This window comes from Sorex fumeus, unplaced genomic scaffold, assembly GCF_029834395.1.
Source record: "Sorex fumeus unplaced genomic scaffold, SorFum_2.1 ptg000007l, whole genome shotgun sequence".
In the NCBI taxonomy this organism is placed as follows: Eukaryota; Metazoa; Chordata; class Mammalia; order Eulipotyphla; family Soricidae; genus Sorex; species Sorex fumeus.
The window spans coordinates 28,501,014-28,573,102 of record NW_026606064.1 but is presented as its reverse complement, the minus strand read 5'-3'; the positions used below and the strand labels follow the sequence as shown (position 1 = coordinate 28,573,102).

The following is a 72,089-nucleotide window of genomic DNA, read 5'->3' as shown; positions in this document are numbered from 1 at the left end:
AAAATGTCAATGAATAAAGAAGAAAATCAAAGATAATATTTATAAAATACCAATATTTTTGGAATAATCCCTTTTAGAGGTTTCAAGCTTTCAAGAGATACCTCTGCTTATCTTTCCCCCCTGAGTCCTAAAGCTCCCTCTAGTGACATAACACAGAACAAAACACAACTCCAGGTACAGAAAGAAACATGTCTTAAGTCTGCTTTTAGGAAGCACTTCAAACTGCTATTTCCATCAACATGTGGTTATTTAACACAAAAACTGCATGAAGTTAGAAGCAAGGGAATCTTTTATCCCATTAAATAGATTGGTAAACTGAGGCTCAAGTGGGGCTGAGATTTGTGCATGACCCCATATTAGATAGCAAAGGAATTGAAGTGGAGGTCAGGTCACCCATGGATCTGCTGCATGATCTAATGTGACAGCACTGGGAAATAGCTCAGGGGATATTGTAAATGCGAAGCATGTACAAGTCCACGAGTTCAGTCCCCAATATTGAAAACCCCACAGAATACCAACAGAGTGGCCTAGTGGCCCCAGCACTTGGTCTCAGCATCGAAATTTATGACCAAGGGGAACCACTCCCAGTAATACTCCATGTCAGTTGTTTCTGGAAGTTGCTTCTCAGACTCCTAAATACATTTTGGAAGGGAGGGAGAAATAAATAAATGCACTGTAGCACTGTCCTACCATTGTTCATCGGTATGCTCGAGTGGGCCTAGTAACATCTCCATCGTGAGACTTGTTGTTACTGTGTTTGGCATATTGAATACAACACAGGTAGCTTGCCAGGCTCTACCGTGCGGGCGAGATACTCTCAGCAGCTTGCCCAGCTCTCCAAGAGGGGCAGAGGAATCGAACTGGGGTCAGCCTACTCGGCCACGTGCAAGGCAAACACCCTACCTGCTGTGCTATAAATAAATAAATAAATAAATAAATGATTTCCTGTTCTGTGATCATTTTATGAGTCATTTATAAATATTGAGGGGTGTGGGAAGGGCAGAGCCTAGGGATGCTTTAGGGCCACTAGGGATACACACATGGTGGGACCTGAACTCAGGTCTTCACATATTTTAGGCATGTGCTCTACCACCTGAGCTATCCCCAGCTCTAGAAATAATTCCTGACTTGCAAGGGATTTGAGCATCTGATGAGTTCTGGACCCATATGTTTTTTCATGCAACAACAGGAAATTTGTGTACTACAAGAAAGGTTATTTGTCCATTAACTTTCTAGAAGGCGAAGAACTCCAAGCTAAGGGGCCATCAATATCCACTGGATATCAAAATATAAGGAATATGAACTTTTTTTTATTCTGGGGCCTCATCCAGCTGTGCTCAGGGATTCCTCTTGCCTCTGTGCTCAGGGATTGCTCCTGGTAGGGCTCAGGAGACCAGATGCAATAGAGGACATCAAATCTCGGTCAACAAATGTCTGACACACTGTACTTCTCACCAGTCCAAGAATATAAACTTAAAGTTTTTTCCTTATTTACTAAATTCCGCTTTCCATGTCTCTCTATTTGTCTCTCCAGCCCATTCAGATTGTATATATTTGCTAACATTTAAGGAAAAGCTTGTGAATATTGCCATCAAGACATTCCAGCATTCCCACAGGCATGCCTGGGATTCGTGGCAAACTGTGATATTGTTAGGAAAGTAGCAATTTAGAAGCATTTAGTCAAAAGTTAGAGCATGCTACTATCTCACACACTAGCTCTTTTAAAAAACAACCAAGTGACTCTAAAGAGAATTTTTTTCAGTGGAAAAAAAATGCATTGTTGTCTCTAAATTTTTAACTTATATCATCATGACATTTCCAATGACCTTGGACTAACCTTAATGAAGAGTGATGGTTTACTTAGTTCACCTAAGTATCTTCCATGTAAGCTCATGAAACCATGCTGTTTTGATCAGTTGTGTTCACAACATCCATCTGACCCTTCATACGACATATACTTGCTGAGTAAATATGTGAGCCTCATTAAGTCAGTCCCTCTTAAGAAGAGAAGCTATTTATCTCCCTTCCTATTTATTTTATCTTATTTTTTGCTTTTTGGGTCACACCCAGCAAGACTCAGGGATCACTCCTGGCTCTGCACTCAGGAATTACTCCTGGTGGTGCTTGAGGGACCATATGGGATGCTAGGAATTGAACCCAGGTCGGCCGCATGCAAGACAAACGCCCTACCCATTGTGCTATCGCTCCAGCCCCTCTCCCTTTCTATTTATTTGTCATTCTAGTCTCCTGGAATACTCCCTGCTCTTTCTGCATTTTATTATTATAAATACTATTGAGGTCATTTTGTAATTGTGCTATAGTTCATTTTAAAATATATGTCTTCAATATATTTAGCACTCTTCATAAGAAATAAAAATTTCAATAAAACTCAAGATTACCAATAAGATAATACAAACTAGTATTAACAATCAAAACACTATATTTTTCTATCAGTAATGCATTGTTTTCTTTTTCTAGCTGTCACATTTAATTCCATCATATCCTGTTCTCATTTCTTTATTTTTAAGATGGGAATCGTTCAGTCATCAGAGTAATCTAACCCTAATCAAGAAAATCTAAGACAACTTTAGGAGTAATGTAGAACATTGTCAGGCTATATAGCATGTGTGTTTTCATTTTTCTGGTAATGATAAATCATATTCCAGTGATACTCTAAATATGTACTACCACCAACAGGATATGTAAGCTATATAGCTCTTATCCTTTCTAACTGGGTGACAAATGAACTTTTAAAATATATTCCAGTTAGCTGCGATTATGTGTTGACTATAGTTTTAAGTTGTATCTTCATGGTTACCAATGAGATAGAGCTTCCCTTCCCATGTTTATGCATTATCTGTGTTTCCCCTTTAATGAAATATCTGGAGTGATAGCACAGCGGTAAGGCGTTTGCCTTGCACGCAGCCAATATGGCCGACCCGAGTTCGATTCCTCCGCCCCTCTCGGAGAGCCCGGCAAGCTACCGAGAGTATCTCGCCTGCACGGCAGAGCCTGGCAAGCTCCCCGTGATGTATTCGATATGCCAAACAAAGTAACAACAAGTCTCATGATGGAGACGTTACTGGGCCCGCTCGAGCAAATCGATGAACAACGGGAGGGCCTTTACTTTACTTTACTTTACTATACTTAGGAAACTTTCTTTTTCAATTAGGTAGATCTTATTTATTTATAAGATTCTAATCACTTGTTAAAAATAAATTGCAAACATCATCTCCCCATCAAGGCTTGTACTTTCACTTTAGTGTGCTTTTTGATAAACAAAAATTATACAATGCAGTTGAATTTAACAATCGTTTCCTCTATGAATTGTACTTTTGTTTGTCTTAGTAATGTTCATATTATGAAGTTATATTAGTCTATATAATTTTCTTGTATGTTATGCCTTAACACCATTAAAATTTTGTTTAGGTATATTATTAATTTTATTCTGTTTGTTTATTGTCTAGTTTTCGCTCTCAGAGAATCTGGCAGGCTACCGAGAGTATCCTGCCCGCACGGCAGAGTCTGGCAAGCTCCCCATGGCATATTCCATATGCCAAAACCCAGTAACAATGATTTGTCTCATTCCCCTGACCCTAAAAGAGCCTCCAATGTGGCCCTTGCTAAAAATCTCAGGGCTAGGATGAACGTCCAAGATCCACAGACTATAAAACAAAGCTCCTAGGAGCACAAGGCTGCATTTGCGGCTGTGCAACCTCTTATAGTCTAGTTCTCCCTCTCAGAGAACCCGGCAAGCTACTGAGGGTATCCTGCCCGCATGGCAGAGCCTGGCAAGCTCCCCGTGATGTATTCGATATGCCAAAAACAGTAACAATAATGGGTCTCATTCCCCCTGACTCTAAAGAGCCTCCAATGTGGCACTGTTAAGAAGACAAGTAAAGAGAGGCTGCTAAAATCTCAGGGCTAGGACAAATGGAGACATTACTGGCACCCACTCAAGCAAATTGTTGAACAACAGGATGATAGTGATCCAGTGACAGTGATTATTTACTTATTTATATTTTGGGGCCACAACTAGCTATGCTCAAGGCTTACTCCCTGCTCTATGTTCAGGGATCACTCTTGGAGGGACTGGGGGACCATATGGGATGCCAAGGACCAAACCAAGATCAGCTATCTACAAGACAAGCACCTTACCTGCTATACCCTTGCATAGTTTTATATTAAAATTTATTTTTCGGGGCTGGAGCAATAGTACAGTGTTTAGAGCATTTGCCTTGCATATGGTCAGCCTGAATTCATTCCCAGATGTATGTATGTTCCCCTGAGCTCACCATAAGTCATCCCTGAGTGCAGAGTTAGAAGTAAAACCCCTCTGTGGGAAAGGGGGGTATACTAGCGATATTGGTGGTGGGGAATGTGCACTGGTGGAGGGATGGGTGTTTGATCATTGTGTGATTGTAACCCAAACATGAAAGCTTGTAACTATCTCACAGTGATTCAATAAAATTAATTTAAAGGACTGGAGCGATAGCACAGCAGTAGGGCGTTTGCCTTGCATGCAGCCAACATGGCCGACCCGAGTTCGATTCCTCCGCCCCTCTCAGAGAGCCCGGCAAGCTACCGAGAGTAGCTCGCCCGCACAGCAGAGCCCGGCAAGCTACCCGTGATGTATTCGATATGCCAAACACAGTAACAACAAAGTCTCCAATGGAGACGTTACTGGGCCTGCTCGAGCAAATCGATGATCAACGGGAGGGCCTTTACAAAGGAAAAAAAAGAAAGAAAAAAAAAGAAGTAAGCCCTGAGTGACCCCAAATAAATAAATTAATTAATAAATTTGTTTTTAATCATGCCAGCATCCTCCGTCCCCTTCCTCTGATAAGGACAGTACTGCCCACTTTGGGAAACACAAGTGAGGAAATATGTTCATATACTAAGTCTGTAGGGCAGAGCGATAGCACAGCAGTAGGGCATTTGCCTTGCATGCGGCCAGCCTGGCCAAGCTGGGTTCGATTCCTTTGCCCCTCTTGGAGAGCCCAGCAAGCTACCAAGAGTATCTCGCCTGTACGGCAAAACCTGGCAAGCTCCCCGTGGCATATTCAATATGCCAAACACAGTAACAACAAGTCTCGCAATGGAGACGTTACTGGGCCTGCTCGAGCAAATTGATGAACAACAGGAGAACAGTGACAGTGACAGTGACATGCCGGCATCATTGATTAAATATTTAAATTTTGAGGAGTGAGGGGAAAGGCTATACCCCATGGTACTTGAGAGCTGTTCCCAGCAGTATTCTGGGGACCTTGGAGAGTTGGGGAACAAATTAGAGGTTCCTTCATGCATTGCATGCACTTTAACCACCAGCTCATATTCACAGCCCTTGAACTTTTCTTCAGTTCTCTGCAATGATTTTATTATGAATCAAGCTTGTATATATGAGTGTGCTTTTTTCCATGCTCTCTAGTTTATGTAATTTTGGCTTTTTTGTTTGGGGGCCACACCCTTCTGCGCCCAGGGTTTACTCCTGGCTCTGCACTTAGGGATCACTCCTGGCAAGTTCAAGAAACCATACATGTTGCTGACAATAGAACCCTAGCCAGCTGCCTCTAAGGCAAACACCCTATCTGCTGTACTATGCTCCAGCCTCTCCACAATCCTCTATTCTGACTCATGGATTTACGTGTCTATCTAAGTCAATGTTTAATCATTATAGTTTTTAAATGAGGTCTAAATTTTGGTTAAGCAACTTCCTTTTCACCCTGTTCTTCATACATTTCTGGTCAATTTTTGACCAACTTCTCTTCCATTTAAATTTTTTTAATTAATTTTTCAAGATTCTCACAAAATCCATTTGGGTTTTAATTGAGATTACTTAATTTTAAAACTCAGTCTAGAGACATCTGTTATAGCATTGGCTTCCTGTTCAAATAATTGTGCTTTACCCCTTCATTTAAGTCATTTTTAATGATGTGCAAAGATGTTTTTGTTTCTCCATAAAATGGTTTGTATTCATTAGAATGCTAATCTTTGTGTTGACATCATGAAAAGGCGACTAACAGCTGTTGTTGAATAGAAAAACATCTAATATTTATATATTAATACATATCCAACCATTTTGACTTGCAGTTAGTAAAATGAATTAACATCAGTTATAATCTTTCTTTAATAGATTGAATAGGTGCTATATTCTGGTGCTAGCTGGCCTCACTTTTTTTTTTCTCCTGATCTTAAAATGAATACTTTTAACATTTCATCATATGTGCATATTTGCACATACATGATATTGCCCTAACAAAATTCAAAGTTTCTCTTATATAGTAAGACGTTTTTATTTCAGCTATCATTTTTGATTCATTTATTTGGTATTTTCTTAAAATGTATTTTTTCTAGTATATTCATATATAATCAACTATAAATATTTAAGATATACAATTTGATAAATTTTGATATATATTATATCTTTAAAACATTTGGCATCTTCATTATCACAGATTTCCTCCAAGCCCTTTGTGAGTCTTCTCTTAATGATTTCCATGTCAAATCTGACAACATGTTGCCAAGCAACTACTGTTTGGTAGTTAAATTTATAAATACATATAGACATGATATGTATATATAGTAGCTTGTATTTTTAGACACTTTAGAAATGAAATCATGTCATTTGTATTCTCTTAAGTCTGGTTTCTCTCACACCATATAAATGTTGAATTTCATCTAAGTTTTTTTTAATTTTTATATTCTTTTATATCTTATATTCAAAGTTATTGTTATTTTTTATTACTGAGTAGTATTCCATTGTGGGATCTGCATCCATTTATTTAACACACAATAATAGACATTAAATTTTTTATAGATTTCAACAATAAAATATGCTTGAGTCTTCTGTTATATAATTAGCTTATGAGAAACTATTTGATTCTGCTTCTCTTCCTTTCACAAGCTTTGTTGTGTAAAACCACAAAAAACATTGTTCACAGACTAATTGTTTTTGTTTTGGGGTCACATCCTGCAATGCTCAGAGGTAACTCCTACCTCTGCACTTGGGAATTAAAGGGATCACATAGGATGCTGAGGATCAAACCTGGGTGTGACCACATGCAAGACAAGTGACCTACCCGCTGTACTATAGCTTCAGCCCCATTAGGCTAATTTTTAATATATAGGAGCCTCCCCAACAGTGCTCAGGGCCCAAGGCTACTCCCAACTACACTCTGCCCAGTGGAAAGGACCTGGTGGTTGGATGTTTGAAACTAACAACGCAGTGCTCCTAGGCATGGCAGTACTGTCCCAGTCCGGTCACATCAGTCAGTGCTTTGGTGTCATGCAGTGCCTGGAATCAAACTCAAGGCCTTGGGGCTGTAAGACATGTGCTCCACCCCTTTGAGCCTGCCTCATTAATTTAGTCCCAGTATCCAAGCAAACATTCCTCTGAGTTCTCTACTGGATGGCTATGATTCTGAATGGGTAGGGTCTAGTTGATGAAAGCACAAACTATTGCCTGTGCTGTGTGAGTTCTGGGGACTAAATCCTTTAATAGTTTTTGGTGGTTCGTTACCCAGCTTCAGGTTCTCTTCACATGAACAATCTGCTGCATACTTGGAAGATTTCAGAAACTCTGGCAATCTCAGGACTCTTTCTGTACAGCTGCCGCCTCTCCAGTCCACTGCCCTGTGACCTCTCATGCTGGTGTCCCCAGATCTCCAGTTCCAAGTTCTCTGCTCAAGCCAAATGCTGCTCCCAGCCCTGGACTCACCTCCCTGCACAGGGGCTGGAAATTCCAGGGAGTAAAATGCAGCAAGCCCGAGATTCATTTGTCTATTTTTCCATTAGAAATTCTGCTTTTTGTTGCCTAACAGAAAAGTTCTGGGGGGAAGGGGGATAGGAGGCTTACTGGGATCAGTGGTGGTGGAAAATGGGCACTGGTGGAGGGATGGATACTCGATCATTGTATAATTGAAACCCAAGCACAAAAATTTGTAAGTCTAAAAATAAATAAATAAAGAGGAAATTAGGATAGCCTGGAGGCACCAGGGGCGTACACACACCTACTCACACACACACACACACACACACACTCACATTCATACACTCACACATAGTCTCACACAACTCTCAGATATTCACAAGCCCACTCGTACACTCTCAAACACATATACACACATTCACAGGCATATAAACATATATATTTTACACGCATACACACAACTACACCTACACACACACACTCATGCACATACACACTTATTTATAACATATCCTCTCACATACTCACAGACACACTCTCAAACATACTTACACGCATGTTCACAGAGACACTCACACGTATACACATTTAAACACACACATACACATAATTGTACACACACAAAGCATACACACACACACACAAAGCAAATATGCAATTATAAATTCTCAGGAGATATTCCCCGCCTCCACTTTCCACTGCAGAAATGAAAGTTTTCCTTCTGTTTCTTCTGCACTGCAAGGTTTCACTTTTGTTCATTTTTAAGTGAAATCTGCAGTTTTGGGGGGCCCAGCTTCATGCATGTTTCTTCAACTGAGAATGCAAATTATGCGGTCCTACATGTTGCATCTTGTCCCACTTGCTTTGTGCTGTCAGTAGAAGAGACAAGCAGTGTCTCAAGAGTTCAGAAAGTCTCAGAAGGAAAAGTGAGCATCACACTGGTTCCTGACCCAGGCTTCCTCCATTAGTGTTGCTTTAGCCAGCTATCAATTCCAGCATTGCATAGCAGTTCATAGATTGCTTTCTAAAATTTTTTATTCCTGGGACTGAAACATTGTTCAAGTGACTCACCTGAGTGAGTCCCAGAGTTGGATCCTGATACCACAAAAAAAAATTTTTTTTTACTGCTGAATTTTAGCTATTTCAATATAAGGGTGTCTATTCTGATATGCTGATGGGTTTGAACTTTTGCTGAATCTTAGCTTCTCACTGAATCTTCAGCCTCTTTTCTTCTGGTTTCTTCCCAGGAACCTATAGCACATTCATGCACCTAATACTTTAAACACTTACAGCTGGATGGTCTCTATTCTACAACCTTCTTTCCCACTTGCCAATTTTCCACATATGTTCTCTGCAGTTTTCAGGGCTATTTTCTAGTATTTAATTCATGCTTTAACACACTTTAGTCTATTTCTGCATCCACATTTCCAATAAATCTGTTCTTTGGAAAACCAACATGCTGATCTCTACCAACAAAATCCACTGGGAACTTTTCATTTCTTCTCATACTTAACTCATTTGTAATGCCTGGCAATTCTGATCATTCTTTCTTTTTCAGGATTTTTTTAAACTATCACTCTCCATTCGACATCAAACTTTGATAATTTCTTCTCCCTCAGTCTTCTTCCTGTGTTCACTGTCATACAAGTCTTTGAAAAATGTTTTCTCTGAGTCTTTTTCCATGGCATCATCTTTCATCTAGTCTCAAGAGCTGTAAACTACTTAAGAGTTGTTTTTCCAGACACTTTTTTTTCCTTTCTTGATCCTTCTTTAACGAAGAATCCCATGTATTCAAAACTGTACCCATTCCTCAATGAGATACAAAACATGCTTTTCATGTAGGAGACCCAGATTTAACCCCCCAGCACAACACTGTTCCCCAAGTTCCACAAGAAATAACCCTTAAGCACCAGGCCGGGAATAGTGTCTGAAGACTTACCAGTGTGACCCACAAAACAAAAAAAAAATCCAATTTTATCTGGCATAGCACTGCCAAAAATGACTATTTTCAAGTGAATTATAAAATATTCCTCAAAAAAATTTTCTTGAAAAACTAAAGATTTGGGCAATAGTGTCGTAACCAATTTGATACAAAGAACTGCCAGTCAATTGAGTAAAATAATAACATCTAGAAATGGGAGTGTTAAATTAATTCCCTGGGTTCCGCTCACAAAAGTCTTAGAAAGTTACTTGAACATAGCACGCCCTACTAGCTATCATGATGATGATTATTGTTAATGGGATATCTATAGTCAAGCATTAAAAGGAAGGTTATATAATAAAATTCTTACATAGAAGGATATCTAAGACACCATTAGAGACCATTAGAAGTTAGTTTCACAAATGTGAAAATGAGAGTGTTTCCTTCCAAAAGTGAATTGACCACACAGCTTCCTGAATTTGTAATTATTGTGTAGGAGTGTAAGGTAACTATTTACTTTCCTGAGATCATTTGGTTGTTGAAATTGGAGTTACAAAGCTAGCTATATAACCTACCCTTTTAATTTTCTTACCTGAAAAGGAGGCAAAACTCTAAATCTACTTTAAGAACTCAATGCATAGTTTCAAATCAGTATGTTTGTGTTTGCTTGCATTTTATATAAATGAATATTTAAATAAATCAATGTTTTAGCAGACTATGAGAGAAATATGTGCGGAAACTTAAACAACAGACATATTATCTAGGTTTTTTCTGGTATGAGAGATTAAAAGAATAATCATAGCTTCACACATACCCCATGTTTGTACACCAATTATGCTTTACAATTTATTCTGGTTTCTCCATTAATGCCAAAGATTCTTTCTAAGAATGACATCATCTTGGGCTGTGTGATAGGATGCTGTGCGTGCTGGACCTATACACAGGGACAGACTAGGGACAGGGATAGATATTGAGGAGGTAAAGCAAGAAAACAGGCTTATCTGCTTTGGGGGCAGGGTTTTGAAGTCGGAGTGGAAACATTCAAAGTATGGTGGTGGGTACTTAATGGTGGTGGAATTGGTGTTGGAATATTAAATGTAACAAATTATTGTGAACAACTTCATAAAAATAGAATAAAATGTAAGAAAGAAGATAAAAGAAAATGGACTTAGAGAAAGAATGACTATAATTTCATATATAAACACACATGGCAAACATTTATAGTAACAATGATAACAAAATATACAAAAACAAAGGGGGGTCTTCAAAACAAATCTGAAAATTGTTACAATTAAATTTATTTAAATGACTATAAAACTTGGTTTACACAAACATTTATATATATTTGAACTTATTGAAAATATTTTTCTTTTCTGATTGCATTCTGATGCATATTTAGATTATTCTAAACAGGTTCATAGAACTTGGTATTTCTTTTATTTATCCTCCAATATTTATAAGCAAAGAAATCATGAGAAAAAAAAATTACTCTTATTCTGATATTGCAAACATTTTTTTAAGTGCCAATAACGTATCTAGTGTTATCAACCACCTATTTTATGTCAGATTTTAATGATAGAATTTAAACCTACTTGTGCCCCTAACAAATTATTTAGCTTCCCTTTGTTACTTTCTTGCTGACAAAATGTGAGATACCAATACATAATAAACGGAGTGCTATAGCTAAATATCCAACCACAAACTCAACAGCACTGAAAACAAGAGATGCAAACTTGAATGCCCAAACTTAAAAAGGTGCCAGTCAGGATAGTAGGCCAGAGCTGGGCAAAGTCGTGGGAGAAAACCTGGGAACCCTGGTGAAGGGGAAAAGACAGTGGTGGTGGGATTGGTGCTGGAACATAGCATATCTAAAAGCCAACTGTGAATAACTTTGTAAATCATGGGCCTTAATGAAATTAAAAAAAGAAAAAAAGAAATACCAATATAATAGAGTCGTCCAGTTTAAATTATCATAATGTACTTAGAATAATGCCTAGAGCATGGTAAACAATAAAAGGCTTTATTATTAATATTTAAATTAATACTCAGAACTATCCTTTGAAGCAGATATTATAATCCCATTTCACAGATAAAGACCTTGAAGTGCAGATTCTAAGCAATGTGCTCGATGTTGCTAAATTAATAATCATTTATAAATGGCTTCTGGAATTAGAAGCCATTTCTGCAAGTATTCACAGCAAAGTGCTTTAAGTTTTCCTGCATTTGCCTCCTGAATCTGATCATTTAAAAAAATTGTTTCTATGAAAAAAACTGTGATTTACAACTTATTCTTTGTATAGTTGTTTCAGGCATTTCATGTTCCAACCAGTGTGACCTTCCCACTACCAATGCTCCCATTTCCCCTCCCACCCCCAACTTGCCCCCTTAGGCGCATGACAAATTTACTTTATATTACTTGTTCCAACAAAACTTTAAGAAGTGGCAAATAGAATTATCAGAAATAAATCATTTAGAGCCAATTGGTGATTTCTATGTGATTTTAACCTATGTAAACAAGGAAAATAAAACCCCTTAAAATGTCACTTTTCATTCTCACCAAGGTATTGTTGTCTTAATCTCTCTCTGTGTCTGTTCTTTCACTGGTAACATAGGGGTGATAATGGCCCCTACTTCCTAGGACAGCTAACACATGCACTCAGTAATTATTATTCTTTGTCAATAATTATTACAACAATTCATATATTTGAAAGAAAATGGGATTTCTGCTTTTGATGAAGTTCATCCAGCTGTTTCTAAAGATTTCAAGTCTACTTTCCAGAAATGCTAGAAATGTTGGTGCTTTCTAAATCAAGTAAACCTAACTTGCTTATCTATTAAAAAGATGCTTCTTTTCCCCAAGGGAGGGAGGGGGGAATTTCTATCATTATTCTGGTATTTGTCCTGCTGATGATGTTCTTTCTAAAATTTAGAGCAACCCTGAGACTTTCTATGCAAGTTAAAGGGGTAGTGAATCAGGACGGCCTTCACAGTAAAGTGATGACCAATTCTAACCTCATCTTTCACCCGGTGACATGATCATTATACTAAGGTCCTTTTAATCTGCTTAATATTTTATTTCTAAATTTTCCTTTGAACCTCTCTTGGAAGAACCCTAACATCTTTATGTAAGAATAACAGACTCGGACCACCTGAAATAACAAAAGTAGACATTTTTTTCAAGGGAATCTGTTTGTTCTGGAATACCATGAAAGAAGTCAGCTAATTCAGCAGATTACTAGCTTCAAAGCAGTTCAACTTGACCAACTAGGAAGCCCAAACAGTCCTCATGGTCAGCATATAAATGTGAAATTAACAACTGGCCTGACAAGTGCATCGTAATAGTTATATGAAAGAGAAAAGAATAAAATGGGACCAGGAAAGAGTGGATGCTTCATTTCGAGAGGAGTTTAGTTTATAATTTGCCAACTTATTTTTTCAACAGCTATAGTTGATATTCTATGGTGTACAAAGTGTTTAAGTTACTCACAGTCAATTTTTTTTTTTGAAACATGACTTCCTTTTCTTAAATGGCTGGTTATTTCAAATGATATTCTAAATTCCAGAGTAGGAAACTGGGCATTCTTCAAAAATGGACCTTGTTAGAATTAAAAGTAGTGGAAGCAAAATCTCAACTTCCACAAGGACTTAAGCACCTTCATGAAAGATGTCAAATGTGGCATCATCAGCTCTTGATTATACTCTTTAGTGGAGAAGACCCAGTGACCTAGATCGTCCAAAAAGCATTTATTTTCCTTCGAATTGTGCTTGTTGCTTACATTTGATCCTGAGTATATCTGGAGTTTGGAGAATTTAAAATGGAAATAAACAAACAAAAATGAGGTAACGCTGTTTGACTCAGAACCAGGAAAAAACAGATTTTCAGCCTTGAACTTGCCCCAACTCAGTTTGCTTTCAGTTCCTCTAGGAGTTATGACTTCATTGGTCAGATAACTAGCCTTAAGAGACTGTTTTTCTTTTAAGACAGCAATATTTGTGATTTCTTTCTTCTGTTAAGTGAGGGGGAAAACTGTGTTCAGGATTGAAAAACCAGCCTTTCAAAATGCCATAATGGCTACTCAATGTATGAAGCATGAAAACACCAGTTTGGATGATCTCTAGAGCTTATTGTGTCCCATTTCCCTCTGGTACAAGATGATGCGAGTGAGAGTTACATGACATGATGTAACAAAGCATTCAGCCTTATCCCTGATCCATATTTTCTTCTGTATAAATGACTGTTCCATTTTATTAGCTTGAGGTTGAAGGAAACTTTGCTTCTGCCAAATCTCTGGTCAACAATCTGGAAGTAAAAGTAAAATACACTCCCACAAGAATAAAATATGTGTAAACATCTTTCAAAATAGATATTTTTTTAAAATATTATTTGGGGATTGAAGAGATAGTACAATGGACAGGGTGTTTGCCTTACACACAACTGACCCAGGTTTAATCTCCAGCTCCCATGTGGTCCCCAAGCACTGAACACAAAGACAGGAGTAAGCCTTGAGCACCGCTGGATGTGCGTGCCACTGATCCCCATTACCATCACCATCAAAAGATCTTTTAAAATTATTCTAGCCAAGCAGAGCCAACCAAAAGTGATAAATTTAAGGTTTGAAATGCCAAGAAGTCAGGAGGAAAACATTGTAATGGAGATGAAACAACATACAGTCAGAAATCAGCAGTTCTTTTCTAACAATCGGCACTCTTTTAATTGCCTGCAATTATTTCCTTATTTATCCAAGATATAACAAAACTATTTTATTTCAATTACCTACTAGCAAGCCTACTGTGCCTCTTTTGTTTGGTGATCAATTCATTATACTGAAGAATTACTTAATAATGGTTTGTTTATTTTACTCCCTGGACAAAGAAGTTTGCATTATTTGAATGCAATATCTTACAAAGCCTGCTCCACAAATTATAGAACTTCTTCACAATAACAGTAAATGATGTGCAGACTTGAAATATAAGTAAACACTGTCTGTGGCTTGTCATGCACTAATTGATTTTCAGCTGCATTTTCAGCTTTCAGAAGAGTCAGCATATTTTCATTATTTAACTATGTCCTAGGAGTAACTGAAGTGTTAATCGCACAGAGTTTTTCCACGATTCTATTTTGTTTCACCTCAGTAATTCTTAGGTTACTTGGGATTTGTTAACTTTCTAAGATTTCAATTCCTTTCTGTTAAAACTACACAAAATCAGTAACTTTCGTTGGCAGACTGTCTCATCCAAATTAAAGTCCCAAATATTGAATTGAAATGGTCATTCATTAAATAAACAATTTCACTATTTATTGTTTCTATATGTAATTGAAGTTGAACTTTGAATCAATCTTAATTATTCTGAATGAAAGTATTAACTTCTTCCCAATAACAGTGGTTCTCACAATTTAGAGTATATAGGATTTCAGGATAGTTTTTTAAAAAAAAAATTTATATCCTGTGCTCAACTGTCAGAATGTATAAGTGTAAAAACTCAGAGGGTACTCAAGTTATCCATTTTAACCAACACCATAGGCAATTCTGATGCAAGTTATTTGCAAAGATCATTTTTAGGATAACCAATTTCTACTAAAGTCTTGTTCTTTTTGAAAAGGCATCTGCCATAATTATAACACAAAAATTTTGTTTTCCACTTGATATTTACCTAATTATAGAAATGAATACTTTTAAACTTGTTCAAAACTTGTTCAATTTATACCGAGCAGTTAGCTGTACTGTAACAGAGTGCTTTTTTGGTTTCATGTATCACTAATTCACATATGTATTGCATGCCTGTTATATAGGCCTTGCACTGAAGCATATAAAAAATAAACAGAACTAGAATCTGTTAAGCGGAGTTTTATAATTTAGTTAGGAAGGAAAGATAGAAAAGTCATATGCCTAGAGTAAATGATTAAATGACAAATACAAGGAAATTAGAGGTAGCACTGATAGGACTTTAGCGAAAAAGGCCTTCCCAAGAGTGCAGGGTGGAGAAAGCGGGTAAGATAGAGCTGGAGGCCAGATTTTTAAAAGCCAGAAGAGTGACTATACATTTGAGTGATTATACTCCTGACTGCCAGAAACACATGACATTCCAGTAATGCATATTTTGTCTTAGAGTTCATCGATGCCAACTATAATTAAACCCAGATGCATACATAAAGTCATTGCTTACTGTAAAGAGCAAAGTTCTGTCCACGATTTTAGAATTTCTCAAACTTTCCAAGTTTTTCAATGTCAAAAACTGAGGAAAAAAAAAGCAACCCTCATCCATAATTATTATTTATCCACACATGACCAGAATTAAAAAACAAAGCAATCAAGTACAGAAGTACATTGTTAAGAAAGATTTTCATTAATCAGTTCAAGCTTTCTGTTGCTAGAAAGTATAGAAAGATGGCAGGGAGGTGGAGAGGAATATGTCCTTTCTGATTGCAGAGACCTGCGTATGTAAATATGAAAGATAATAGGGGCAGGAGAAGAAAGAGAACAAGTAAAGCCGGCCATGTAAGAGGTAACTGGAGGTGTTAAAACTATCTGTGAAAACACCACATTCACCACATAAAATATAAAGTGTTGCATATATACTCAAATAGAATTTTGTACAAATGAGTTTACAGCATACCATTCATAAGAGTTAAAAGGTATAAATGACCAAAGTGTACACACCTATGGATGGATATGCAAATATGGCACACCCATGCAATGTAAAGCTACTTAGCTACAGAAAGGTTAAAAAATACTGATGCATGTGGCAACACTGATAAGCCTTACAAACACTATATGAAGTAAAAGAAGCTAGACACAAAAGGTCACATATTACATGAGTCTGTTTCTCTAAAACATTGAGAACAGGTAAATCCTAAGAGAAAGAAAGGAGATTGATGGTTGCCAGAAACTAAGAAGAGAAAGAATGGGTTAAGATGACCTAACTGGACTAGAATTCTATTTGGGAGATAAAATTTTTTAAAATACATTTCATCACTACCCTGTATAAAAGAGGCAGTGGTTACACAGCATTGTAAATGCTCTAAATGTCTCTGGTTGTTTAATGTAAAGTTATATGACTTTTGTGTTGATTCTAAGTTAATTTTTATGTCATATAAATTTCACCTCCATGTTTAAAAAGATCTATATATTACAACAATAACCTCAAAGAGATTGTGCACAATAGAAAAGCCACACAATAGTAATGACCATCTACACAGACTTTGCCAAGAGCTATCGTGTCAGAAGTTATGCCCAGTGCTATCATATATTTTTTTGTTTGAGAGACTATGGAAATGAGCATTTTAAGTAAAAATTCACCATCACCATTTTAAGTATTATTATCAACTAATTTTAAAAATTTTAAAACTTTGCTAGCCAATGGGCTGGAGCAATAGCACAGCGGTAGGGCGTTTGCTTTACAAGCGGCCAAAATGGCCGACCTGAGTTCAATTCCTCTGCCCCTCTCGGAGAGCCCGGCAATCTACCGAGAGTATCTCGCCTGCATGGCAGAGCCTGGCAAGCTACCCGTGACATATTCGATATGCCAAACACAGTAACAACAAGTCTCATGATGGAGACGTTACTGGGCCCGCTGGAGCAAATTGATGAACAATGGGAGGACCGTGACCGTGCTAGCCAATAAAAGGTTACCTCAGAACACAGCACACGAACCAATAATTTGTAAATTCTGGCATAATCCATTCCTAGTTGAATCACAACATATTCTGTAGCCTATAAGATTGCTATATTATTACTTCAAATTATTAGAAGTAGATTAATTAAAATAATAATTTTGCTGGGGCTAGGGCAATGACTCAAAGGTTTGGACAGCATGCCTTGCTTGTGAAGGCTCTCAATTTCATCTCTGGAACCACATGATCCCTGGAGCAACACCAGATATGACCCAATGGCCCTGAGCATCTCCAGTCCTCCTCTGTACTGGTGGACCCAGGCATTGAAATACCAGATCCACGTAGTTGGATCAAGTATCACTAGAAGTGGTCACTGGGTCTCTGGTCTGTGTGGCACTGTTTAGAAAACTCCAAAGTTTTAAAAATGTAAAAATATTTTTGAAATGTGGTATTTTCATATATTCATAGATGCAGTTATGCTAATTGTGCAAATGTATGTTTCCATATGTTAATTTATATAGAGAATTTTTTCATTGAAATAATAAGACACAAGAGTATAAATGTTTATATTTTAGGGTTACAATGTTACCATACCACCCCATCACTAAAGTGCCAATGTTCCTTCATCACTCTCCATAGACTCTTCACTGTCTACCATGCCCTATCACCCCTACCTCTTGCTTGGAAACCTAAGTTCTCTGGTTGGAGTTTAAGGCTTGGTTTTATTGAACACTGTCTATTTTCTTGCATTGTTTATAAATCACCTGGGAGTAAGAGCATCTGGCGTTTGTCTTTCTCCTTCTGGTTTATTAACTTAACTATAAGCTTTATTTAGATTTCAATTCCAGAATCTAATCCAGGATTTAATTATTTAGTTATTTAGTTAAATAAATGCATTCAGTTGTTTGTTTCATTCGTTTTCTCCACTTAAGGCAGTTTCTCAATCTTTCCAAAGTATTTTATAACTTTGTTCTTGAGGAGTAGTGGTTATATTATTTTGTTTGCTTTTTTTCATGTTTCTCCATTAAGATTCATTTGCTGTTTTCTCATGCTTAGACTTCCAAGAGGCTTAAGAAAGAATCCCAGAGAGGTGAATTATTCCTCAAATTGATTCATATCAGGGAATTCTTTAAAGTAGCCTGACATTACTGGTGATAATTATCTTGTTCATTTGATTAATCTGCTGTCTCTATTTTCTTCCTCAGAAGAAAAACACTAAGTCCAGCTCAGATTCAATGGGAGAGGAATTAAAATTCACCTTCTGGAAGAAAGACTATCAAAATATTTATAACTGTGTTAAAACTGCCAAAGTAATGAATGGTTATTTGGGGAGAGGGTGGTTTGAAACTATGCAAATATCCATTTTTCTCTTTAAAACTTCATTGGCTTCAGGGCAGCAGAAAATAAAAAAATCAACCTCCAAGCTAACCTCACGGCATCTTCCAGGGAGTCTAACTACAAAGACTCATCCCCCAGCACAGCAGCTCACCAGAAAACCAATGGGGAAAACACGTAGAAGCCCACAATGTTCAATGAGCAAAAACAGTATCACCAAAGATATAAACAACACTAAACAGCTCAATAAATCCTCAGACAATATATTTAGTAACAAAATGAGGATGTTCAATAAGTTCAAAGAAATGTTGGCACAGGTAGTCAGCAAAGCACAAGAAATGGAAATTCTAATACAATCAGAAATGAAAAAAATAAAGAGCATGGTAGCTGGTATTTTAAGAAAAATTCTTAATAGAAGCTCTGAATAACAGAATAACAGCAAATGAGCAAAAGACCAAAAAAGCCCTAAAATGAGAAGGAAACAACAGAAAGTGGAAAATAAAAGAACAGCACACCAGAAAACTATGGAATGAGTTCAAGAAGAACAATATAAAAATCATCAGAGTTCCTGAAGTATAGGAAGGTAACTGTAATGAAGAAACAATAGTTAAAGAAATTATTAATAAGAATTTTCTAGAGTTGAATATAGATACTAAGGTCCAAGAAATCTGAAGGGTCCCAGTGAAAACAGAGCCAACTAGGAAAACTCAAAGACACATTGTACTTAAAATTACAAAATCCAAAGATTGAGAAAGTATATTGAAAGCAACGAGATCCAAAAAGGAACTTACATCCAAAGAAAAGCCCATAAGATCTGTCAAATGAGACTCTATGACCTAGGACAGAACTGAGGGATATAGTACAAAAACTCAAAGAAATAAACACCTCATCAAGAATACTCTACCCAGCTAGATTATCATTCATATTTGAAGACCCACACAACTGAAGACCCACAGAACAAGATAAGCGGAACTCTCTGAGACCTTGGACTCCAGGCTCGGCGGACCCAGGGACAGAGCTTCTCTGCTTGCTCCCACCACCACAGGTGACAAAGGGATTCTAATCAGGAGCCCCACCCTACCCTGCCCTGTCTGCTTCCATCAACCACCCAGGGATCGAATTATGCACAGGAGACCCACCCTACCCAGATAAATACCCCACTGGCAGACTTCCACTCTCGACACTACTTCCACTACCCAGCCGTCGCCACACTCCAGGACGCTTTCCGGACCCGCGCGGCCGCTTGCGGGCCACATCATAAGACACTAAATACCCATCTTATGGAATTGTTGTACCATATTTGATAGGGTTCAAATATGGTAACACCTACAAGGGTGATTAGAGGTCACCCCAAAAGCCTCTATCCCTCTCGGAAAGACTGGCAAGCTACCGAGAGTATTCCACCCGCATGGAAGAGCCTGGCAAGCTATCCGCTGTGTATTCGATATGCCAAAACCAGTAACTACAACTAGTCTCATTCACCTGACCCTGAAGGCTTCACCGACATGGCAGCACTGAGAAGGATGAGAAAGGAGAGGCCGACAAAATCTCAAGGCCGACCTAGGCTGCCACAACGAAGGAAAACAAAAATGATCGTCTGTACTTTCAATGCACGTACGCTAGCATCAGATGCATCCATCGAGGACCTGATGGTACAAGCGCGAATGATCAAGTACAACATCATTGGTCTGACCGAGACAAGAAGGTACGAATCTCACCATGCCGTTTTCGACACTGGAGAAGAATTGTTCCTCGGAACATGCGATAAAAGAGGTGTTGGAGGCGTCGGTGTCCTTGTCAACACAAACTGGGCCAAGAGCATTGATTCATTCGAATGCCTAACAACCCGAATTGGACGTTTACATTTGAATAGATGTGGCTCACTGCCTGCAGTTTCTATCTTCGTTGTCTACGCACCAACATCTCATTATGATGAAAGAGAAATCGAGACGTTCTACATGGAGCTAGAGAAGTTCTATAAAGAAGACCACACCTTCTACAAGATCATTGTGGGTGATTTTAATGCCAAGATAGGACCGAGAAGATCAGCTGAAGAACTTCACATCGGGACCCATGGCCTAGAATGGAACGAACAGGGTGAGAGACTGTCTGAGTTCATCATGTCGACCAAGACCATTTATGGTAACTCACAGTTCCAGAAGGCAGAATCTAAACGATGGACATGGGAGTCTCCCGGTGGGCGATTCCACAACGAAATAGACCACATCATATTCAATCGACGGTTTTGCCTGACTGATGTCCTGTTGCCCCAAAATTTCGAATGGAATCGGACCACCGTCTCCTTCGTGCAAAATTCTACTTCACAGAGCGGGGAGAAAGGGCTGCAAAGTTCAAAAAGAGAACTCCCAGAATGACCACCAACTGGCAACTCTTTGGTACTATTGCGGCAACATGGGAAGATGCCATTGTTGACAACATTGACGAGGAATACGATCGACTGGTTCAGCACCTACATGAATGTGCGAGGAATGCCAAGAGAGAGATAGCCACAAAAAGTCGCCTATCTTCGAAAACTCTTAAGCTAATTCGCCAGCGTGGTTTGGCGCATGCCTCAGGCAACCGCAAGCTAACGTCCAAGCTCGCAAAGCAGTGCAGAGATGCGATCAAGGAAGACCTCAAAGAGAGAAGAGCAGAAGTACTGGTAGATGCGGCAGAAGCCGGGAAAAGTATTCATAACGCCCGCCTGTCCTTCGCCAACTATAAGACCAAGATGACTGCCCTCCGACTTCCTGATGGATCCATCACATCCTCCAGAACGGCAATGGAGAAGATTATCCATGACTTCTACTCAAATCTCTTCGATAGCCATGTCCACTTGCCGACATACCAAATTCCACAGGATGGGTATGTCGTTCCCAATGTTCTCCCTTCCGAAATCCGACACACCATTTCGTTGGTAAAGAAACAAACAGCACCCGGCCCAGACAAGGTCAGACCTGAACACCTGAAGAACCTGCCGTCAGTACTCATCAATACACTGGCTCGGCTCTTCACTCACTACCTGTCTGAATGCAAGGTTCCGTCCCAATGGAAAACCAGCAGGACCGTACTACTGTTCAAGAAGGGAGACATCCATGACATTGGCAACTATCGCCCGATCTGCCTATTGTCTGTCATCTACAAGTTGTTCACTCGAGTCATCCTGAATAGGATTGGCAGAACACTAGATGAAGGACAACCATGCGAGCAAGCAGGGTTCCGCAAAGGATTCAGCACCATCGACCATATCCACACGATAACCAAGCTCATTGAGGTTTCTCGGGAGTTCAATATGCCGCTCTGCTTAACGTTCATTGATTTAAAGAAGGCCTTTGATTCTGTTGAGACGGAAGTGGTCATTGAAGCCCTAGCCAATCAGGGCATTCAAGCCCAATACATCAGGATCCTCCGTGAGCTGTATTGCGGATTCACTACCAGGATCTCACCATTCTACAAAGAAGTGATCGTTGATGTCAAGAGAGGGGTGCGGCAGGGTGATACCATTTCACCGAAACTCTTCAGTGCCACCCTCGAGAACATCATGGGACAACTGGAATGGGAAGGAATGGGAGTGAAGATAGATGGTTGGCAACTACACCACCTCCGCTTTGCTGATGACATTGTTTTAATAACACCAAACATCAGCCAAGCGGCACAAATGCTGGCCGACTTTGACCGTGAGTATGGAAAGGTAGGACTACAGCTGAATCTCACGAAGACAATGTTTATGAGAAACAGCCTTGTTCCTGACGCCCCATTCACTCTCAATGGAACGACCATCTCCGAATGCAACAGCTACGTGTACCTAGGTCGAGAGGTCAACATGACAAATGACCTGGCACCCGAGCTGCGCAGGAGGAAGAGAGCGGCTTGGAACGCCTTCAAGAACGTCGAAGAAATAGCTAAGAGGACGAAGAACCTCCGGCTCTGGGCACATCTCTTTGATTCCACTGTTCTTCCTGCATTAACATATGCCTCAGAGACCTGGGCCCTACGCAAACAAGATGAGAACGCCATTCAGGTCTCCCAAAGAAGAATAGAAAGAGCTATGCTTGGAATATCACGTTTCACTCAAATGAGAGAACGAATCCGGAGTTCAGACATCCGTCGACAATCAAGGATCAGGGACGCTGTCTCATTTGCCAAGGTGTCGAAAATCAGATGGGCTGGTCACGTAATGAGATTTAAAGACGACCGTTGGACTAGAGCTGTTACTGATTGGATTCCACGGGATGTCAAAAGACCGTGTGGCCGCCCACCTACCAGATGGTCAGACTTCTTCGTCAAGATCATGAACCATCGGTTTGAGGCCCTTCATGTTCCCGGAGCGAACAGATGCCATTGAGCTACATTAGCACGCGACAGGGACAAATGGAGACGTTACTGGCGCCCGCTCGAGCAAATCGACGACTAACGGGAAGTTAAGTGATTAAGTGATTAAGTGATTTGAAGAAAAGATACAGAGATTCCTGGACAGGCAACAGATTATATAATTCATGGCCTTAAATTCAGTTTTGAAAGAAGTATTAAAGGAGCTCCTTTAAAGGACAGGAGAAATTTCCCAACATGTGGCATGGAACTCACTAATAGTGCTTATGGTTGCCTTATACTAGATTAAGAAACGTAAAAAAGCTCTCTGGAAAGAAAGATGGCGGCTGCACGGGAGCCTTGTGGACAGCAGGTTTGAGCCGGGCTCGGCGGGAGCGGCGGGGACCTCATGGGAAGGGGGGCTTTGTGGGCCGTCCCCCATGCCCCACCGAGGTTGCCAGCTGCCCCCCACGAGCGGCTCTCCGGCACGGCCACGGCCCCGGAGGCACAAGGACTTAGCACAGAGAACCAGCAGCTTGGAGCAGAAAAGCAAATGGACTATGTGTTAAACCGCGCCACCAAGCCTGCCCGGAGGGGAAAGGGTGTTGACCGGCCCGCCCGCTCCTCTCTGGAAAGAAAGATGGCGGCCGCACGGGAGCCTTGTGGACAGCAGGTTTGAGCCGGGCTCGGCGGGAGCGGCGGGGACCTCATGGGAAGGGGGGCTTTGTGGGCCGTCCCCCACGCCCCACCGAGGTCGCCAGCTGCCCCCCACGAGCGGCTCTCCGGCACGGCCACGACTCCAGGGCACAGAAACCAATCTCTTAACTATCTAACTTTTAATAGAAATTCTTCCAGGGTCAATAAGTAAAATAGCAGAAATTCAAAACCGCGCGGCCGCAATAGCGGCCGCGCGACATCATTTTATTCTTAAACCAAGTTGTAGAAAGCAAATCATTTCACAACGCTGTTTCAGCATATCTGATTGTGGGGGGTGGGTCATAAACTCTAAACAATAATTGTGCATCTTCTATCGAAACAATCTATCTAGTCAAAGTAGATAGAGTATTAACTAGAACTCATCTGCCTCACAAGAATTGGGAGGGGTGGGAGGTGGGGGTCTATTGGGGTTCGGGGTTAAAAATAAGTATTGGTAAAGGGAAATGTGTTTGATATTTACATGACTGAGACCTATACCCGAAAGCTCTGTAACTTTTCCCACAGTGATTCAATAAATAAATAAATTATATAAAAAAAAAAAGAAACGTAAAAAAAAAATATAGCAATTCTGTCCTGTCCTGTCTTCCCATTGTTCATCGACTTGCTAGAGCCAGCCCAGTAACGTCTCCATTGTGAGACTTGTTACTGTGTTTGGCATATCAAATATGTCACGGGTAGCTTGTGAGGCTTTGCCATAAGGGTGAGATACTCACAAATTGACTTTTACTGATTTATTTTCTGACAATTCCATTTGCATCCTTTAAGTTTTGTTGGAGCAAGTAATATGAAACCAGTTTGTCATATTCCTGCCAAGAGGGTAGGCTGCAGGGTGAGAATGAGTCTGAGGATATTAGTAGAGGGAAAGGAACATTGGTAGTAAGATTGGTGTTAGAACATTGTATACCTGAAACAATTATGAACAACTTCGTAAATCACAGTGTCTTAATAAAAATTAAAAATAAAAAAAAATAAAACTTCATGTGTTTTGCATTCATTATTGATTTTGCCTGCAGCAAGTTCTATCATGGGTTCTGAAGACAATTTTCTGTTTCCTTCTTCCTTCATTTACTAGCTAGCATTCTTCTAGAAGGAAGCTCTGTCCTCCATTCCCCACATATTCATTTATCTGCTTATATATTCAATCTGTTATAGATATGAATTCATGGATATTAATTTAACTTTTGACAAAAATTCATTTTATTCATTCAATGAGATTTTAATTTAATTTGTTGCTCAAGCTGTTCCAGGTTTGAACACCAGCAACTCTTTTAAGTTCACTCCTGTGTTGCCCTGACATATTCTTTTTTTTTTTTTTTTATTTTATTGAATCACCGTGAGATAGTTACAAGCTTTCATGTTTAGGTTACAATCACACAATGATCAAACACCCATCCCTCTACCAGTGCACATTCTCCACCACCAATATCCCCAGTATACCCCCACCTTTCCCCACCCTCCCCTTGCCTCCATGGCAGAAAATATTCTCCATACTCTCTACTTTTGGGCATTATGGTTTGCAATGCAGATACTTAGAGGTTATCATGTTTGGTTCATTACCTACTTTCTGCACACATCTCCCATCCCGACGGGTTCCTCAAGCCACTTTTTCTTAAGTGATCCCTTCTCTATTCCAGCTTCCCTCTCCCCTGTGCCCATGAGTCAGGATTTCAGCTATGGAGCAATCTTCCTGGCCCTGACATATTCTTCTTTCCTCCTAACGTCCTTACTAATACTATAAAATTCTCCAAACTCATTTTGTACATTTTTCTGCCCCAGCCCTACAGTCACCCATCTTTTTTATGGAATACTCTATTTCTTTTATTGAAGAACAGTTTTGGGGGACCATGATCTTGCATATGCTTATTGATAATGGGTGCCATTTTCTTTCAGTCACTTCAAGAAATGGAACTGAGAACTAATTTATTACCTATGATAAATTTGTATTTTTTTTATATCTGTATACTGTATGTCTCTTTATCTATCTGTTTTGTGGACCTTAAAAATACTTCCATTCTATTTCTGACAGGCAAAACCCTGCCACCTGCCCCAGTTAAGTGTAATATATGCTTATTTGTTCAATTCTAGTGGAATAAAAGGAGGGCAGGATGGGGTGGGAGGGTGGGGCACAATCAATTCCAAGTGAATTTAAAATGAGTCAAAACCAAGATATGAATCTAAAAAATTTTTTTTCACTAGTCACAATCCAGGACTAAAGACACAGGCTCAAAGTCTAACACAAGAGATTCTCCTCATGCGGTAAGACATCACTATTCACCCAGTCAGGAGCAAGAAATAAGCTCTCCCTCCCACTAGGTAAAACCATCTTCTAGCAGAAAGCCCTGAATTCCCCTGTGCAATGTCATACTTCCATCAGCCAGGTCAGGATTGAGAAATAGTTTAAATAACCCAACCTCATAGTTACAGAAACTATAACAAAAACAATGAAAGAATCTCAATTAAGGAAAAGAAAAAATAATAATAATTAGAGGAGCAATGATATAAAAGCAAAAAAAAAACACCCAAAGAGGAAGTGAAACCAGAAACTGGCTTTTATAAAGGATTAATAAGATCAATAAACCCTTAGATTCAAGGAAAAACAGAGAGAAAACTCAAAGAAACTGGATCCATGACAGGGGAGAAATTACAACAAACTTCTCAGAAATATGAAAGATTGGAGAGGTTACTATGAAGAACTTCATGCCACTAAACTGAAGAATTTAGAAGAAATGGATGAAGGGTGGAGTAATAATGAGAGCAGGGTACTTGCCTTGCACATAGCTGAACCCCGCATCCCATATGGTCCTGAACACCTCTAGGAGTAATTCTTGAGGGCAGAGTCAGGAGTAACCCCTGAGCACTGCTGGAAATGGCCCAAAAAATGATGAAATAGAAAGAAGGAGAAGAAGAGAAGGAGGAGGAGGAGAAGAAGAAGGAGGAGGAGGAGGAGAAGAAGGAGGAGGAGGAGGAGGAGGAGGAGGAGGAGGAGGAGGAGGAGGAGGACCCGGGAGGCAAAGGGTGTTGCTCCCTTCTGCCTTTTCCCCCCCAGAAGCAAGGTGGTCCCCGCCTCAGAGCTTATAGGAAAGCCAGGTATGAGCCAGCAGTGATGGTGCAACTGTAGTCTCATGGGAAGGGGGGCAGTACCGGCTCATCCTTCATGCCCTACCGAGGTAACCAGTTGCCCCTGACGAGCGGCTCTCCAGCACAGCCGTAACACCAGACACACAGAAGCCAATCTCGTAATTATCTGGCTCTTTGCAGAAATTCAAAATCACGAGGCCACAATAGTGGCCATGAAACATTATGATTATCATAACCAGCTATAGAAAACAAAGTATTTCACAATTGCCTTTTCAGCAATTCTGATTGTTGGAGGGGAAATTCTAAACAATAATGGTGCATCTTTTGTCAATATAATAAATATAATCAATGTAGAGAAGAGTTAAGTGAAAATCATCTGCCTCACAGGCATTGGGAGGGGTGGGGGTGTATATTGGTTTTTTTGGTGGTGAAAAATGAGTACTGGTGAAGGGAGAGTTGTTTGATCATTGTATGACCGAGACTTAAACCTGAAAGCTTTGTAACTTTTCCCACACTGATTCAATAAATATAAGAAGAAAAATAAATAAATAAAATTATGGAAAAAAAAAGTAAGGTGGAGTTCATGCCCAATTCAATCAACTAATCAGTGGCTAAATAAATAGCAGTACTCCTACATAAGGGGAAAAAAGAAGAAGGAGAAGGAGAGGGAGAGGGAGAAGGAGAAGGAGAGGGAGAGGGAGAAGGAGAGGGAGAGAGTACCACTGCATTCCAACCCCTACAATCCAGCACTGTTAAGTGTATTCTAGCCCCTGAGCACTACTGAGTGTGGCCCCCCTGGGGGGGGAGAGCAGGACGAGGAGGAGGAGGAGGAGGAGGAGGAGGAGGAAGAGGAGGAGAGGGAGGAGGAGGAGGAAGGTTGAAAGAGGAGGAGGAGGAGGAGAAATGGTTGAATTCTTAGAATCATATGATCTACAAAGATTTGCATAAAGAGGAAGCAAAAGTTTTAAATAGACCAAAATAAATGAAATAAGCCAAGCAATAGTACTGCAGGTAAGGCACTTTCCTTGCATGAGGCCAACCAGATTCAATCCCCAGTACTACATATAGTCCCCTAAGTCCTGTCAAGAGTGATCCTGAGTACAGAGCCAGAAATAAGCCCTGAGCACTGCCAGGTGTGGCCTCCAAACCAAAATTTAAAAAAAAAAATTCCTAAGCTAAACCCTAAGAAAAAGTCATCCTTGTTTGTGTGTCTGTCTTTATAATATTTGTCCTTTCAGTATCTGATGAAATGTTACTTTTCCAAAGTTCTTTAGGTCAGTTTTTTCCTTTTCCCTCAATTTTAGAGGAATTATGTTTGTAATATAGTCATATTCTTCATCTATATATCCTTATATGTGTAATACAGTCCTATTTGTCACAATCTACACTCCATGATAGATTCTCCTAGAATCCTGAAGTATTTGTTTTTGCATATAGTGAAAGTTACTCTTATGGCTTACAAACCTGTAAGTTTTTAAAAATGCAATATAGACTAGGCTTGCCATTCTAAAAATTCCCTTTTTTATTTGGGAAAACATTTTAAATTCCTTTTTTTATTTGCATACTTCTTTGTAAATCAAATAAACTAAAACAATCATGGCTACAGTAGCTTTCTTTCATAATCACTACTTTTACCTTTTTTTCATTCAAAGATTGTGCTCTCCTATAAGAAATCTCCATTTAAAAAAATAAACTCTAAAATCAATTTTCTCTTGAAGAACTATCATGCCTTTATTACTAAGCTATATATAGATCAACCAAAGGGTATTTATCTCCCAACTCATTTATCTCCTGATTCAATTTTTCAACCATTATATCTAATTCTAATTCTCTCCATACAGTCACTGCACAGACATTTCTATGTTCCTCCCAAGAAAATCAGGAAAAGGAGGTATAAAAATAACTTTCTAATATAAATCACAAAGTACTTGTCCAGTGCTTTGAATTTTCAATGTCATAGATCTTCTCTTGGGTTGAGACTGACAAATGTTAACTGTAACTCTGCTCCCTTTTCCCGGAAAACTGTAGACAACTGTTTTTCCTATTTCTACAAGCCTAAATATTTTCATAGCTTTCCTGAATTATTTAACTTGTAAAGGGAAGAAATGAAGGTGAATCATTCAAAAGCAGTGGAATTCAGAAGCCAGACAGCTGGAAAGGAGGTGAGTTATGGTTCTTGGTTAAAAGATTTCTTCTGAAGAAGGCCTTCCCAGAAGGCAAAGTACAGAGAAGCACAGTAGCTAGCAGGCCTGAATTAATGAATTGGTTAATCATTAGATAGAGACTACTCTCTTAGAAGAAAGATACACATCAGAAGGAAAAGATGGGAACAAGAGTCCAGAAAATGTTAAGTTTACCGACTGGGAAGTCTGTACCAAGAAAGAATTCATCATTGGGGCTGGAGCAATAGCACAGCGGGTAGGGCATTTGCCTTGCACGTGGCTGACCCAGATTCAATTCCCAGCATCCTGTATGGTCCCCTGAGCACCACCAGGGGTAATTCAAGTGCAGAGCCAGAAGTAATCCCTGTGGGTGTGACCCAAAAGAGGAGGAGGAGGAGGAGGAGGAGAAGGAGAAGGAGGAGGAGGAGGAGAAGGAGAAGGAGGAGGAGGAGAAGAAGAAAGAAGAAGAAGAAGAAGAAGAAGAAGAAGAAGAAGAAGAAGAAGAAGAAGAAGAAGAAGAAGAAGAAGAAGAAGAAGAAGAAGAAATAATCCATCAGTCTTTCTCCTTTGTATATTAGGCTACAGCAGGATTTTGAAATCATCAAAATCTTAGACCTGTAAAGGTTTAGCAATTTAATATCATTTAACAGATGATATACTTATTCCTCAAGTATAGCACCTGTCATCATCTAATGGGTACCTGACTCTGGAATTATGTGTGCTAACTTGGGAGTCCATGGAGAGTCTTAAGTGGGGAATGTCTTAGAAGGAAAAATGGCATGAACTATGAGGAAATTTATCTCTAGGCCTGGGGAAGTAGTTGAAGCAATGCCATACATTCCTTGCATATATGAGGCCTCGTACCACTGCATTCCAACCCCTACAATCCAGCACTGCTAGGTGTGTTCTAGCCCCTGAGCACTACTGAGTGTGGCCCCCACAACAATAAAAATAAAATAAATCTGGAGAGTATATGTACCTCTGTGCATATATTTTAAGGTCAAAGATAATAGTTCCATCCATAATTCAAATGTTCTGAGTCTCAAAATAAAGGTGAAGAACCACTGGAGTTGAATTCTGGTTGGAAGAGTGGGAGTTTCTATACATTCTTCTAATCCAATTCCTTGGGGGTTGAGATTCCTCCTTGGTCATGCTACTTCCCAGGAGAGGAAAAAAGATGCTAGAGGAACTAACTATAGAGGACAACCTCCACAGTATACTGGCCCCAAGGTTCCTTCCTTCCTTAGAGTACTTCCCCAAATCTTTTTAATATCTGGAATTCCCAAAGATGCTCTAAAATAGAGTCATTTTAGGAAGCTGATGAGAAAAACTGTACTCTTTGGTCCACTTTCAGGGTTAGAACACACCTTTCCCTGGTCTTAAAACAGGACACTTCTATAAATCTTTTCAACTTGCATCTCTTAATGGCTTCATGTTTCCCCAGTGCAAGAGTTATCTAATGAAGCGTCTTTTTTCTTGTGTTTCCTTGGAAGCTTCATCTACTCTTTTCTGTTAAATTTTCTAGCTGAAATACTTTGAAGGTTCTTGGATATTCTTTTAGTCCAGCCTCCAGTGCCCCACCATTTTCCTTGCAAGTCAATCTACCATTTGATCATTTCACTGTCCTGTGAAGTGAAATGTAGCACTGTCCTCCCGTTGTTCATCGATTTGCTGGAGCGGGCGCCATAATGTCTCCATTGTGAGACTTGTTGTTACTGTGTTTGGCATATTGAATAGATCACGGGTAGCTTGGCAGGCTTTGCCGTGAAGGTAAGATACTCTCTGTAGCTTGCGGGGCTCTCCGATAGGGGTGGAGGAATCGAACCCGGCTCGGCTGGGCTGGCTGCACACAAGGCAAACACCCTACCGCTGTGCTATCACTCCAGCCCCATATATATATTAAATTAAGTTGCATATCTGAGACAAATATGCAATACATGTCAATAATACCCCAATTTAAAATAAGTTACCATCTAAATTCCATGCTAGTCACTGAGTACTTTTATGACAACTCTTTTGAAAAATATGTCCCCTTTTTAAAATTAGAATTCCCAAAGATGCTCTAAAATAGAGTCATTTTAGGAAGCTGATGAGAAAAACTGTACTCTTTGGTCCACTTTCAGGGTTAGAAAATATAAGCAGCCCGGGGCAGCATGTGAAAGGGTGGGGGGCAGTGTGGAGCAACCTTCGCTCACAGGGTAAAGTATCACTGACCCGGCCTCTGAGGGCTTCTCAGAGGAGACCCTGACCCACTAGTGGGTACTCAAATAGTGCCGGCGGGGGGTGGGGGAGGGAAACTATCTGCTTGTTCACTTTAAAAAAGTAGGTTTCTAGGGAGGAATCTGAGTAATTCTTTTTTTCCCCAGGGGAGTGACAGGCAAAATAAGTTTGGAAACTTCTGACATGGAGTGATGAGTGAAAATAAAAAGCAGAGCCTAAAAAAAAAAATTTTTTTTTTGAAAAAAAGCACAGACTAAAAAAAATTTTAGTCAAGTTTTATTATTTTAAAATTCTCTTTAGAGAAATCACCCCTTTGCCTGTGCTCAGGATGGGTGACCCCTGTTTGACTCTCTCCAGGTTGTCACTGAAGGCTGGGCAAGCAGGACTAAGGCCCAATCTTTACTCCAAGATCTGTTTGAAATAAAAGTTACTTAAAATACTGGCAAAAGGGGCTAGGGAGATAGTGCAGCAGGTAAGACGCTTGTCTGGCTGGTTGGACTACATATGGTCCCCCGAACACCAGAGTGATCATTGAGTATAGAGCCAGAAGTAAACCCTGAGCATCACTGGATGTGGGGAAGAGAAAGAGAGAGAAAGAGAGAGAGAGAGAGAGAGAGAGAGGGAGGGAGGGAGGAAGGGAGGGAGGGAGAGAGGGTAGGAAGGAAGGAAGGAAGGAAGGAAGGAAGGAAGGAAGGAAGGAAGGAAGGAAGGAAGGAAGGAGAGAAAGAGAAAGAAAGAAAGAAAGAAAGAAAGAAAGAAAGAAAGAAAGAAAGAAAGAAAGAAAGAAAGAAAGGAGAAAGAGAGAGAAATACTGATATTGTATCTCAGTGTATAGTGGCATGTTCTTTTTCAATTATTTCGTGACATGAAGACAAGGAAAGCAACTTTGCAGGTTCATAAGCAGATTTCTCACAGTAGCCCAAATATGAAAACAACCCAAATCCCCACTGACAGATACCTGGGTAAGGAGACTGTGGTACAGACATACCCTCAAACACCATTCTGTCGATTAAGAAAAAGAATGAAATTGTGCTCATTAGGACAAAATGGAAGGAACTTGAAGTGCTTGTGCTAAGTGAAATAAGGAGATGAAAGAAATACCGGATAGTTTTGATCACATGTGATATGCAAATGATCAAAGCAAACAGACTAGCATAAAACAACAAAAATAGGCACTGATTCTTAGACCTGGTAATAGCTGTGGGTGGGAGAGGGTGAGTGTGAGCAATGGGAAAAGGATTCTTTTGGATGGTAGGAATGAAAAATTTTCTATACAAAAAGAAGTGTGAAACTCTACCTCTTACCTTCTATAATGTTGTTACACTTTTTTATTTGCTACATTTTTTAAATGTATTGCTGGAGCGATAGCACAGCGGTAAGGCGTTTGCCTTGCACGCAGCCAACATGGTCGACCCGAGTTCGATTCCTCCGCCCCTCTCAGAGAGCCCGGCAAGCTACCGAGAGTATCTCGCCTGCACGGCAGAGCCCGGCAAGCTCCCCGTGACGTATTCGATATGCCAAACACAGTAACAACAAGTCTCACAATGGAGACGTTACTGGGCCTGCTCGAGCAAATCGATGAACAACGGGAGAGCCTTTACCTTACCTTTACATTTTTTAAATGACAAAAAAACCCCCTGCCTTTATATTAAAGACCATAGGAGTATAAGTGATGCAGTCATGAATTTTCATAGTCTGCTGTTAGAGGCTTTATTGACCAAATGCTCCAGAGGCTGTGCTCCACATCTACTGCTCTGTTGGAATCAAGGCCACTCTTTCCTCACACAGCCTGAAGGAGCACTGCTGTAACTCTGAGATAGAGACTTTTCTGATGGGCATCTAGTGCAGGGGGGATTTACCAGCTTTACTGAACTTTCCTTAGACCTGCCCTACAATGCTAGATCCTTCCTGTTCCATCTTCCTTCTCTCCTCCACAGGGGTCAGACTTACATGATGGCATGATGGTTCTCCTGGCTCCTCTGTCACCCGTCCCTCCTATTCCTTCATAAACTATTACCCAACAAATCTCTTGCATGAATAATCCTCTCATGGTCTCTCTTTCTCAGACAATCCTAGCATTATAAGTTTTTTTAAATTTTTTAAATTAATTTTTCTATTTGATTCTTATGAAATCCGAGAAACCACTCCCCATAATTTTGGCCAAAAACAATTTAAATGAATTTCCAAGAAGCATATTAACAAAGTTTCAAATTTAATTAGGCAAAGCAGCCTAGCCAGGGAGAAGCCAAACTATGCATGGATTCCCCTCATCAAAATCATATGGACGATTTCTGCAAAGCCAAAACAAAGTCAGTTACTAAAGACATCTTGAAACAACACTCCATAAAAGCATACACACAGTGAGACTGCTCCTACAACTTTCCAAGACTTAATATTTTATTAAAATTTACACAATTTGTTGCCAGAGGGGTCAGAAGGAAAGCAGAGAGGTCAAGGGCATATGCCTTCCATATGTAAGGTCCTGTATCACTGTATCACTGTCATCCTGTTGTTCATCATTTTCCTCAAGCAGGTACCAGTAATGTCTCCTTTGTCCTAGTCCTGATATTTTAGAAAGTGCCACATTCTAGGCTCTTTCAGGGTCAGGAGAATGAGACCCATCATTGCTACTGGTTTTTGGCATATTGAATACACCATGGGGAGTTTGCCAGACTCTGCCGTGTGAGCAGGACACTTTTGGTAGCCTGACAGTTTCTCAAGAGTAAGAACTAGATGATAAGATGTCACGCGGCCGCAAATGCAGCCACGTGCTTCCGGGAGCTGGATTTTATAGTCTCTGGGTTTTGGCCGTTGATGGGTTTACATGGTGCCAGGGGCAGTTGGTGGGTGTAACACCTATATACTGGAAGATGGGGGATCTGGGTGGAGGAAGCCCAGAAGGTCCTAAGTTCTCTATTTAGTTCACTATATAAGATCCTAAGTTCACTATTTAGCATCGTGGGGCCTCCCTAGCACTGCTGGGTGTGCAATTCTAAAGGCCTCAGAGTATTACTAGGTGTTATTCAGGAGGCCCATGAGCACTATTGGGGCAGTTCTAGGAGCCCCCAGCTGCTGGGGTGCTTACAGTGCTGCATTGCCAGGAACCTAGTACTGAGTGCAGTTGACTGAGTATTGCTGAGGGTAGACCTAAACAACCCCCTACAACTACCACCACTTCCCCCCACCCCACCCGCAAACACACACACACAAGGCTTTGCAATGAAGAAAATGTCACAGTAGCATTCAGAGAAGAGCCCTTGTCAACTCGTTAGAACATGTGTAGCACTGTAGCACTGTCCTCCTGTTGTTCATCGATTTGCTCGAGAGGGCCCAGTAACGTCTCCATTGTAAGACTTGTTACTGTATTTGGCATATAGAATACGTCACGAGTAGCTTGCCAGACTTTGCCGTGAGGGCAAGATACTCTAGGTAGCTTGATGGGCTCTCCGAGAGGGTTGGAGAATTCGAACCTGGCTCGGCCAGACAGGGCCTTGTGCAAGGCAAGAACGTGTGTAACTTCCTAAAATCTATTAGGATGGAAAATGCTATTTCCATGATCACAAGCACATTAATGAACTTTGGGAGAAGTTGACCACTCTTGTTAGTGCTCAGGGCTTTCTCTTGAGCTCTGGGCCCAACTGTTACTCCTGGCAGAGCTCAGGGGACCATATGCTGTGTCAGGTATCAAACTGGGGTCAGCCACGTGCATGATAAGGGTCTTAAGCTCTGTATTATCTGGCCACCATTGGTGATATATGAAAGAAAGTCTATGTATCAAATATTAGCACTGTAGCACTGTCATCCCGTTTTTCATCGATTTTCTCCAGAGGGCATCAGTAGCATCTCCATTGTAAGACTTGTTGTTACTGTTTTTTGGCATATCAAATACGCCACAGGGAGCTTGCCAGGCTCTGCCGTGGGGGTGGGATACTCTCGGTAGTTTGCTGGCTCTCCAAGAGTCACAGAGGAATTGAACCTGGGTCGGCCACATGCAACACAAACACCCTACCTGCTGTTCTATCACTCCAGCCCATATCAAATATTATACTAGATAATTTTACGTGGTATGCCAATCATTGCAATCATCTTACGGAGTATTATTAAGGACAACTCTTAGAAGAATAAAGTGAGGATTAGAGAGGCAAAGAGTTGAATAACTACTACAATAGCAATGGTAGAGCACAAACATTCAGCCTCAGCGAGTCTCTCCTGCTCTCCTGAGACAAGCTGGCAGATGTAAAGATGCAAAGGCACAGCTCAGAGGAAGCCTTCCTGGAGTCAGTTTCCTTTCCTTCCGAGAAGAGGAAAATGTCCTAACTAGAGATGAACAGTGTCCTGACTCCACACTCTGCAAGTACAAAAACAAGTCACACAAAATGCTGGACACCGTGCAGAGGCCTTTGAAATCATCTGGTAGTCTGTATTCTCTGGGAGATAAAGAAATGGGTGAAAATTCCTATTTGCTGAGCCTCCTTGAAAGATTTACCTTTTAGGGCTGGAGCGATAGCACAGCGGGTAGGGCGTCTGCCTTACAAGCGGCCAACATGGCCGACCCGAGTTCGATTCCTCTGCCCCTCTCGGAGAGCCCGGCAAGCTACCGAGAGTATTTGATATGCCAGACACAGTAACAACAAAGTCTCCAATGGAGACGTTACTGGGCCCGCTCGAGCAAATCGATGATCAACGGGAGGGCCTTTACTTTACTTTTACTTTAGATTTACCTGTGGAGGTACTTTGCATCTCAGGCAGCCTGCAGGAGAGGGAATGGGAGTTGTAGACAGGTAGGCGTAGGCATAGTTTGTTTGGTAAATTTATTCAAACCAAGTAAACATTCTGCTCCCACGCCACCCAGTAGGGCCAGGAGTGAAGAGAAACAAAGATTGCTTCAAGCTCCCTCAGGCCCTCAGGTGGTTCCCAGCTGGTGGGAAGGGAGTGGCCGCTGCTTTTTCCAAGCTCTTTGGGCCAGTTTGTTACGCCTATAAGAAAAAGAGGAGGCTTTGTGGGTGATGGGAGAGAAAAAGGCCTTGTTTCTTTCCAACCCTTTCCTGCTGCATGTGAGATGTAATGCTTTCTGCCTGATAAGATACTGAAATTTTTGTTTCCATTCAATGATCCCACCCATTTCGAATTTTAAGAGGAAATTCAAGATACCACTCCTCTTTTTAAAAATATTTTCTCTCAGGTAGATATGATCAATAAATCAACTAAGTCAATACTCACTTGTAAAGTAACTGGGTGCGTGTGTACGTGTGTGTATTTTCAAGCTGACATTTGAATTTAATGTATGGCATACCAGCGGCATGGTAAATACTTGAATATTTTTGCTGTTTTCTTTTTCGAGCTAAAAAACTCATTTTTAGTTTATTATTTAAAAGTCTAGTTTAGAGGCTGGAGCGACAGCACAGCGGGCAGGGCGTTTACCTTGCACGCAGCCGACCCGGGTTCGATTCCCAGCATCCCATATGGTCCCCTGAGCACCGCCAGGAGTAATTTCTGAGTGAAGAGCCAGGAGTAACCCCTGTGCATTGCCGGGTGTGACCCAAAAAGCAAAAAAAGAAAAAAAAATTAAAAGTCTAGTTTATCAGTGTAATGTTTACTTATCTTCGTTATTCATCTGTGCCATGGGCATAAGCAGGTCTGTGAAAGTCCAACTTTTGGATTGCTAACTGGGTCACTGGCAATTTATTTTAAATGAAAACCTCACATATATTACTTCAGACCCTGAAGCTACAGATGGTCTATTTTTTGTCATCAAACTTAAAGGTTTATTTTCCCTAGTAACTCGAACGATTTTTTTCTTAGAAATTACGAGACTTCAGAAATTTTCAGACAACTGACGTCTCTTTAATGTTCAAAAACTGTCTTATGTCTCCCTCATCTTCCAAAAGAATGGTTATATGTGTAATGACCATCATTCTGAGCCAATTCCTTGTCAGCCTTCAAAGTGATTCAATTCTAACTTTTGTTTACTTGGGTGTCTCAAAACTGGATCTGCAATTAACTCTCCCCAGAGATGTTTCTTGACTTTCCTAGAGGTTGATTACCTTTTTTTCTGATGCATCCTTATAGCTGTGCTTTAAATTGGTCCCCCACCAAGTAAAGGGTGCTTGGAGGGCCAGCTCCACATCGGAGATGCGTGCTGAAAGTAGGCTATAGACCGAACATGATGGCCACTTAATACCTGCATTGCAAACCACAACACCCTAAAGGAGAGAGTAAAAGGGAATGTGCCTGCCACAGAGGCGGGGTGGGGGGGGGTGAGAAGATGGAGAGGGGAGGGATACTGGGAACATTGGTGGTGGAGAATGGGCACTGGTGGAGAGATGGGTACTCAATTATTGTATGACTGAAATGTAAGCATAGAAGTCTGGAAGTCTGTAACTGTACCTCACAGTGATTCATTTAAAAATAAATAAATAAATAAAATAAATTACCCCAATGACTTAATCTACAATGTGAAATTGAAGACTTTTGAGACATAATCACTATATCTATAACCCCCAGAAATCCAGGCATTATGCACAGTATTTTTTAATACCTAATTTTACTGTGGCTCTGAAAAGTCTACATGCTCTCCATACTATGAGTTTTAATAGAATAATTATCTAGCATTTTCATCATATCACCTGAGCACCACCAGGTCTGGCCCCAAACAAAATAATAACAACAATAAGAATTCTCAGATAGTTTCACATCTGAGGACTGTTAGGTCAAGTCTCATCAATATTTTAGCTAACAACTCCTACTAATTCTTTCCAAACTGTCTTCTGCTTCAAAGTGAAACTTTTCTAGAGATAATCTTATAATACAAACATCTTCAAACTATCCTAGCACTGTTTCCTTGTGTTCATCAAGATCCCACAGGTTAATTCCTAAAATGTGGTAAATGACTAATGCAGCAAACCATAAAATGTATTTTAAGTAGCTGTCACTTTTAACTGAACTTCTTAAACTTTATATATAGACACAACAAATTTTCACTTCTTGATCATCCCCTTAAAAAAGACAGATTTTAAAATCTTTTTTTGCATGCTTTTTATTTATTTATTTATTACTTATTGCATCACTGTGAGAACAGTTACAAAGCTTTCAGGTCATACAATGATCAACACCCATCCCTTCACCAGTGCATATTTTCCACCACCAAGAACCCCAATATACCTGCCATCCCACCCCTCTCTCTGCCTGTGAGGCAGATGATTTCCACTTAACTCTCTACTTTGATTATTTCGACAAAACAGGCACCATTATTATTTGGAATTTCTCCCCAACAATCAGACCTGCTGAAAAGGCATCGTGAAATAATTTGTTTTCTATTGATGGTTATGAAGAGCATATGATGTCACACAACTACAATAGCGGCCGCGCAATTTTGGATTTCTGATCTTTTACTAATTAAGTCTGGAGGGATTTCTGCCAAAAGTTGCATAGTTCTGAGATTGGTTTGGGTGCCTCTGAGTCCATGGCCCTTTCCCTCCCAGCGGGGGGGGGGGGGGGGGGGGCATGTTACTGTAGCTTAATGCATAGTCCATTCACATTTCTGCCAAAAGCTGCTGGGTTCCAAATTAGGTCCGTGTGCCCCTGGGGCCATGGCCATGCTGGAGAGCCGCTGGAGGTGGGGAAACTCATGCTTTCAGCGGGGTGGGAAGGACGTGCCAGTTCCACCCCCATCCCAATAACAGAACATTGATTAATCATTTTAAGCTACTCTTTTTTAACTAACATGTTAAAATGACCAGTGATACCAAAGTTAATAAGTTACCATTTAACATTTTAAAATAATGCAGCAATAGGGGTCGAGAGTGGTAGCTCAAAGAGCTAGAGTGCATACTTTGCATGGGGGAGGCCTGGTTCAATTTCTGGCAGTGTCTGGGCCCCTGAGCATGGTCTTAGCACTGAGTCAGGCATGTCACGTGAGCACCACCACGTGTGGCCCCCAAACAAAATAATAATAGCAATAATAATTCCCAGATAATCTCACATCTAGCAACCTAATTATAGTTAATATGCTTTTTTTGACAGCTAGCTACAAAATTTTATTCGTATCTCAAAACTACTACGTATAAAAAAAAAGTATGAGAATAATACCCAAAGATAATAGAAATGAGGGCCAGAAGGACTGGTCCATGGCAGGAAAACTGCCACAGTGGGGAGTGTAGTTAGGACAGAGAAGGGCCCACTATAAGAATAAAAGTTGGAAATGATCACTCTAGACAAGAACTCAGTGCTAAGGAGGTAAAGTGATATGCAGGACATTGTTTCAGTAACTGTATTGCATGTCATGGTGCCTAGAAGAAAATAAAATGGGGCAGGGGGGAAGGGAAAGGATGAGAGAGAGGGAGGGAGGGAGGGAGAGAAAGAGAGAGACAGAGACAGAGAGACAGAGAGACAGACAGAGAGAGAGAGACAGACAGAGACAGGCAGACAGAAGATAAGGTGTCTAGGGAAAGAAACTGGGAACAATGATGGCAGGAAATGCGTACCAGTGAAGGGATGGTGTTTGAGCACTGTACAACTGAAACTCAATTGTGAATAACTTTGTAATTGTCTATCTCAGGTGATTCAATTTAAATAATTGCTACGTATCAATCTGAGACCCAGAACACACAGAATGTTTTTTTTTTATTTTCCTTTCAATTCATACCCCAATATAGAGTTTGCTAGACAGAGGGCACAGTTGGTAGCATAGGTCCACAAGACTGTGATGTATATTGGCACTTTGGTGTTGGCTATGGTGTTACATCTTCGTTTTGAAGAGTTGCGAAATATATACAACTAATTGCTAGCTCAAGGAAAAATAAAATATAAATTTTCCTTTCAAATACTTCAACCCTTAGACTAAGAGATACTCAATAGGTCAAGAGATACTCAAAAAGCTGGATGCATGCTTTGCATGGAAGAGACCCAGGTTAATCCGTGGCACCCTGTGGTACGCTGACCACTGCCAGCGTGGTGACCCAGGAGCACAGAGCACTGCTGTGTGTGGCTCAAAATAAAAAAATATCCCTGCCTTCTCTTAAATTCAGAATATATCCCCAGTTAGTTATTTGCATTAAAAAAGCATAGCAAAAATCATTAAGATGGTTTTTCATTACTATAGGATTTTTAACCTTTCTGGGTTTTCCTAAAATTTATTTCACAGTTTAGAAATAAATAATTTAATTTTAACCTTATTATATTCTATAAAAATGAAACACAAACAACATAGAGTATGAAAGAACATATGAAAAACTGTTAGTTTTATTGGTTTTATAGTAGTTTTAAGAGAAGCTAAATAAAACACAATTATTAGATATCCAGCTAGTTATTCTGCAAAGCAATATGCCAAGATCAACACTGAAACATTTATAAAAATGAAAATATATAAAATGTTCCTCACTTTACTATAAAGACTCCATATACAAATGCAAAATTTGAAGTTGTCACTAATTACATTAAATGCTGAATTTCTGAGTGACTCTGAGCAGTGAAAAAGTACTTCTGATTTTAAAATTAAAAGCATGCAACTTCCCACTATTTTTGTACTGTATTTGTCTACTATCTTTGTATTCCAAACAGAGTTCCAAGGCAAAGATTGTTTCTGGCTTTATGAATTACCAAAGGTGATGACCTGTGTGGCTGACTTATTACAGGCCTTTTAGTCTTCTTTCCTGATAGATCCTTCTTTCCTGATAGATCCTTAGCTTCTTTGGGAGGAGGCATATGAATAGGTTTCCAGGGAATTGGATTATAAAAGGCAGGCTCTGGATAAGAATTTCCACTGTGAAAACCTAAAATTATTAAAAAATTAAAACAAGAAAAACAGTACTTGAGAGCAAAGAAATAACCAATTTTAAAACTGCTATAGCAATGTTAAAATATCTAAAAGGCAGAAATATTAGTAATAAAACAATGTGACACGTTCAAAAACTTTAACTCAAATTTGTCTTGATTACTTGTAAACAAATAAAATAAAGACATTCTCATAACAATCTGAAATTGATTGCATACTAATTTCCCCTCATCAGACACTAAGACTTATTAAAAAGAAATTGCTGTTTACATGGTCAAGACTGTTATTCAGAACCACTGAAATTCTAAATTACTGACACTCAAATTAATAAAATTTCATGTCAGTGAGGGTTTGATTACTAATTATAGAGTGCTATCTCAGTGGGATGTAAATTAAGTATTTAAATAGCTGTAATATCTGACACTTAACTTTGAAGAAGGAACATTTAACAAGTCATACCCCAATTTTTCTGTCACTATAGGTAATTCCTTTACTTCATAATTTGTAAAGATGATCTGGACAAAATTAATAAAATTAACAAATTTTAAAAAATAAAACTAACAAATTAACTGCACTATAGCACTGTCCTCCCATTGTTCATCGATTTGCTCGGGCACCCGTAATATCTCCATTGTGAGACTTGTTACTATTTTTGGCATATCAAATAGCCATGGGGAATTTAACGAATTAAAAAAGTTTAAAACTAAAGAAAAATAAAACACACCCTAGAGCCAGAGAGATAGATCAACAGGCTGAGCTCATGTTTTGCTGGTAGGAGACCCAAGTTTAATCCCTCAAAGCACATATTACCCAGAGCACTACTGAGAGTGACCTCTGAGCAAAGAGCCGAGAGTAGCTGAGCACCAGGAATGTGGAATAAAAACTATATTAATAAATAGCAATGTAAAACACCCTCTTAAGTGGGAGAAAATATTTGCATAGTATACATCTGATAAAAAGGCTACTGTTCAAAGTTAAAAACATGAATCACTCCATCAGAAAAATGGGAAAATTTCCTTGAAGAAGATATGCAGATGGTTTATTATCTGGCAAGGCAAAAAGGACAAACCAATGTTATCCTACATCTGAACATATCATTAAATGTTCATCTTCACTTACCATTAAGAAGATGCAAATTAAAATAAGACCACCTCCCCACCAGTGAGAATGACAGATATTAAGATTAGTGTTGGTGGGGCTGGAGTGATAGCACAGCGGGTAGGGCGTTTGCCTTGCATGTGGCAGAGCTGGGTTCGATTCCCAGCATCCCATATGGTCCCCCAAGCACCGCCAGGAGTAATTCCTGAGTACAGAATCAGGAGTAACCACTGTGCATCGCCGGGTGTGACCCAAAATGCAAAAAAACAAAACAAAACAAAACAAAAAGAATAGTGTTGGTGGGGATGCAATGGGGAAAAAAAAAAAAAAAACTTGTTCACTGTTAGCTGGAATGTTGTTTGGATCAGAATATGGAAAATCTTATTGAGGCTTCAAAATATTTAATAGAACTACAAATTACTCAGTGACTTTACTCAGAGACTTTACTCCTGGACTCTATCCCAAGAACACAAAATATTTACTTGAAAAGATACATGAACGCCAATGTTCATTGCAGTACTGTGTACAATATCCACAATACGGAAACAATGCAAATGCCTAACAACAAACATAATGCAAAACTGTTGAGCTACGTGAAAAGGCAGAGTCAGGCCTTTTGCTACAGTGCAGAGCTAGAGGGTCTCACATGTTAACAAAACAGTCACATGGAGGACAAATAATAGAAAAATCTCATTCACGTGATATAAAATGAAACAAAACAAGGGATTTGACAGTATCTACTGACCCTTGAACTTAATATACAGCTGATGTAACCAAGCTGGGGGGAGGAGAAGGGAAGTGAAGAAAGAGGTGGAGTAGAAGTGGCATAAAGATAATGGGGTGGGGGTGGGAGGCTGGAGAGATAGAATGGCGGGTAAGGGGATGTGGTGCATGCCTTGCTCCTGACTGACCCGGGTTTAATCCACAGCATCCTATTGGGGTTCCCTGAGCACCATCAGGAGTAATTCCTGAGCACAGGAACCAGGGGTAACTCTTTAGCATCACAGAGTGTGGCCCAAAAACAAATAAAGAAGACAGTGGTGATGGTTTTTTAGCACTTTGGTGTGGTGGAACAGTAAATTTGTTGCCACTGTACTCAAGTTATCTCAACTGGAAGTTGATAAAGGTAAGAGCAGTAGAACATTTACAAATATATCTTTTAGATGGATTGAAGTGATAGCACAGGTTCGGTTCCTCTGCCCCTCTCCGAGAGCTCAGCAAGCTACCAAGAGTATTTTGCCCGCACGGCAAAGCCTGGCAAGCTCCCCATGACGTATTTAATATGCCAAACACAATAACAAGTGTCACAATGGAGATGTTACTGGTCCCGCTCGAGCAAATCAATGAACAAAGAATGGACAGTGTCAGTGATCTTTTAGACAGATGAAAACTCATTTCATTTTTTTACGGGCAGGGGTAGGCGGTATCTCTAAGCAATGCTCAGGAGGCCCAAGGATCACTCCCAGTTATACTAGGTAGGTCAACCAAACAAGCTGCACAAGGTATGGGGGGGCCTTCAGGGCCACATCTGGTGTGCTTGAGGAGGTCATGTAGTAGCAGAGATTGAGCTTAAGTCCTATCACATGTGAGGCATATGGCGCCAGCCCTTTGAGCTATCTCCAGAGCACCATAATTCATTTTGCAAAACTGCAAACATTCTCCCATAGTTTGCTATATAATTTTCGTAACATGCAATATTTTGTTCTGTTATAGAGTAACACCTTACATATTAACACTACCAATTAGCTTCTAGTCAATGTAGATATCATCAACTACATTTTTCACTTGATTATCCAATTGTCTAGTTAAAACCCACTGCTTCTGACCCCTTTTTCAAACAAGAAAGTAAAACCAAGAAGCAGCTCACGATCAGTAGCTATAGTGGATGACCTCTGTGACACGTACAAGAGGCAAAATCCTGACAGCAGGAATGTGTCATTCAGACACTGGCAACCCACTTTGACTACACAGATATGTCAACACACACTTCACCAAGATGGTCAAAACAAAGTCTGGAATATGTTCTATTGTGTGAACAAAACAGAATGGGAGTATTTTTAATAATAAATCACTTAAACAAGTGAAGGCAGCTGTCAGCAAGGTATGAGCTTCCAACATGAGGCACAAAGGAAAACATGCATCGCCATTTATAATCAGACCAAGCCTGAAGGCCAACCGGTTTTGTGTCTGATTCATGTGCGGTCTAGTATACTACCTCGCCAAAAGAATGTGCCAAAGAGACTGTAGCCCGGCCTCAGAGACAGAAGAGGACAAAAAAAAAAAAAGAAAGAAAAAAGACCCCCCTCAAGTATATTCCAATTAAACTTTTATTTTCTAAGGAAAGAAAATTTTTCTACATCCCTTACTATTAGAAATTGCTACTTTGCAGTTTTGGAACTACTACTCTAAAAAAATAAATAAATAAATCTGCTTTATGGAGAATAATTACAAAACTGAACTATTTCCACAGGAAGAGAGTATGTAATATGAAAGACAAAAATGATTTTTGCACATTTCTCTTCTGTCAAAAGGAAGCACCATATATAACACCAACTCCTGAAAACCATATTTGTGTAAGAGTGTAATCCATGTAACATGAAAACCAACCTGTGACTTTTCCATTGGCATAACCATAGCTCTTTACAACTGGACAAGGTTTACGTTTAGCATTTTCCAACCATTCCTTAAACTTTTGTTCTGCTATTTCCTTTTTTTCTTGTAATTCGGCTTGCCGTTGTTTTTCTTTTTCCTTAAAATGAGAAGACCAACAACTGAAAATTTTATTGAAATTCCAATTCCCCATTGTCTCCTACCCACCCTAATGGCTTACTCATCATAAACTCTGAATTATATTTCTATGATTTGAGAGCAAAATTTAACATGATCAGGGATGGGAAAGGAAGAATTATCTATTTAAAATCAAAAGGAGATATCAAATCTAAGTGAGGAAAAAACCCCAATTTTTTTAATTTAAAAGAATAGCAATTTATAAAATGAGCAGACACCATTGGGCTACACTAGCACACAACAGGGACAAATGGAGACTGCTTGAGCAAATCAATGAGTAATGGGATGTCAAGTGATCAAGTGATCAAGTGGTAATAAGATTCCTCATAAGAACACAACAAAAATATTTTTAAATTTAAAAAAATTTTGAGTCCAGGGTCAGAGAGATAGTAGAACAGCTAAGGTGCTTATTTTGCATGCGGGTGACCAAAGGTTTGATCCCTAGCATCCCATATAGTCCCTTTAGCACTGCCAGGAGTAATTCCTGAGCACAGTGCCAGGAATAACCCCCGAGTTTCACTAGGTATGGTCCAAAATGAAACAAAACAAAACAAAATCCTGAATCTGCCTGAACAATAGTTTATACATTATTAATATTTTTAACCTGAGAAAAACACAAAAAGCATAATAACTGTATGAACACCAAAATCATGTGTTTTGGTGGAATGAAAATAGTATATTAATGAAAATAGTATATTAATTAAAAAATAACCTTTTCTTTTTTCTTCCTTTCACATTCTTCAGCTTTTTTTTTCTTTAGCCACTCTTGATATTTCTCTTTTGCTTTTTCTTGCAAATGTTCTTTCTTCAGTTCTTCTGCTGCTTTTTCCTCCATTTCTTTATTAATTTTTTGTTCCCTTTCTTTTCTTTCCTTAAATAAAAGCAGAGGAATTTTCATTAGAATACCTGAAAGCATTCTCATATGAAAAAGTTATTCTCATGCATCTTATTTTAAAAAATAAAGTAATATGCTAAACTGGTTATTTATCTATTTCTCTTAGTAAAGCAAAATAGTCTTATTAAAAGAAATTTACTTGGAGAAACATGAGAGGAAAGAGAGAAGCATTTATGTTCAAAATCAAGCATGGACTTCTCCAGAGTGGAAAAAGCCTAAACTAGTTATTTCTTAAAATAGGTGGTACCATGGGGTTTATATGAAAATGTTTAACATTGTTGTAATTGCATGGTCAATAATTGTCTACCAGCTGAGCTGTTAGTCTCACGACAGTAGTACAATGATCTGGCTTACCAAAGTCTAAATATAAACTGGAACAGTGCTGAATAAAGTGGTACTATTTACTTGTTCATTTGTTTATAACAAATAAAGATTTATTGACTAGTGAATTAAAATTCCAAGTCTCAGTCATTCTTAGAAAATATTTTTCCCTTCACTAAAATTTATAGCAATGTGTACTTCCTAAGGACAGATAATTTGCCATTATGAATACCTGGTTAAATCTTTACCATCAGTAAATTACTGAGGAATAAATGAACAACATTTGGGGGCAACTAATAATACCCTTATATGGGTAAGTACAGGCAAATTCTTACAAGTTTTACAAAAATCAGATGTTGGAAAATTGTAGACCTCAAGCTAAATATGTTCCTCTAACCACTTTTATCTGTAAATAAAGTTTTATTGAGGTATAAAAATACCATGTACATAATTTAATCTCTGCTTTCGCATACAGCAGAAAAGTCCAGTAGTGCCAACAGAACTTAAAGGCCTGGAAAGCCTGAAATATTTATCTGGCCCTTGTCAAAAATAAATTTGACAAAAATGAAATTTGATACTTTTTCTTTTCTAAATAAGACTACCAACACAAGACTACCTGTGTTACCCAAAATTAAATAGTAAAGTAAGTAAAGTAAGTAAAGGCCCTCCCGTTGTTCATCAATTTGCTCGAGCGGGCCCAGTAACGTCTCCATTGGAGACTTTGTTGTTACTGTGTCTGGCATATCGAATACGTCACGGGGAGCTTGCCAGGCTCTGCCGTGTGGGTGAGATACTCTCGGTAGCTTGCCGGGCTCTCCGAGAGGGGCGGAGGAATCGAACTCGGGTCGGCCATGTTGGCTGCGTGCAAGGCAAGCAGCCCTACTGCTGTGCTATCGCTCCAGCCCAAAATTAAATGACCAGTAAAATAGGTCGATCTAAGATCAAAGGTTTAAAATACAGTCTTCAAAGTGAAAAGCACAGACAATACAAATACCATATACATGATCTTAGATCAAAGAAACACAAGTCAAGAAAGACATTCTTCCTTGAAAGTATATTGTAGAGGGTTGGAGAGGTAGTACAGAAAGTAGAGAGTGGGGCTGGAGTGACAGCACAGCAGGTTGGGCATTTGCCTTGCACATGGCCGACTTGGGTTCGATTCCCAGCATCCCATATGGTCCCCTGGAGGGGGACTGCCAGGAGTAATTCCTGAGTGCAGGGCCAGGAGTAACCCTTGTGCATCGCCCGGTGTTACCCAAAAAGCAATACAATAAAATAAAATAAAATATCAAACTTCATTGGGCTGTAGCAATAGCACAGGAGGTAGGGCATTTGCCTTACACACAGTCAACATGGCTGACCCTAGTTCGATTCTTCTGCCCCTCTCGGAGAGCCCGGCAAACTACCGAGAGTATCTTGCCCGCACAGCAAAGCCTGGCAAACTCCCTGTGACGTATTCAATATGCCAAACACAGTAACAACTGTCACAATGGAGACGTTACTGGGCCCACTAGAGCAAATGGATGAAAATCGGGAGGACAGTGACAGTGATCAAATCACTTCATCACAATTTTAAACTTCTGTCTCTAATATGTACTAGGAAGAAAAGTCATTTTAAATGAGAGGAAGTAGTTGCAAAACAAACAAGTGACATTATGTAGCTCAATTACTTAAAGATGGCTTATAACACAATAAGGCAGAAACGCCTTCCACAAAATGGGCAAAAATCTAAAATGGATACCAAACAAAATAAGATGAAGAGAGGCAAAAACTGACAAAGTGGTAAAAACAGAACTGTGTTCTTCCCCAACTTCACGTGAAGCCCTGATGGAGAAAACTGTAAGAAAAGGATCTTTAAAGAAACGATTAAGTTTAAACGAGGTCTTAGGCATGGGGACTAATCTGACAGCACTGCCACCTTCCTAAGAGGAGAGATGGGCTTGAGAGCTGAGCAGAGGCTTTGGGAGGGTAAGTGAGATGCCACGGAGCCCAAGTCCTCAGAGAATCCCAGTCCTGACTCCCCTTCTTTTTGGACTGACAGCTTCCGATGACTTTCTGTTGTTTAAGCCACTCACTCTGCAATATTTTGTTCTGGCAGACCTAACAGACTAATACCATAAGCTTATGAAAAAAATACTAAATATCACTCGCTTCCAAAGGGAAAAGTTAACTAAAATAAGACAAAACAAAAGATACTGACAATGTAAAATTTGGTGAGATTTTTTTGTTTTGTTTTGTGCTTTCACACAGTAGCAGTGGGAGAAATATAAAATATACAACTTTTGCTAGCTTTTTGTTCTTTGTTTTATTTTGCTGTGGGGTTGGGGACCATGGGGTGCCAAAGACTTAGTAGGCAGGTGGCAGGTGGCACACAAGGCAAGCCCCTTAGCTCCTGTAATCCCTAGACTATTACTCTGGCCCTGTTTGTTTCACGTTTTGTTTTGTTTTGTGGTCACACCCATCAGTACTCAGGGGCAACTCGCAACAAAGTGCTGGAGTGGGGTTGGTGGGAGATACCAAGTGTCAGAGATCAAACCCAAGCCTCCTACATACACAGCACATGTGCTAGACCTTTGTTTGCACTATCTTCCCAGGCCCAAAACGCACACTTAAAATTAAAAGTTTGGCAATTTTTAACAAACTAAACCCATGTTTACCATACAGTCCAACACATCAGTTTCTGGGCATTTATCCAAGAAAGAAACCTGTATTTTATTAGTTACAGCGCTTTATTTATAATACTCCCCCAAACTGGCAGCAACTCAATCATCTGCCAACTAGTGAATAGATAAACAATCTGGTATTCCAAAGAATACAATACCACTTAGCAAACAAAAAGCTTAAGACAGATCTTCAGATCAATGGAGTAGAATTGAAAGTTCAGTGACAAACAATTGATTATTTTTTTTATTAGTCAATTAATCTTCGATAAAGGAGCAAAAAATATGAAGTAGAGCAAGGAAACCATCTTCAACAAGTGGTGCTGGGAAAACTGGTCAGCCACATGAAAAAAACTGAACACAGATCTCTTTCTAATGCCATGTATTAAAGTCAAATCAAAATGTAGGCCTCGATATTTGACCTGAATCCATCAGTACACAGAGGAACACAGAGGCTGAACTCTCCATGAGATTGATACTAGAGGCATCTTTAAGGACAAAATGCCACTGACCAAAGCAAGTGGAAGCAAAATAAACAAATTGGTACTACATTATATTAAGAAGCTCTGCAGCTCAGAGGAAACAATAACCAGACTATAAGGACAATGAAGATTTGGAAGTATTATTTGCCCACAAATCATCCAATTAGGAGTTGATATCCTAGTAGGTAAGACAGAGAAGGGACCTATGACAATAATAGTTGGAAATGATCATACTGGGTAAGAACTAAGTATTCAAAGTAGTTAAAGGGATATGCATGAAAACCTTTCAGTATCTACATTGCAAACCACAATGTCCAGAAGAGAGTGAGAGTGAGAGCAAGAGTGAGAGAGAGTGAGAGCAAGAGCGAGAGAGAGAGAGAAGAGGGAAATGGGATGGTGGGGACAATGGTGCTGGGAAATGTACACTGGTGGAGGGATGGGTGTTAGAATACTGTATGACTGAAACCTAATCATGAACAGCTCTGTAATGGGGTATCTCATGGTGATTCAATTTAAAAAATTCTGTTAAAAAAAGAGTTAAAGTTCTAGATACATAAAGCACTGGTTGCTCTTTACAAGAAAATAGTCCAACCTGATTAAAAAAAAAATGGGATGACAAGATGAACAGAAACTTCCTCTAAGAAGAAATACAAATGGCCAAAAGGCCTATGAAAAAAAATGCTCTATATCACAATGCATTTTGCCAAGACATCAAAAATCAGATGGGCTGGACACGTAATGAGGTTTACAGACAACCGCTGGACTAGAGCCATTACTGATTGGATTCCACGGGACATCAAAAGATCACGTGGACGCCCACCTATAAGATGGTCAGACTTCTTCGTCAAGACCCTAAATGATCAGTTTGAGGCTCTGCATGTTCCTAGAACGAACAGATACCATTGGGCTACGCTAGCACGCAACCGGGATGAATGGAGACGTTACTGGCACCCGCTCGAATAAATAGATGAATAACGGGGATTAAGTGATTAAGTGATAAGTGATCACAATGCAAATCAAAGCAACAAAGAAATATCACCTTATACCACAGAGACTGAAATTCATCAAAAGAATAACAACCTAACAATCAGCACTGGCAATGGATTCAAGGGAAAAGGTACCTTCATTCACTGTTGATGGGAATGTCCAGCCTTTTGCAAGGCAATATAGACATTCCTTAAAATACTCGGAACTCCATATGATTCAGCAATTAACTCCTGAAAATATATCCCAAGTTCCCAATAACACATGCAGAAAAGACATCTGCACTCCTATGGTCACTGCAGTGAAACAACCCACGTGCTCAAGAACAGATGACTAAATAAAGAAAATATGGGACATGTATACAGTGGAATACCACTCAACCCTAAGAAAAGATGAAGTCATGCAATTTGCTGATACATGGATGAATTTGGAGAGTATCATGCTCAGTGTAGTTAGTTAGTCATAAGAACAGGGACAGAAATAAAACGATCTCTTTCCTATTCAGGATAAAAAGAAACTTAGTGGGGAAAAAACAAATGCCCAAAAACAAGAGAAATGAAGAACTAGTCTTTAGTAGGAAGCTTGCCATTGTGGTGGGCGTTGAGGGTTAGGTGAGTTTCTAGGACAACAGTAGAAAGGAAAAGTGTCTGGCATAGAGGCAGGCTAGAAGGTAGGAGGGAAATTTGGGACACTGGTCTGGAGGAAAGTGGATTCTGGTAAAGAATCCACTTTTGGTGTTGGAAGCGTATGCCTGAAACTTAATAACAAATAAGTTTCAAATTCATGGTGATTTAATAAAAATAATTTAATGGACCAAGCTTAATATGTGACGGATGTATCAAGAGAACTTAGAACAAAAGAATCCCAACACACATACAGTCAATGATTCCATTTATATGAAATTCTAGTAAGGGCAGATCTAACTGACAAAGACAGAGCATTAGACTAATGGTTTCCTTGTTGCTAGGACTAGCCAGGAGAGAGAAGCAAGGACTGAGTGCAAAGGGGTCCAAGGCACCTTCTGTGATGATGGTAACCTTTACTAAGCCCTGACTAAACATAAGGTATAGCAGCAAACTTAAAGTAGGCACTTTTGGCGGTTGGAAAGATAGCACAGGGGTAAGGCGCTTGCCCTGCATACAGCCAATTCCAGTTAGATCCCAGGTACCACATACAGTCCCTTGAACATGGGCAGGAGTGATCCCCAAACACAGCCAGGAATAAGCAAATCCCGAAACAACACAACCAGGCGTGTGCCCACTGCCAATCCTTTAAAAGGGGGCATATTTTATATTTTAGCCTCAAAGAAGCTGGGTTTTAGGTTTTGGGTTTTTTTTTTTTTTTGGTTTTTTAACGTGTGTGGTTGTTCTATGTGTTGGGACCACATCTGACAGTGCTGTTTGTTTTTATTTTAGGACCTCTTCTAGTTCTGTTCTTGGGGATTCATATGGTGCTAGGGACCGACTCAAGTCTCCCTTAGGCAAAGTATGAGCTCAGGCCTTTGAGCTACTGCCCTGGCCTCAATGAAGTTGGTTTTAAAATATTAAATATATTGTTGGATTTAAACTAGAAGATGAAATGCTGTTAGTCAGCAAAAGGCACTCAAAGAATAGTTTGAGAGCAGACAGTCTTGTAAATTGATTCAGATTTTCTAGCTCTCCTGTTCCATACAAAACAGAGCACAATAAATCTTTGCTTTTTTTTTTCATTAAATGGTGCCCTAAGAAAACAGCTGCTTCTTGCAACTAAAAGAAACTAAGAAAACAGCTGACTACTTAAAGTTACTGAATTTTTGTGTTTGTTTTTCAATTGTGTCTATTAAACAGGAAAAATAATGAGTGCATGGATGAGGAATTGGTGCAATCAATCATATTTTGTGTATCTGAAATAATTTTTAACATAAAAAAATCAGTATCATGTCTTGAGAATAAAAGAAAATTTTAATCTTTTAAACAATGGAGTTAAAAGCCCTTTTTCAAAATATGTGACAACACACTATAAAATATAAATCTAGAAAACGAATTATTATGACAACACAAATGGTAAAGTACAAGATGAGATAAGCCACTTATGTGAAAAGGACTCAATTATAAAAAACTAGCTTTGCTAATGGATACATAAATTCTTTTTTGTCTGATTTATTTTTTTGATAGAACACAGGGCAAATGACTTAAAGAAAATAACATCCCAGATACAGCTAAAATCTGAATGGAACTGGAAGCAGTGGAGGACCACACACCATGAAATGTAAACAGTAGAAAAAAACTAGATGCCAGACAGGAAAAGAACCAGGAGAGCAGTCTCTACAAATAGAGGTAAATGGAACAAAGACTGAAACAAGAAATATGATATGTCTCAAAAAAAAAAAAAAGCACACACACACTAGAAAAATAGAGTAATCAATTATTCTTTAACATACACAAGAGTTCTACAGAGTATGTAAATTTAATTCCTCAGAGTTCATTTTAAACTAATTCAACCTTATGGAATCTTGCTTTCAATAATTAGTAATTTGTACCAGGACAAGCCATTTTCCTCCAGAAGAAAAAAAACCTTTTTTTTTTTTTCAAATAATTGGATTAAGTCTGCTGCTGCTAATTAAAACAGTGAATATATCATCTCTCAACAGTATCTTACATTCTTAGACAAACAACAACTATGTTTGGCTGGTATGGTAAATTGGGCTTAATGGAGTTAGCAGACAGATAAGAGAAGCTTTTAGAGGGAAAGAGCATATATTCGGTACCTGTAAAACTATTCAGTTTTATAGTTAAAATTTCATAAAAAGTATCACAGAGAGCTTGGTAATGGTCACAGGAATTTAGTTTGATTTGGGCATTTACTCTCAGATAATTCATTCTGGTGTTATAAAATAAAATAAACAACATTAGTCACTTATTTCCAATGCGACTTGGGGCAAATACATTTAGGGTTATAACATACACATGTCTAGCCAACTTCCTTCTTACAATATCTGGAAGTAAAAAGGTATGTCACCTTCAATTTAGTGAAATTAATTACTTGGTACCTCAAGGTATTATTAATACCTCAGGGCATTAGATTCAACAATAATTCAGTACCAAAAGTTAAAATCTTGGAGCTGGAGCAATAGCACAGCGGGTAGGGTGTTTGCCTTGCACGCAGCCGACCTAGGTTCGATTCCCAGCATCCCACACGGTCCCCCAAGCACCGCCAGGAGTAACTCCTGAGTGCATGAACCAGGAGTAATTCCTGTGCATTGCTGGATGTGAGCCAAAAAATCTTTACCCTAATGTGACTAAAAAAAAAACTGAATCATAATACTAAAAGCAGTACCATTCCAAATATCTAAGAATCACAATAGAAAATAATTGACATAGGTGAAAGCAATAGTACCAAGGGTAGGGCATTTGCCTTTAAGGTGGCCAACCCATGTTTGGTGCCCAGTAGCCCATATGGTTCTCAGAGCCCAGAGCAAGGTGTAAGACCTCAGCAATCCTGGGTTTGGCCCAAAAACAAAAACAAAAAAACAAAAAACTAACAAAAAAGTACTTTTAAAATGTCTAATGTATTATCCAATAGAATGCATTAAGTTGAAAATAAGCTACAAATGTATTAATTCCAATGTATTTACTCCAATAATAAATAGCTACTGCAGTATAAAGTATTATGCTAAATTTTGTAATAATAAAGAGGAACATAAGAAATTCTCATTTTTAAAAGTCTTAAAATTACAAAGAAAGACATATGCTTATAAGAAAGTGACATGGGGTTGGAGCAATAGTATAGCGGTTAGGGTGTTTGCCTTGCATGCAGCCCACCTAGGTTCGATTCCCAGCATTCCATATGGTACCCTGAGCACCGCCAAGAGTAATTCTTGGGTGCAAAGCCAGGAATAACCCCTGTGCATCGGGTGTGACCAAAAAAGCAATAAAATAAAATAAAATAAAGTGACTATATATATATATATATATATATATATATATACATATTAAGGCAATTCATAACCAAGTGCTCTAGACTGAACAAGGTTTCAAAGGGTTTCTGATTAGTGAGCAAGAAATACTCTCAGTTTTGAAGCATAAATAGAAAGGTAAGGTGAAGGATCTCCATGCCATGAAACATCAAACACACACACACACACACACACACACACACACACACACACACACATCCCACATGAAAGAAAGTGAAAGAAAGTGAGGACTGGAGAGAGTTCAATGGGCTTACTGCATGCTTTACATATGGGAAGCCGGAAGTCGGGGTTTGATACTGGCACTGCATTAGTTCTCTCAAGCACAGAGCTGGTACACCTCTTAAGCACTTTGGGGCCAGGTGTGGCCCCAAAGCCAAAATATTAATAAATAAAAGAAATAGCAAGAACAGAAGGGTTCTCAAAATTCCTCATCAACACAAATTGCTGGAGGCCGGGAAGCATACAAGATTATCTTGGATTCTCCTGTGTCTCTTAAAGGCCTCTACTGCTCAGATGGCAGAGGGCTGCCGTGGGTCTACACCACCCCACAAGCCAAGTGTAAACCTGGAAGCGTTTCTATTTATGATCTCCAGTGCCAAAACAGCAAAGGGCAATCTCCAGCACATTACAACCAAGTATGCGAGTACTGCCAGTAAGTGTGGGAGCACCACAGCAAAGTGTGTGGGTCCTGGCAAATGCGGCAAAGTGTGCTGAGTACGACAGCTGAAGTGTATTGTTCCCTGGTAAGCACAGCCAAGTGTGCAAGCACTCAGACGCTGAAACAATGAAAACAGCAAAGGGAATAAGCATACAGATTTTGTGCTCTACTTCATTAAATATCTTGTTCACGTTAACATAAAAAAAAGTTTTTCCTCTCAAAATAATACAAAATGTGTTCGACTTCATTAATACTTCACTTGGTTAATATCGACATTTCGATATGCCAGACACAGTAACAACAAAGTCTCCAATGGAGACGTTACTGGGCCCGCTCGAGCAAATCGACGATCAACGGGAGGGCCTTTACCTTTACCTTGGTTAATATAAAAATAAAAATAACTTTTTTTTTCTTTTCAGAATATTTCTATTAAATTTAACACTCCAAAAAGACGGGCCATGATCTAAGAGTATGCACCTGGGGCTGGAGCGATAGCACAGCTGGTAGGGCATTTGCCTTGCACGTGGCAGACCCCGAGTTTGATTCCCAGTATCCCATATGGTCCCCCAAGCACTGCCAGGAGTGATTCCTGAGTGCAGAGCCAGGAGTAAGCCCTGAGCATCACTGGGTGTGACCCAAAAAGCCAAAAAAAAAAAAAAAGAGTATGCACCCTACAGGATACCAATAAGAGGTAACACATGGAATAAAGAAAATCATGGGTGGAAGAAGCCACAGCAGTGATTGTAGAGAGCAGATCTCTAGCTCTGCAGACACAGACTGTTGAACAGTAAGAAATAGTAAAAAATATTTTTTGTATTGGGGGCACAACATCCTGCTTATCCAGCAAGATTGGCCTGGCAAGTATACAAAGGAGAGATCTCTAATTTTCACAAAAATTTTTTGGAATTCTATTATGTGTCAGGTACTGATCTAGCTGCAAAGAATTGCACAACAGAGGCAAAAATCCCTAACCTACTGGAGTTTACATTTCAGCAGGGGGAAAAACAGTTAATTTGAAAGATAAAAATGGGACTAGATAGGGGAGTTCACAGACAAGAGAGATGTAATCATACAGGCAGGGAAGGGAAGATCAGAAAAACCTGATTATGCCCAAGTGACAAAGAGGAGAGTAGTACCTACAAGAGAAATCAGGGAGTTAGAAGAACAGGTCTACGAAGGGAGGGTAGGTTAAAAAATAATGAAATGAGGTTTGCAACAGAAGAGATGGAAATCCGTGACTTCAAGATAAGGTTTAGAGATAGAGACTTCAGGACTACCTGCAGACAGAATTAAGTGGAAGTCACCCAAGGGAGGAAAAAAAGAGAAACAAGTAAATGGGAAAAGGCTTGATAAATATCCATGAAAGCAGGAAAAAATACTAGGTCAAAAAAAAAATATCTAAGGGAATGTTTGAGGGTTTGAGAAATAGTACAACAGGTAGAGTGCATGCCTTGCATGTGGTTAACCAGGTTCAATCCGTGGCACTCATACTGTCCCCTAAGCCACATCAGCAGTGATCCCTGAGCACAGAGCCAGGGGTAAGCCCTGAGCACAGCTCAGCATGGCTCAAAACCCAAAAATAAATAAGGACATTTGAAGAACAATGGAGAGAAGAGTACAAAAATGATAGAGAGGGAAAAGAAGAGGGAGAGAGGAGAAAGAATGTGTGTGTTTTTCCTTTCCTGCATGTATGTGCACACGCTTTTTCCTCCTTACCTGCTTATTCTTTTTCTGAACCCATTCCTTGTGTTTTTCTTCAGCAATTATCTTTCTTTTTTCACGTTCTTCCATTTCTTTTTTCTTTTCTAGCTCTTGATTTAATTGCTGCAAATTTTATTTCAAACAAAAGGCAACATTTAATAGAAGAACTCGAGTCATTTTTTTTAAAAAGCTGAGGTTAACCAAATTAAACAAGAATATAGTTTCCTTTATAGAAAATATACCATTAGTGACAATGACTTAAGTAACTAGTCCACGATGAAAAGAGAGCCTTGGTAAAAAGTATAAGTCATTTTTTAGAAATGCAAATAATTGCTTGGCAGAAAAACACTAGTTTCTTAGACTAAACTTCAGCTAAATTATCCTCATTGAATTCAACTTTCCCACACATAAATTTTGGCATCACTGTTAAGCTATTGGCTGTAGCTCAAGAGAACCTCGACTTTTTTAGTTATAAAAAGCTTCAAGATTCTCGATGAAGATAATGGATAGGAATTAAATAATCCCTAAATTAAAATTTTAATTCAGAGTTCCACCAAAGAAGAAATGTAAAGAAGCCATTCAATTTCCTTTCAGGAAAAAAAAGAATCCAGGCTTTTCTTCACTGATTTTATAGCTGCTGGAGTGTAAAACAAAACCACATTCATATCCCAGATTATTTAACTGCCTTGCTGTCACTCGAATCTACACGTTTGGGCATTTCCTCGGGAGAAAGAATGTGGAAAGTATGGCCAAATAAAACTGCAAGCTGAATGCCACCACTCTGTCACTCATCAGCTGAATTACTGCATTAGTTGAGAATGCTGTTCAAACTAGACTCCTAAGGCTTTACTGCCATAATTACCGGTTATTTTTCTTCTCTCTTCTTAGATACTAATAATCAGATATTTTTATGTATCCCCATTGATCCCCACCTCTGCCTATCCCAAAGACTTACTACCTACCTGAGCACAGACAGATAGGAATAACAATTCTTCAGTTATCAGACTATTCCAGTGAATTAGATGAATCTATTCCAGTGAATTACATGGACTAAAGATAAAACATGATACCAAGAACTGTTTTTTTTCCTTTTACTTTAGAGCAAGTGGTCATGGGAAACCTGTTTTCTATGATTTCAACCTCAAATTTTCCTGCATAAAAAATAGCTGTCTGGGGCCAGAGCATAGTACGGTGGGTAGGGCACTTGCTCTGCACACGGCAGACCCGTGTTCCAATTCCTGGCATCCCAAGTGGTCCCCTGAGCAATGCCAGGAGTGATCTCTGAGCACAGAGCCGGAAGTAAGCCATGAGCACTGTTGGGTGTGACCGGAGCGATAGCACAGTGGGTAGGGCGTTCGCCTTACAAGCAGCCAACATGGCCGACCCGAGTTCGATTCCTCCACCCCTCTCGGAGAGCCCAGCAAGCTACCGAGAGTATTTGATATGCCAGACACAGTAACAACAAAGTCTCCAATGGAGACATTACTGGGCCCGCTCGAGCAAAATAAAATAAAACTAGAAAAAAAAATAGTTGCCCTCACTTACCCAGAAGATCTTTAAACATTTTATTCCCTTGTCACAAAGTAAAGTATCCACTGTGGTTTTCAAAAGATTCTTCATGACATTGGCAGCTACGATTCCTTGTTTATTCATTCAATACAATTACTCTTCAAATTTTCTAGGTTCTCAAAAACCATAACTTTAAGTGAAATTAGTTCAACAAAATCAGGTCCTTGGATAATAATGAATAGCATTTCATTAATCTTAGCTGGGATTTCTGTTTTCTCATTAAAATTACAGCCAAAACACATGGAAAAAAGTAACTACAGCACTGCTAACACTTTATGAAATGCCTAAATTTAAAGACTGTTAGACACAGGGATGAGTTTCCAAAAGTTTCTGATCTAACCTGAATTTCAATACACAGAAGAATTGAATGGTATATTGTGAAGTACTGTATGTATAAAATCTAAATTCAGGAAAGGGAAAAGTGGGGAAAGGAAAATAAAATGAGAAACTGGATCTACTCTGATCTCTGACTACTCTGTAGGAGATGAGCATCTGAATAGGAACAATGAGGAAATCGATGACTTAGAGGGAGAGAGTGGGGACAAACTAGGGGAACAGGCAAAGTAAACTGAACTCTGTGAAAACAGGAGCACACAGCAAGAGCCACGATGCTATAAGAGTTATAGATTAAGAAAGGGTCAAAAAAGTAACCTAGAAAATGCTGCCACTGACCCCAGTGTTCTAATCTCATCTGTTCAAGTAATTTGCCATCCACGACTATGCATCATATTTTGAGACACAATTTCCCCCCACCATTTCCAAGGCTGACCTCGCTTAGAATTTCCCATCCTGAATGACTCCATCTGTTCGCTGCCACAGCAAGTTCTTCCAGACACAGCTGGAGTCTTCTCTCACTGGGCCCCTAAGTCATCTTCTGGTCTACCACTGAATTTCAACTGGATTGAAGCTATTTTCCCACAGACTAAACACTCGACTACAGAAAAGCAGAATCCAGTGAGGATTTTAATATGCATTTTTACTTCAATAACTTTTGCCGACTTTCAAAATCTTCTTACCACAGAAAGTAAAATTCAGAAAAGCTGATAGATTTTAGTTTTATAAACTATAGCCTGCTCTATTTCCTTCATTAAGAGCTAATGAATGAAAGAGTCAATAAGAGCTAATGAATGAAAGAGTCAATAGTTTTATAAACTATAGCCTGCTCTATTTCCTTCATTAAGAGCTAATGAATGAAAGAGTCAAAGGCAAATGATGAGAAAAAGAAAGAAAAAAGCACCTGCATTTTTTTCACAGACTCGATAATTTTTATAACTTAAAACAGATTATACCATAGCGCTAAAACAACTGTTAAAAATTAGAATTAGACAAAGGCCATGGAGAAATTAAGCCAATCTGCTGAAGACCTCTTTAAATAATAAAACTTTAAAATGCATGTGACCTACAAAACCTATGCTAAGTTTTCATAATACTGATATTCAACATAGTTACAAAAGTAAACAATTTTGTATGTGGAAAATTTTGATGGGATAATATAAATTTTTAAGTTGATCTTATAAAGATGTCTGAAACAAATCTAAATGCCTGTTAAATTAAATTTATGAAAAGAGATATGTTTTTAATGATCTAACTACCCTTTAAATTTTCAAGAAGATAATTTAAAAAAGCCAGGTTGAGGGCCAGAGATACAAACCATCCGGTAAGGAGCTTGCTTACGTTGTACACAACTGGCCCCAGTTTGATTGTCCCCTGAGCACCAACAGGAGTAAGCCCTGAGTACAGAGCCAGGAGTAAGCCCTATACACCTTCATGTGTGGCCCAAACCTATACCCATTCCCATTCGAAAAAAATTTAAAAGTCCAGGGTAAATTAAAAACTAAGCACTAAGTCTAACCTATTTATTCTGAAACCACTGTAAAGTTACTTCTAGGCCTTCTTGCTTTAACAGAAATTTAAGATGAACTGTTTCTTCAGTTAAAAATCTTGTAGTTAAATCTTGAGTTAAAAAGCTTTTGGACAGGTAGCTCAAAGGGTAGAATACATGCATTGAATCTGGAGGTTCTGGGTCTGATTCCTGGCTTTGATCCATGGTTCTCCAAGCACTATACCAAGAATGACACCAAGTGCTAAGTTAATAGTAGCACCTGAGCGCCTCTAAACACAATTTACTGCATCACACCTACTACCCAAGTGCCAACGTATCTCCATTCCTGTCCGTAGGTTCCTTCTCTTCATTCCCAATAACAGGATTCAAACAACTTAATTAAGAGAGTAAAATGGGATAGAGTAGAGGTGACTTAAAAACAATTGTGAAAAGTCTTTAGTATCGGTGGAAGTGCATAATTCTGTATGCCAAAAGAATCAATGTTAACACCATTGTAAAAAAAAAAATGTTACAGTTTGCCTTACATTACGAAGTCCCTGGAATTATTATACATAAGGTTTATGCTAAAATATAAAATACTTTATTTGCTTTGAAGTTATGACATAGCCATAAAAAGTAAAAGTATTAAATACATTAAAAGAATTTAATCTTTTGATCCTGCTACTATATGTTTATTACTATAATATCCTACAATAGTTTTAATCATTATTTGAGGGACTTTTTATTCACTATTTTAATTTTTTTTCAAATAAACCTTGGTTACCATCTCCCCGCACATATAAAGACAACTTTTATTGAATGCTTCCTATATATTGGGCCACATCCTGGAGATCAGTTGCTCCTTATAGCACACTTTGAAGCAACCATTTTGTCTCTTTCATAGATAAACCAAAGCACAGAAGGTCAAGTGTAGGATGACATTGCTTTGACCTTTCTCCCTTGCCACAAGAGTTTAGGTTTATTGGGTCACACCCATCAAAGTGCTCCTGAGTCACTCCCATTCTTTTGTTTATATGTAACCACTTCTCTCTGCTCTCTTCCCTAACCAGTTAATCAGCTTATTCTTCTCTAATTAGTTTCTGTTAATTTGTAAGGTCAGATCTTTCTAGGACACTGAACTTGTATTGTAAGTTAACATTGCCTTTCTCCTCTCCTTATGTTTTTTGAATAGTTAACTTTAAAGAAATGTCCTTTTGTATAGACACAAGAAGACAATATTATGCTTTTGTAACTTGGGATTTAATTGGCTTTAAATATTATTCATTCCCAGGCATCTATGTTCTCAACTTATGCCTCAGTTGCCCTCAGTTCCTAGCACCCCAAAAACAGCGTCCCGGCAAGGGACTGAATGGACCCAGGGCAAGCTGTGAGCTACCCTGGAATCAAAATGGGCCAGGTCAAAGCGCTATGATTCTTAACTATAAGAGCTTGATCATGGACAAATGCTGTCATAATCCAAAAGTAACAACGAATCTAGGGATAACTGCTAGGGATAGGAAAGACTAATCTGGCCTGAGCACTGTAGTCTGAGATTGAGATGACCCCAGGAGAGCAATTCTATAAGCTTAATGCATCTCTTACTGTGTCCATACAAAATGATTAATATTATGAATGCTTATATGTTTGTTGGACAAGGAGAGGAGAAATACACCCATGGGATTCCGCTATTGGATGGGTCGACCTGCTGAAAGAGAATCTGTCCTAGTAGCAGCATCCCTGAGGGAAAGAACTTTAACACTATGGATTGTGACCACACCTATGTGTAAACCCAACCCCTCATGCTTTGGGGATTTAATGAGGCTGTAAGAGTGGGCTGGGGGTTCCAGATGGGGGGGGGGGCAGGAGAGGAGAGAGAGAGACAGGAGTGAACGGGGATGAGATTAGAATAAACGGCTATTGAGACCAATCAGCCTGGCTCTTGTTCCTTCCTTCGCCTGCCTTTGGCCAACAGCCGTCCAGATCCAGTCCACACACAGTGGACTATAGAGCACTGAATGCGGGTGGTGAGACAGAGTCACCCAGAGAGCCTGCGAACACATACCCTTCAGCATGCGTAGTTTTTTACAGTCAAGGACTTGCCCAAAGTCCAAGTTTGTAAGGTATGAATTAAGGCTCCAAATTGTGGCTTTGGGGGCTAGAGTGATAGTACAGCAGGTAGTGCATTTGCTTTGCCACGTGACCAACCTGGGTTTGATCCCAGAATGCCATATGGTCCCATGAGCTCTGTCAGATTTAATTGCTGAGTACAAAGCCAGGACCATCACCTCTCTAATATACAGTTTGTGGATGGAAATATTTGAGAGTGAATTTCAGTAATCTCCCCAAGGTCACAGAATTGGAATGTTGGGCTAAAATTTCAGCCTTGTTCTTGTGAGTCTAAAGCCCTGAGTCCCTGAGGAATTTTCTGTAATCAAATTAACTTTTTTGTATTGCATGCTATCCAAAAACAGTTGACATGACCCTCTTTCTCATGCAAAATACTGATATCTTAGGGAGCCTAGAGATATATACCATTGATTGAACGTCACTTTCCATTCTCACTAGATCATTGCTTTCCCCAATATAAGTAAAAAAATCAGTTTAATGAATTATGATCAGCATTTTAAGAAAAAGAACAGAACACCAGGTTTTTTCTTTGTTTTTGCTTTTGCTTCTTGGGTAACAACCAGTGATGCACAGGGGTTACTTCTGGCTCTGCATTCAGGAATTATCCCTCGTGGTGCTCGGGGGACCATATGGGATGCTGCGAATCGAACCCAGGTCTGCAGCATGAAAGGCAAATGCCCTACCTGCTGTGCTATTGCTGCAGTCCCAGAACACCAGGTTTTATACAAATTTAAGATCAGTTCAGATACAGAAACATATGTATGTATGTATTTGTGTGGGACAAGAAGCAAAGTAGATTTTTTACTATGTATAAGTATTTGGAAGCTGAACTCAACAATGAAAATATAAATGTTAAAGCTTGAAGGTAAGATAAAAGAAAAGAAATCCAGGATGGTCTCAATGATAACACCAATCCTGAAAATAAAAAGATCTTAAAGATAGTAGTAATGGGTAACAGTGAATATCAATGATATCAACAATACCAATAAAAGGGCCAGGAAAGGTAGTTCAATGGGTTAAGGTGCATGGTTTGCAAGCAGGAGGCTTGGATTTGGCCCCTAACATCACATGATCACCCAAGCATTTCTGGGTATAACCCCGGAGCACTGAGTGGGAAGTAGCCCTTGAACTCTAGTGGGTGTGGCCCCAAAAGAAAACAAATCCCCAAATACCACCAGGAATCATCCTTACTATTTTTTACATTTAATCTACACAAAAATTCTGTGACACAGCTATTATTTTTTTCTTAGAATTGTACAGTGAGGAAACTGAGACATAAAGTGCTTAAATAAGCTTGCCTGACTATACAACATAGTCTTCCTCGAGACCTTGCCCTTCAAAGAGGAGATGTTGTTGTGTATTTTACCACAAATAAATTAATACTTCAGAATACAATGTATCAGGCTAGAGGAAAGTAGCAAAATATATTGATTGGTTTCTACAATCACTTGAAACATATCAAATCTCCTGATTATGTAACTACCTGGTAAGAAACATAGCATGGAAATAACAACTAGATTCAAAACCAACATGGAAAATTTATTCCAACATCAGGCTAAGTAAAGGATTTTTTTATATAAACAACATTATTAACAGATCAGAATAAATGCAAATATCCCCAAATACTAAATTAGTGAACTATATTTTAATACATATTTAATACCCTTAAGTATATTTTATACAGTCAGCTATTTAAAAATTATGTGAAAAAAATCATGATACAGATACATAGTCATAATTTAACAGGTAGAAGAAAGTGGGATAATAAAGAGTTTGACCCTAGGGCTGACGATGACACTCAACAGTAGAGCATTTGCCTTCGATCCCTGGCACTTCTGAAAAAAAGAAAGACTAAAGAATTTGCTTTGATTTCATCAAAAAAACAGGAAATATCCTACATCACTTAAATCTACTTTGCTTCTGTATATGGCTTAGGGGAGTTCAGATGTGAGTTTGGTCACTACGAGATTCCAAATTATCCAAATCCATTTGGTTGCTAGGTTCTAAGCAGCAAATAGCAAGAGTTCAAAGGATGCAGGATTTCTGCGAAAATGTATTCCAAGCTCTTTTCAGTTTGGATAGGCAGAGCTCAGAAGGAGAGCTGCGAAACAGAATGTCCACAACTGAGGCAGGCAGGCAGGAGGAGACAGAAACACACTGGAAGTCCGTAAGATTCCTTCTAGTACCACAAACTCACTCAGGGTACGTACTCTAAGTGACTGGAGGGCAGATTTGTCTCTATTTTCATTTTCCTTTCTTAAAAAATTTTACCAGGCAGGGCTGGAGTGGGTAAGGTGGTTGCCTTGCACTCTATCAGTTTTGATTCCTGGCACACCACACAGTCCCCCAGTCCCCTCCAGGAGTGATCCCTGAGTGCAGAGCCAGGGGTAAACTCAGAGGACCACTGGGTGTGACCCAACTGCCTTACTCCCCTTTTTTTCAAGGCTAGAGAGATAATATAGGATGCAAGGTACCTGCATGGCCTGTGACCTTAGATCATATGTGATCACATATGACCTAAGTTCCCTGAGCACTCCTAGGTGTGACCTCACACTGGTCAAATATTTTTTTCCAAGTGTAAGAAATTTGATTTACCGGCACTGGTGGAGGGATGGGTGTTTGACCATTGTACAATTGAAACCCAAGCACAAAAATCTGTAAATCTACAACTGTACCTCATGGTGTTTCACTAACAAAAATTTAAAAAAAAATGTAAATGATGGAGAATGGGCACTGGTGGAGGGATGGGTACTGGATCATTGTATAACTGAAACCCAAGCACAAAAATGTATAAGTCTACAACTGTACCTCGTGGTGTTTCACTAATAAAAATTTAAACAAAAAGAAAAAAGAAATTAGACTTACCTTATTTACATATGGTGAAGCTCCACTGCATGTGTCTGTATATATACATTTATACATACTTTTTAAAACTTATAAAGCAGAAAATCTGAAAGACTATATGCCATTAACAATGGTTATTTTCAGGTAGTAGGAAAAAATTTTAATTTCAATTTTTCCTAGCTATAGATTCTGAATGCTCAACAAACATGTTTTTTCTTTCTTTCTAATTTTTTTAAAAAATTATTTAGAAAAAAATTTTTTTACAAAGTTGTTCATAATTACATTTCGATCATACAATGTTCCAAACACTATCCCTTCACCAGTGTATATTTCCCACCACCATATCCCCAGTTTCCCCTCCTTCCTTCCCTATCTCCAGTCTGCCTCTACTGCAGGCATTTTGTTTTTCTCTCTCTCTCAAAAGGAAAGCCAAAGAGAGAGAGAGAGAGAGAGAGAGAGAGAGACAAAGAGACAGAGAGACACAGAGACAGAGAAATAGAAAGAGAGACAGAAAGGAAAAAAGACATGTTATTTCTATAATAAGTTATTAAAATTTATATCAAAGATGTGGTAACATGTAAGAACCATTTAAAGGATAATAAGACTTAACATTTAATTCAGACAGAAGATTACCTTGTGATCTTATGAACCAGTAAGTTAAAAATAATGCTGTTGGCTGGAGACACAGCTCAACAGGCACTTTTTGGGTTCGATTCCTGGCACCCCATGGTCCTTAAGCACCATCCAGAGTGATTCCCCAAGCACTTGGGTAGGAGTAGTCCCTTCGTACTGCCTAGTGTGGTCCCGAAATGCAAAAAATGCAAATATTGCCTAGCTTTACCTCTAGAGCTTTCTGTTGCAGACGGCCACGTTCTTCTTTTTCCTTGCCCACAAACCACAGTTCCCATGGTGTCAGGCTAGCTTCTTGTAAGCGTGCAATTTTCTGCTCTTGGTTATCTTCTGATCCAGGCATATTACTACAAAAGACAGGACACAGTAGCACATGTATTTAAAGTTCTTTGGCTTAATAGTCAAAATCACCAGTTGTACAGAAAAAGCAAGATTTAATACTGTATTTACAACACCGATTTTTATAAGTAAATGTATATATGAATTGGTTATATATAAATATGCATTTGAAAATCCTTAAAAGGAAGGCTAATATTTGAATATATTTAATCCATTCAAATGTTTTCATTTCCTTCATCTTCTAAAAAAATCCACTGGGATAATCTACACCTGGTATTTTATTTTGGCACCAGGCATCAAATTTGAAAATAATCCTTTAATCTAAATAAGTCATTTATCTGTACAACTACTTATACTTATTATTTATTTTATTTTTTATTATCTGTACAACTAATTATAATACATGATTTCAATGACGTCCTGGAGTAGACTTTTCCTTTTTCCTCCTTAAAAAGTCATTTTTGGGGAGAAAAAAGGATAGATAGATAGATAGATAGATAGATAGATAGGCAGACCCCATACTTTCTCTCTGGTCTCTGAAGCAAAAGTCCTAATGAGAGATTCTCAATGAAAGGTGAACAGAAGTTCTTAATGCTCTCAAATTTTCTATAAGAAAAAATATCTTAAAACAAAATGTTACCAAAAGTATGTGGCCCTGTTCTCTCTCATTCTGCAGTTGACTTCACTCTGTCAGATGTCCGACGGAGTGCCCAAGAGCTTCCAGATCAGACACTTCTAACCACTGTCTCCATCTCCACCACATATCCCCATTGGTCTGTCTCTTCTGGATGTAGGAAAAACTACATAGTCAAGGTAATGAAGGGAGAGTAAAGACTCAAGTACACATCTACGTGAAGAACAAAAAGGGCTAGGGCTAGTGACACCTCAAACCAATCTGCAACACGGAGAGAAAGGAGTTCAGGAACCAGGGTGGTTAACTTGAGGTCATTAAAGATCCAGCTTCCCTTTGTGCTAAAGAACAGTTCTCCTATGAGCCACCAAATGCCACACCCACTTCCATGCACACCTTCTGCTCAAGACTTTGACTTATTTTCTTTGCCATTTCCCAATTCACTGATGCCTTTACAGAATTTGTACTTTAGTGTAAAAGAGACATGGTTGAGTGTTATTTATCTCATACAAATACAAAAGATCATTTTATACACAATATTTTCCTCTGCGCCTTACAGAATCCTCTCATTTGCTTCCAAACTTTCCAAATGTTACTAGGTGTTGATAATGCCCAGATCAGTCATCCGAGGCCAGATCTTACTCCTGAGGCTTGAGATATTATTTCCAACCATCTAATATTAACAAATAATTATGAAACTCAGCTAATCCAAAACAAGCCCAATCATCTCTCATCACCTATCCACTTACCTTCCTAAAAGCTCCCAAAAAAACCTTTTTTTTTTCCCTTTCATAATCTCACCTCAGTGAATCACACTACCAGTCAGGCCAGAAGCCCAGATACTTGCTTCTTCCAGCTCTCCATTGCTTTCTCTCTCCTCTCCCACACCCACAAAAGACCCGAGCCATGTATATGTTACTTCTTTCAATTTTCTCCTCCTACTTTATCAATCACTATCTAGACTGAACATAACCGGTCTTTCTCTCTCCACAGTAAGCCAGATTCCATGCTTGTTACTAGATTCAACCTTCATATACAGTCTTCTTTCATGTCAACTCTGAGTTTACAAGTTTTTTAGTGGATCCTTCATCCAGATAATGAAAGCCAAATATCAAAATCTGATACTCTGGAATTGGCACTTGGGCCAGATACAGTAGAAAGATAAATTCCATACAGACTATCATGCCTATATTCCAGCATCTTCTTTCTCATCTAAACTCTATACACCAGTCTTACTGAACTTCAGCAGTATGATGAGTGTCATGCCTTTATGTACTATAGCTTTCAAAATAACTCTCAAGATTTCATTCTTCTGATTTGACCTATGGCCATTTAGAGATTACATTTGGGAACAGACTATTTGGGATGAAACATTAGTTTCCTTTTCTTTTCTTCTTCTTTTTTTTTTTTTTTTGTTTAGTTTTTGGGCCACACCTGGAGATGCTCAGGGCTCTGCACTCAGGGATTGATCCCAGGTTAGCTGCATGCAAAGCATATGTCTTACCCACTATACTATCTCTCTGGCTCCTAGCTATGTCCATTTTTAACCTCTTTAAGTCCTATTTACAGAGATAACAACTGTGATACACTGTCATAGCATGAGACAATCCATGCAAAAGCACCTAGAATAGTTCTTGCACTAAGCATTGGGTGCATGTCATGTTCTTGTTGCTGCAAAAATTATAGTAATTAAGAGTTTTAGAAGTAATATGGTGGATCCCTACCCTCCTAACTCAGGCGTTATATTTATTTTCTCATAGTGAAACCCTGCAAAATATCTGGACTAGATGTCTTGGATTTTTCTGACCCTTGCCCATCTCTGCTAATTGGCCATGATTCCTTACCAGAGAGAAAATGAATCTTAACTCATTCTTATTTTCAAGAGTCTAGCTAATGTCCCAGAACATAGTAGGATGTAACAAAATTTGTTGAAAGAAGAAATGAGTGAAACATGTGGATTTTATAGTTTTAAGTTTCAAGTTTCTTGACTTAACTTTTTAAAGAAATGTTTTTGTTTGGGGGCTAAATATTTTTGGGTACACCTTGAGATGCTCTGGGGCTATTCCTACTCTGTGCTTGGGGGTCACTCTCAGCAGAGCCTGGGTGACCCTGAAGTACTGGAAACCAAACCAAGGCACCCCACAGGCAGAACGTGTTATCATCCTATTAAACGATCTCAATGGCTCTGCCTTAACTTTTTTTTAAATCCTTTCTTTTAGGTTTCTGGGTCCCACCAGGTGGTATTCATGGCTTACTCCTGGCTCTGTGCTCAGGGATCATACCTGCTGGTGCTCAGGGACTGTATGTGGTGCCAAGGATTGAACCATGACCAGTGTGTGGCAAGGAAAGTGCTTTACCCACTGTACTATCTCTCTGGGACCCCTTCTGCCTTAAGATTTTTTAAAATGAGTTTAAACTGTGCCATTACAGTTCTAGACACAATCAAGAGAAGCCTAGACAAGCAGCGGTTCTTTACCAGACATTTTATTAAAACCTGGGTTTCCTAATACATAGAATGATATAAAAATTAACATAGAGCTGGGGCAAGAACAGGACAAAATATAAAGACTAAGAAAATAGTTTTCATTATCTTGTCTGATGGCCCGAGTCTATTTCAAAGAAGCTTTATTCTGTCAAAAGAGCCTTATACTCCAGGTCAGAGGGATAGTACTGGGAATTTTAGAAAACCTCAAACAACTGAGTTGCCATTTTGATAGCCATAATTCCTTAGACTGCAAATCTATATTTACATAGCTTAGTTGTCTTATTTAGGCTCAGAAGATATGGTCTAAAGACATCATTTATTTTAAGATCTGTGAGAGCATCTCAGTCATAAAGAACCCCCTACACAGGACAACATAAAAACAGACTCCTAAAACGCTACCACGGACTATCAGGCTGATTAGAGAAGGCCAATCTCGTTACTGTAAACTGTTCGGACAAGTGGTTTGCTTGGTTTCCATTTCCATTGCTTTTTCTTCTCATTCACTGGGGAAAAGGTATAGGGAGATAAGGGAATGGTTCCAAAGTGATGCTTAGAAAGTCTGGGTCAGCCCAGATATACTCAGCCTGGCCAGTGCAACTCAGTGACACCTGGACTGGCCATCAGCACCACACCAAGGGGTCCTCTAGGGATTAAATTCGGGGTCTCAAGCATGCAACGAGGTTGCACACCTTTGAGCTATTTCTCCCACTCTGTTTTGTACCTCTTACATCTTCTATCCTCTGGCTTACAGTTTTACAAACAGAAACTTGTAAACACCTCTGAGGTGACAGTGAGTCTACCCTACAGTTGGTCTGAATTACTGGGGCTGTCTCTGAAAAGCAATATTCCTGGATACAGTTATGGCCAATTGCTCCACAACAGGCATAGAACGTAGAGAAGAGAGCATATGATGGGTGTTCTTTGAAAGTTGGCCCAGCTCTATTAATAACTAGATGTATTCCTCTGAATCAGACTCTATTCTGAGCCAGTTTTGTTATCTGGAAAATGAACAGCTTGATCTATGGTTTAACTCCAAAACAGAAGAGGCCATTTTTATCTTGTTGATGGCCCTAATATCTAGATTAGTACGTAGCACAATCCGAATGAGTAATTGTAGCATTAAACCAATTAAGATATTTCAGTAGTCTCTGTGGTGGTAGCGTTCTTTGATTCACTGACCCCAAGTTGTCTGTGGAAGCAGAAGCTGACATTGCTGACCTCTGTGTTCCAGCTCCTTATTTATGACACTAAAAGTATGCTGTCTCGGGGATGGAGAAATAGTACAGCCGGTAGGGCCCTGGCCTTGCACACGGCCTACCGGGTTTGATCCCCAGCAACCGTTATGGTTCCCTAAATAATTTCTGCGCACAGAGCCAGGCCTAACCCCTGAGCATAGCCAGGTATGCCTCGCATTTCCCTCTGCCAGCCACCCTCCCACCCTTCGCAAAAAAATATGCTGTCTAGATAAAAGTATCCTACTGGAAATTAATAGGTACTACCAGTACGTGGCAAGCCACATTTTTTTTCAGAGTGAAGGGTTTGAATCAGCGTTCTGAAACTCACAATCCGGCGTGTGAGTTCAAACAACTCCTGAAATGGTAGCAAAACTGTGCATGCTTGCAACTGCTTTTTCTATCCATTATTATTATTTTTTTTCCTTTCTGGGTAGTGAGATGTTAGTAGTTACATATTCTTCCGAAGTAGGAGTAAAAAAAAAAAAATCATCGAAACGTTGTAGCCCAGGACGGACGTGTCCTATGTAGCAAGAGGCGCAGCTATAGACTGTGCATGAACTGCAGGAGCACTGCAGGAGCTGCCGTGGAGAAATGTGAGCGAGGGGTGGAACTAGGGAAACCTGCAGCGGGGTGGTGTGGTGTGGGGCCGGGGACCTCGACTTTACCTGGCGCACCCCTGTACATCCATGCCTCTCAAGCTCTCCACCTGGGCCTCTGAGTGATGGGCATCCTGATCGAGGTCTTCTTCATTCTCCTCCTCCTCCTCCTGGTCAAAGGGGAAGCCCTGGTGGCTCAGGGGAGACAACAGCGACAAGGTGGAATTACTGAAGCTCATCGGCGGCGACAGCCGGTCCAACGTCACCGTCTCCCGCCCCAGGGAGCCCGCCCTGACCACAGAGGAGCTCGAAGACGGCCGAGACCGTGCCCTGGACCTGCAGTCGCCCGGGATCCGGGGGTCGCCAGAGGGTGGAGTAGCCCCCCGTCGCCCCGCCGCCCACATCTGGCCCGCCAAGTTCAAACCGGCAGAGCGGCAGCAGCAGCGGCGGCGAGGGCGGCAGAGGCGGGGCCGCGCTCTCCCAGCAGACACCGCGCGGTTCCGGCGCGGCCAATCGGGAGCGAGCGGACCCCGCGTTGCCATGGCGACGCGTGGAGGCGGCTGCCCGGGCTTTGTCCGGGCCTGCAGAGCGTGGCTTCCTTCCTGCGCTAGGCCGCTCCCCGCCCGCCGGGTCTCCCGCCTGCTGGGATGCGTCGCCAGACTTGTGTGATAAGCCCAACACCTTGGCTCGGTCGGAGGTCCGGCCCCCAGCCGGCTTCCCGAGAGCCGGTTCCCCTCGTTTGCTGGAGTCTTAAAGCTCATTTCGTTCCTGAAAGATGCTGTCATTGAATGATGGCATATACTTGTTTTTTTTTTTTTTTAAGTGGAAGGGGCAGAAGCTAAAACTACACCCGTATCTGACAAGGTCAGATTACAAGCCATGTCTTTCAGCACAGAGCCATAGTTCATGGGGGAAGGATGGTGAGCTTTAGCCACGTTTACAGGGTTCCCCAAATATGCAGTTTTAGGACAATCACGCAGTTTTTTTTTTAGTAGCACCTCGTCTGCCTGGCATCTTATAGTAACTAATTTGTTCATGTTTGTGAATTTGGGGGGCGCTCTTGGAAGTCTATAGTGTGCTAGGTACACGGTAGGCACTTTAAAGATGTTCTTTTCTTGTTAAGATTAAAGCCCTGTCTTTATAAGTTTTTTATTTTATTTTGTGAATTAAAATAATTTTTTAAGAAATCATGCCATTAAAATATCTAATGGGGAAAATTGTAGAATCTCAGATAGCAAGGGAGAAGTGACAAAGTTTTAGTCATACAAAGCCATATACTCTGGTAAATACGGTTTTTATTCAACTTGTATAACTCATAATGCTGGTATAACTATCACATTGAAAACCGATAGCTAAAACACACAATTTATTGACTCAAAAAAAATGACAGAATCTTTGATGAGTTTAGATTTGCAAAATTTAACACCTCTAGAAATA

The 72,089-nt window shown here is 39.6% G+C and overlaps 1 protein-coding gene across 2 annotated transcripts; it reads right to left on the bottom strand.

The window, feature by feature from the left end:
- Positions 1-40,283: 40,283 nt before the first annotated feature.
- CCDC34 (coiled-coil domain containing 34) lies at positions 40,284-71,104 on the bottom strand. Of its 2 annotated transcripts, XM_056135610.1 has the most exons (6): positions 70,722-71,104; positions 65,578-65,713; positions 56,390-56,497; positions 45,431-45,589; positions 44,539-44,680; positions 40,284-40,831 (listed from the first exon to the last, which is right to left on the bottom strand). In XM_056135610.1, exons 1-6 carry the CDS (start codon positions 71,054-71,056, stop codon positions 40,599-40,601), a joined length of 1,113 nt encoding a protein of 370 aa, XP_055991585.1. In that variant the 5' UTR covers positions 71,057-71,104; the 3' UTR covers positions 40,284-40,598. The 2 variants fall into 2 exon arrangements, with proteins under 2 accessions (XP_055991585.1, XP_055991592.1); XM_056135617.1 differs by lacking the exon at positions 56,390-56,497.
- Between the last annotated feature and the right edge of the window lie 985 nt (positions 71,105-72,089).

Coding starts and splice junctions, on each gene's coding strand:
- CCDC34 (XM_056135610.1), bottom strand. CDS start 71,056: ATGTGGGCGGCGGGGCGACGGGGGGCTACTCCACCCTCTGGCGACCCC. Junction 56,498..65,577: donor TGCAACAGAAAGCTCTAGAG/GTAAAGCTAGGC, acceptor TAAAATTTGCAG/CAATTAAATCAAGAGCTAGA. Junction 44,681..45,430: donor AAAGGAAGAAAAAAGAAAAG/GTTATTTTTTAA, acceptor TCTCATTTTAAG/GAAAAAGAAAAACAACGGCA.